Source organism: Vigna radiata, chromosome 5 (genome assembly GCF_000741045.1).
Source record: "Vigna radiata var. radiata cultivar VC1973A chromosome 5, Vradiata_ver6, whole genome shotgun sequence".
NCBI classification, from domain to species: domain Eukaryota; kingdom Viridiplantae; phylum Streptophyta; class Magnoliopsida; order Fabales; family Fabaceae; genus Vigna; species Vigna radiata.
The window spans coordinates 22,859,522-22,922,699 of NC_028355.1; the positions used below are offsets into that span (position 1 = coordinate 22,859,522).

Sequence of the window (63,178 nt, forward strand, 5' to 3'; positions counted from 1 at the left end):
ATGCTTCATTAATGTAGAGAAAGATTGTTAAGGATATTAGAGAAGTGTAAGGTATTTTTGGAATAAAAGAAAATATTGAGGAGGTGTAGAATATTTTTGAAATAAGTTAAAATAATAAGGAAGTACAAGACTCACTTGGAGAGGTGGAGGAAGCAACACCCACAAATTTTCTCATATGCATCAGCTATCCACATCCGAATACAAAGTATATCAGATATCCATATATATATATATATATGAAACTTTCTTCTCGAATTTTCAAATGTATATATCTTTGTATCTATATTCTTTTTCACATATTTTATTAAATACATTTAATAAAATCATAAAAATTATTTTTTAACATTATAAATTATATTAAAAATTTATAAATTAATAAATATTCGTACAAAATTACAAAAAATAGTTATAAACTAATACAATAATTAAAGAAAAAATGTGCAGGGTGAAACACCCACACACCACTCACAATGTTGCTTCTGTAAATAAAGAAGGATCTTTGACCATCCTTAATTTTTCAGTTTTTTAAATATTAAAAGCTTTTAATTACAAGTTAATATAGTATTTTGTAAAACGATGGAAGACTTGGAAGTGCAGACCAAACACCCATTAAAAAATCAGTTCAATCGGATAAAAAATGTAAAGGAAATTGGATCACGAGACAAAATGAAAATGTCATCTCAAATTTTCAATATATATAAGTAGAAAGTCAAGAGGTAAAGAAACAGAAAGAAAGTTTTAAAAATTTAAAAATGAAAAAACAAGAATATTATATGCCTTAAATTTTCAACATAAATATAACGAAATTCACATGAATAATTTACGTATATTTATTAAAATTTATAATATAGCTAATTATGTTTAAAATATTTTATAGTATAACTACTTACATATAATAGAATACACTATTAACATTTATGCTTTTATTATAACAAAACTAATAAATTAAAAATAAGTTTATCAATGGTAAATAAATGCATTTCTCTGTTCACTTTTTTTTTTTCTTTTTCTTAATCTAAATACTTTCCTTTTTATTCTTCCTTTATTTTTTTCATTCCTTTTCTATTTTCCATGTCTCAATCCAATCCAGATAAAAACCTTTTATTTTCCATCTTTCTGTCGAATTCAAATAAACATTGGTATAGTTTATTGGATGTAACCTTGTTTTCCTACTTTAAGGAGTTTCTCCGTAATTGATGGAACACCACAATTTAAGCAATCATCGCGTTTCAAATGCATTGAAAAATAGAAGAAAAAAACTCCAAGCTCTTGAAATTCATTACAGGAAAAAGTTAAATTACTATTCTTATTTTGAAGTAATTATACAATTTTATTGTTATTATTTTGTTTTCTGGGGAAAATATTAAATTGCACGGGGGAAAAAAATTCGTTATAGGTATTTTATTTCGAATCTATAAAATATTTTTGTTCTTTCTTACCGTGACTATATCTAAGTGTGTTTGTTGTTCTTGAAGGTGAAAATTTTGAACCAACAAAAGGTAAACGATTGAAACTTGTTTAGATTAAAATAAAAAGAAAAAAAGAAGAAGAAGAAGTTCGAATCAAATTAGCCTAATAAAAACTCAGTGGTTGATGTTTTTTCATAGTTTTAATTTTTGTACCGGTATCACATAGAGTAAATTATTAATTGCATGGAATTTTTGTGTGAATTTTATATTCAGCACTTTATTGTTTGAATTATACTAAAGAAATTACTATAAAGATTAATATGACATAAATATCATGGCCAGTTTATAAAGCGTATAATTTACTCTAAGAAATATTCTCTTCATCTATTTTAAGTTAATATTGATATATTTCGGGTTTAAAAAATTACATACTTCAAGAATGTCGCGACAAACTATAACAATACATAAGTTGCCTCAACTTCAACCAATGTTTCTTTGAATCATGTTAATATATATATATATATATATATATATATATATATATATATATATATATTAAAACAATCACATATAGAAAATAACATTTTTAATTAATTGACATTTTTCATGAAAAATCTACTCTGATATTATTATTTTGAAATGTAGATGATAAAAATTAATTTCAAAATTTTATAATTTAATCATACAAATTACTAAAATTTGTTTTTCATTTTGGGTTTTTTTTTACATGATTAAACTTTTAAATAATGTCATTATCAAAATATTGAATAGATAATGGGTAAAACAATAGAATCAAATCAAACTAAAGTCTAATTCATACTTCTGATAATGAATTAAGTAGAGTTTAAATTTAACTTAGTTGATTAACTTATAAAATAAAATTTACATCAACTTATATATTACAAATTGATTTTATTGTTGGAGATTTGTTTTGAATACAGGCATCTTCTTTCTTTGAGCTAGTCCATCGTATCTGTCCAACCAACACAGCTCGTTTACCTGCCTTTATTTATTAGAGATAATAGTAGAATCTAATGTGAGAAAATTTAGAGTAATTGGTCAACCAGTTCTAAGCTAACTGTTGAGAGTTACATTCATGTGATATTATAAGCTGTTGGTAGTTAAAAAGAATTGGCACGAAGCTTACTTATATGTTTGATGTATTACATAGTACTGAAGTGATAAGGTTATAGAAGATTAAGTTTCACCGACACATATATTGTGTTCCAAATGCAATGAGGTGAAGATATGGAAGTAGTAGGTGTGTGTGGTTCCAAGTTGCAATTAAGTTTGAAACGTGAGTGAGACAAGTGAACGCGTTTTTAAACAGTTGGTGACAGGGATTGGGAAGTGAAACTGAACAACAAATCTATATAAAATGATTGCAAAGCAATCAAACACACGAATGCATCGCAGTCAGAGGTCACAGGTTGTATGTGTCGGGCGTTGCCAGAGTGAGAGACCCCTTGTCTTCAAACTCAGATACCTTTTGCACGTACGTAGTACGGGTAACGGACCACGCCGTATACGGTTCATATACGTACGCAGTTCCTCTATCTTTTGTATTATTATCATTACATGCAGCAGCATGATACGTTACTGTTATGGTGAAGATTGCTGAAGAATCCTGGTAACTGTTTCTAGTCCTCTCAGCACTGTCTAAAGCTCAGAGCATTGTGTTTGTTTGGACTTTTTTGAAAAAACAAAACTCAAATTAATGTTAATGGATAAGGTAGAAAGGAGTTATACATTCATTCAATGATGTGTCATCGTACAATTAATGACTTTGGAATCTTATATAATTCACATATTTAAATTCATTCAATATTATATAATTAAGCGTCAAATTATTTTCAAACATTATAAATTTTGGTCACTTTATTTAATTTGGAAAAAATTATCCATTATTAACCAGTTTCCGACTATTGTTTATGATATTAACGAGTATAATCAAGAACACATTACATGATAATAAGTGCCTGAAGTGACTATAACAGTTAATTTAAGGATCGGTTAAAGTTAGTGAATTAATGGATTAAGTAATACTGTAAATGCGATTATGCTAGTTTTCATAGATAACAACGAGACAAGGAGAGAGAAAGACGTTCTGTATTTTATATAATTAACAACACAAAAGTGTGACGGAGATAATTAACGAGTTGTTTTGAAAAAAGAGTTTCTGAACGCTGAGCATGCCAAGTGTCTCTTTTCTGACCCACATTGGTGCTTTGTTTTTCAACAATCAGTGAATTTGTTTTTCCATCCGTAGCGTGAAACGAGAAGCCATGAAAAAGTCGTAAAAGATGTTAATTTATTTAATTATTTAGAAAAAGAAGTTTCGTGAGCTTGGACAAGCATGGCAGTAAGAGCTTAAAGTCTTGAACGAATAATCTTTATTAATGTGTAAAGAAAATAACACGAACTTGACTTTTGTGAAGGATCAAATTAGCACACGCAAATGCCTCCTAAGACAATATATAATAGTATTTAAGAAATCCACGTAAATATATAAATAAGGAGCACAGAAATCGCGAACGAACAACATTAAACAATTTAAGGTTCACACATTCAAGTAGGATTAATTAACACCCACGAGTTGTAAAAAGGTCTGTTGAATTCTGCCAAGCACAGATATGTTCGTGCCTTTTAGAGACACCCTCATACTCACATTTTATATATTCAAGGACAGTTGCGTTTACAATAATTTTAATTTTGGGCTCATTTATATGGAAAAAAAATGTATAAAGAAAAGGGTAGTATGGTTTACATTTTGCAGGAAGACATAAGACAAGGAGATAGGATGTTTGAATTGAAGTGTAGAAGATTCATTCCTATTTTGATTCCTTTCCTTGTTTTAGAAAAGGAAAAGAGAGAAAGGAAGAGCGTGGCATTGGGATTCCAAAGGGAGAAGGTTTGGAAGGCACGAGATATGTCCCACGCGGCGTTATCAGATTGCAAACCAGCTCCTATGGGGTACCTACTTATTACCATAATCTACAATTATCATAAATAAAATTGGATTATGACATCAATTTAATTATATGCTTTCCCACATCACATCACATCATTTAACTGCCGCCACTTAATTCATGCCTTGCAATTTGGGGACTAAAATCTTATCTCCATTTTATCCGCCTATTTTTAATTATCACTTCAAGGATTTACTCTAATTAACTTCCTGTTAAAGTTGTGAGGTCGAATAACTTTTAAAAATAGTCAATTACATGAAAATATTTTTTTATCTAATTTCTTTCATGTGATACAGATTCTCTTTTAGACTCTCTTAGTATTTAAATTTAAAAACTATTAATTTTAGTAAGTTAAGAAAATTAATATATTTTAAAATATCAAAATCAATATATTTTGAAATTAATTAAACACTATCTTCAATTTAATTGTATTAAAGTAAAAAAAATAATTAAAAAGTAAACACTTCAACTGACGAAGCGGCAGAAACACTTCAACTGATGATATCTACTTAGGTAGATATTGTATAATGTATCTTATTCTTAAATATTAAACTTTAATTATATACCATAATTTTGTCTGTATAGCCTAGTGGCATTTTTTATTTATTTTTAGTTACACAAAAAAATATGCTGACTCGCAGGTCTAAAATTAGATCAAACCAGATAATAAAATAATAATTCTTTTTAAAAATATAGGTAATTTCCAGCCATAACATTAAACTGAATAAATTGAATAGCGTATTTAGACAACCTAGTCGTTACAGTGCATAAACCACCGCTAACAATCTATTGATTCGTACCTTATTAATTAATTACCCTCCATCCTTCATGCAAATTAACAAACATTTAATTAGACAGTTGTTATTTATAAAACAAAAACAAGATACTGTATTATACTTTACTAATTCTTTAACATTCTTCATAAAATGTTTTTGCTAGTTAATATAGTAAAAGGAAATCATCTTATTATTGCAAAAAATAAGAACAAACAATGGTTTAACTAAAAAAACAGACATTAAATAACGTTAAAATATTTTAGAATAAAGTAATAAATAAATTAAAAACATTTTAAACCATATTTATATTTAAATAAAAAAAAAACGTGTTTTACCATTGGTACAAAGAAACGTTAAAGAAGTAGAGATGAAATATATCTCATTTTGAATAACACGACTTATGCATTTGAGGTTATCTTATATGATATTTGAGTCAAGTCAAATCATTGTAAGTTTATTAAACGAGTATTTACTGTCAACGTGTAATTTTTTTTTTTAAAAAAAATCTCATTTATTTAATTATATAAACTAATTGTTAATCTGATCCTCGTCTTTATGTATGGATAGAGAGAGAAACAGGAATGCATTAGACTAAATATTTTAGTTTTGCTTTTTTATTCTTCAAGTTTATATGAAACTGTTTTGCCTTTTCGTATAAATTAACCATGTATGTAAATTATTACCTCAAAAAAATAAAACTCCTAGATAATAATACTAATATGGGGCCACCGACCTCTTTTCTTATTCTACATCATAGGTCCAAAAAACTAAATATCTATCTACATGAACCATGTATGAAAATTGACTCTTGTGGAAAAGTCCTTTCAAATTATTATTTTTGGCAAATTTTTGGAACTCTTAAATGCAAATTTTCAAATACTAGTATTTATTTAATTTATTTTTCTGAATTTGCTTGTTTCACATCATTATGTTTATTTTTTTTTATAATTATTATTCTAATAAAGGTCTTACATGACTAATTTCTCAATACTATTTTATTTAATTGTTGGATGAAATATACATTTCCAAAATATTATATATTCATATAAAGGTCTTATTCTTATACCATGTTAACAATATTTAATAGAAAAGTCTTACAAAACCTAGATATTAATTTAATGACCAAATTATGATCCTGCAATAAATATACTTTAGCATTGCACACCGCCCTAAAAGAAAAGAATTAAAAAAAAGGCATGAATATTCGTGAGGTCATATTTGGTTTGTTGCATTGGAAATTCTTTAGTTTGAAGAAGAAAAAACGTAAGTTATTCTTTATTTATATTTGGCTTTAGAAATTTCAACGAATGTTTTGTCTAATGTGAATGTGAAAAATGGCGGGTTTATTTTATTTCCGAGGGAGAATCTTTTGAAAAGGGTTAAAAAGAATTGAGAAAGTAATGTGAGATTTTTGACGTAAATTGAAAAACGAAGATTCCGTCATCCAACTCTAAATATGAAAGGAGTTTTAAGAAAGTGGAAATGGGAAATTAGAAACGCAAGAATAGTTGAAGTTTTGTTCTCATTTTCCTATCATCAACTTTATTCTCATTCTATCCACATAGATATGTGTAAAGTGAGCAAAAAGGAAAAAAATAGAAAAAGAAATAAAAAATGAATATTAGTAAAACATTCTTTGCTCCTTAAGTTGGAAAATGACAGGTTCATAAATAGGTTGAATTAGCAACCTATCCAATTTGAGCAGTGAGAGTGCTTGACAAAGACGATACATGCCTTCAAAAACTTCAAAGTACTACCACCTTTTCTTTCCATCATCCACTTAATTAAGTACAACATCATCATTAATGATATTGGATACCCACATTGCAAAATTATCATTAAAAATATTTAAATTATGTAGATATTTGATTTATTGTTTTTAATTTTGTTAGGAAATGTCCCTTTTATGCATTATTACAATGGTGATTGATAGGCAATCGGGCAGGCCCTCTATTACATGCAACAACCGCTACAGCTGTTATTATCATTCTTTCAAAAATAAAAAATAAAAATAAAACTTATGATTATCGGATATGTTTTCAGTAGGTCCATAAAAAAAACTTCCATCCTCCACAAACAATTCAAGACAACACTATAGTTATAACAACGTAAGAGTGACGTTAAATGTTTTGTTAATGTGTGCATGCTTTATGAAAAGAGGATACCTTACAAATATATAGAACTATTTTTTTTTTACATAAATATTAATGATTTATTCGGTTAGCAAAGAAATATGTTTTTGATTGAGAGTAAGAAATAATGTGTCCTTTAGAAAAATGATTGGAAGAGTTAAGGTTTTGTTTCAATATCATCGGTGATGTTAATTATATTTTATATTTGAAATGGTTGTGACCGTTTACTTTTTTAGGAAAATGGTGAAGGACAATTATTTTGGGCCACTGAACTGCACAGCGGTTTCATATAGTACGAATATATGAGAACCGCAAAGAAACTGCAATAGCTTGATATCATGAGGTTTTTTCTATGTACAGTGTGCCTCCGTGCATCGTATCTATCATCTTCTAAAGTTTCAAACCATCATAACCAAAAAAAAACATTACAGCCTTAAAAGGATTTCTGTTAATAAACCAACTGCTAACTGGGATTTCTTTTTGTTTGCATGAAAGATATTATAACATGATATATAGGTTTTTAATTAATATGAGTAAAGTGTCGTACGTGTGACGTAATTGTACATTTGTTTATTCGATGAGGGCGTGGAATTGTATTTTTTGAAGGGTGTTAAAATGTTTTAGGAAATTACATAGGAATTATGAAATTTGATAACTGTAGAAGAAATGTATAATGGATGGAATTTGGAAAAGGAATATACGGAGAACTAGAAAAGGAAAAAGGATAGAAGAGTAAGTGTCAATCAGATTCAAGGAAGAATATGTCTCAAGACGAGATGAGAGATGAGAAATGAGATGTGATGGGAAATTGATATGATATGGTAATATTATCATGTCATGTGTGGGTAGCATGGCAGTCTCATTCTCATATTATATTTAAGAGACAGAGTGAGTGACTATAAAGAGAAGCAATGACACCAATTCTAATTCCCCCTCACTTTTGGGTTCTCAGTGATTGCTGACTCCTTATTTTTCTTTACTTTCCTTTGTCTGCCTAATATTATTATTCTGTGTTCTTGTTCATTTTTGAGTTGCTGTATTCATGGAAGGGCAACAGCAACAATCAGGCAGCAAGTCTAGGTTCAGACGCATCTGTGTTTACTGCGGTAGCAGCCCTGGCAAAAGCCCCAGCTACCAGCTCGCTGCTGTTCAACTCGGAAAACAATTGGTGGAGAGGAAGATTGACTTGGTGTATGGAGGAGGAAGCATAGGCTTGATGGGTCTAATCTCACAAGTTGTATACGATGGTGGACGCCACGTGTTAGGGTAACTCACCGCTCCCTTTTTCTTCTTCTTCTTCCTCTATTTTTTTAATATGCTCATCAATCTTCTCGCTGCTACAGGGTCATTCCAAACACGCTTAATGCAAGAGAGGTACACTATACTATCTAATCAAACTTGCATATTTTTTCTCTTTTCACAATTCCTTCAAAAACTAATAATAATCTCTTCAGATCACCGGCGAGAGTGTAGGAGAAGTCAGAGCTGTATCCGGCATGCACCAACGCAAAGCAGAGATGGCCCGACAGGCCGATGCATTCATTGCACTGCCAGGTTTCTCTTCTTCTTCTTCTTCTTTCTCCATCATATTCATATTCTCCTATTTCTCTCTTTTTTTCTTTTTCAAAATTCTCTTCCACTTCTCTCCATAATACCTATATTATTATTATTATTATTATTATTATTATTATTATTATTATTATTATTATTATTATTGCTTTTCAAACAGTAACATTCTTAACTAACGTACTGTCACCCTCAAATTATTTCACCCCTTTCAATGATTTTTATTCCCATCTAAATTTTATTTTATATTAGTCAAAAATTTCTACAAGCAATTTTTTTAATGTTTGTTTGTAGAAATAAAAGGGTTTGTATGTATAAATAATAAATACGCCCATCTTAATTTCTCATCCTTCTCCGCTGACATTCTTTGCGAAATCGAAATCGGTTTCCGAGATAACTGTTTCTGTAACTGTCAACCGTATGGGTTGTATAATCTCAATGGTTGTGGCGGTGATTCCTATGAAATTCCTGGTATTGGCAGTAACAATAATTCCTTGCGAATTTATATTCCGACAGGTGGATATGGCACCCTTGAAGAACTACTGGAAATTATCACCTGGGCTCAGTTAGGTATCCATGATAAACCGGTAAGATTTTCGAAATTAACCAAAAAAAAAAAGTTCTTTTTAAGTCTTTTATCTAAGATAACAGAATTAAAACGTTTTTTTTTTTAGTTTGTACACAAAAAGCTTTTTTTTCTTCTCGTGATAGAGTGGAGAATTTTTTTTTTTGGCTGCTGACGTCACTTAATACATCAGGAAATTTATTTTAGTGAAATGAAGCGCATATTAATTAGTAATAAATCGGCATTATTTGGGGAAGTCAAAGAAAAAGACAGAATGATGGTGTTTACGGTTCAAACAGGAGAAGTAGTTAATTGATGATTATTTTTGGAAGGCGAATGTTAAAAGAGAAAAAAATAAATAAAAATAAAGATTTGATAATTAATAGTTTAATTTAATAATGAAAAGGGAAGAAAAGTGATGGGAGTGAATTGGTTATAGGTGGGGTTGTTGAACGTGGATGGGTACTACAACTCGCTGCTGGCATTCATGGACAAAGCTGTGGACGAAGGTTTCGTAACACCTGCTGCCCGTCACATTATTGTTTCTGCCCAAACTGCCCAAGACCTCATGTGCAAACTTGAGGTACATGATAATAACAATAATATTTAATAATTTTGATGTTATGTAGAGAGTATTATATATGCACACGTGGGAGAACGTGGTGGGTTGAATCGGATTTATCTGAACCGTTGATTTTCCACTTTGAACAGGAATATGTCCCCGAGCACTGTGGCGTGGCCCCCAAGCTAAGTTGGGAGATGGAGCAACAGTTAGTTAACACTGCAAAGTCAGATATTTCCCGTTGACTGAAAAATAGAACAACGACAACACACTAATGCAGCACGAAGGTTGATGTTAATTAAATTTAGTGTATAAGTATAACCTCAGCTAAAATGTTCCACAAAATAGGTTTTTAGTTCAGCTGTGGATTTGTAATTCCAGATTTTCACTCTGTTGATTGTTTGGCTTTAACGCCTCAGACCACTATGTATTTTTATTTCTTAGCTACCAACTAATTGTGCATTAGAATTTGACTTCGATGCTCCAACAACATATATAAATACATATCGTGTCGGTGATTGATTTGTAATGCTCTGAGTTTCATATATATAAATATATAATTAAGCAGTTTTTTTAATACAGTCTTAAGAGAAAGATTGTCGTGGATGGAGAACAATGATGACACGTTGAAATTAGAGGGAAGAAGAACTGAGAAAAATTAAAAAAAATAAAATAAAAAAAATGGTTGGAATGTTGACGTGAATCACATGATGAGGTTCCATTCCATGATGTGATTAGGTTATTTTTGATGTGTGGGTTCGGGTACGGGACCCTATTCTTTTTTTTTTCTCGTTTTTGAGAAAAAAAAAAAAAGACACACTTTCTGAGTCTTATTCTAACCAACCCTCTAGGATGGACCCACCCATTTGATGAATGAATGAAGAGAAATAATAATGAAAATTGAAATTGGAAAAACTTCTTTTAACAAATTTATTTTTAACAATTTTTTTACGTTAAATATTTTTTAAACCTAAATTCAAATAAATCAATAAAATAATGACACGTATTCTGTTGTAAAAACATGATAAAAAAGTGTTATCAAAATATCATTGTCCAATTAAATTTATATTACTAAGGACAATGATATTTTAACAATCCTTTTTTAATAATTTTTTGACAACAGGACACGTGTCACTATTTTATTGGTCTATTTGAACTTATTCTAAAAAAGTATTTGAAACAAACCAATCACAAACTGTCACGTATACATTGTCAAAAAATTGTCAAAAAAAATTGTTAAAGAGACTTTTTTCTATTACTAAAAAGTTATATAACTTGCTACCTTCTCAAAAGGAAGATCCTATTATTAGCTATAAGGGGAATGGCAAATAGGCAGCAGTATATTCAAGGGGGAACAACGGTGGGTCCTTCCTCCTACCCTAAATATCTTTATATACTCTCTTCATTCATTTTCTTTTTAAATATTTATATGTAAACACGGAACCCTATAACATATTTATTATATATTCTCTTTTTTAATAAGTTTATTGTTTTAAAAATCATGCTAACCACTGAAGTGCGTGAAAAATTAGTTTGTATTTTTTCTTTTTTCATATTACGAATTTCGAATGTTTGGGACAAAAGGCAGTCCTATCGAGATCACTGTAGTGAAAGAAATAACTATAAACGATGGTTAATTCATGATGCTGGCTTACATCATTATTTTTGTCAACATAGTATCTGGAACATTTTGGAGACTTTAGCTTCATAATTGAAGCAGCCATTTTGGAGCATAGACGAAGTTATTGTAATCTTGAATAATTGAAGGAGTGAAAGGAAACCTATTCTTGGCCGTACTCAATCGACAACTTACGACGTGCCCCGTGTACAAAACAGAAGGAAAGGATAAAATCTTTTTTTTTTTTTTTTAAAAAAAAAAGAAAGATGTCTTGAAATTATTACGTGTTTACATGAAAGATTTACGTAAGTTTTTGGTGATGAAGAAGCAGTTGGTGTTTACTGATTGGATGATGTTGTCGGTGGCATAATGTGATATCTCCGAACCTATGTGTCTCTGTTGTTGTGTTCACAGGTGTTGTAAGGTGGGATGAACCATTAATATTAAATTGCTTACTGAAAAAATCCACCATTTTTGAAACACTAAAAATGATAAGAGAGTATGCAATAATTAATGAGGGGCAAGGAACCAGAAGGAATGCATGAGCACGTGAAGGTGGCATTTAGGTACTGTACTAGAATGAATGGGAACTCCTCACGTTGAGATTTCTTTCATTATTGAAGAAAAGGAAGGGGATGAGTATGGAAAGGAAATAAAAAAACCCTTTTGGCCTACCTTTCCATTACTTTTTCTTTTTTCTCTTTTTTCAGCATTGGATAAGCATCATCCTCCTTCATAAAATTTACAGTGACGGTGCGAATCACGTCTTCCTAGTCTTTATTTGCGTGCATTCGTCTTTCCTCTTTCCCTTTTTATTTTATGGTGGTCAAAAAGATTAAAGAGCAAACCAAAAGAAAGTGATTATAACGTTCATAATAAAGTCTTGTTTAAGCTTGGTTATGGTGACGTAATGAATTTAATGGATGCCCCCACCAAAAGAATCAGGGTTTAGCTTTTCCTTACTTTTCACTAATTAATGTGTATACGGACTTCAAACTTTGCTTCCGTTTTGGTGTTCCTTTTCTATTTTCACACAAGTTTTACCGTCAAACAGAGTCGACATTCGGAATATTAATGCAGTGGGTATACAGGAAAGCATGTTTGAATGTACGTAGCCTCCGAATTCTGTGAAAAGAAACAACAAAATCATTAGTGTTTTGAATGTTTGGCGACCATCACGAACTTAAGCTTGGACTTGTTGGCTAAAACAATAAACTTTCTGCCACAGCAATTCCTGTTGAACCTAAAAGTAAACATTATCGTCTGCTTCTCCCTTTATTCATTCAAATCAGAAGCTACTAGCTTAGTTTTTTGTTTCCTTCTGACTTTTTCTTCACCGTTTTAACTTCCTCTTCCACTTCATCTTACGCCATCTATGATTTTAAAACCTCCGCCATCGTCTTCTTCATCATTTCTTTACTTTGAAAAACCACATCAATCCACCTTTTTTTCCATTCTTTTAGATTGACTGTTGACTATGTAAGCAGCGTTGGAATACTAATTGAAGTTATTCAAAATTTTAAAATTACGACTGACTTGTTAAAATGACATGATTCATACTTGTCATTTTAATAATAAATAGTTTGTTTGGGATAGTATATTAAAGAGTGTACTATTTTTTACTTCACTTGAATATAAGGTCATAACATTCATATGTTTGTGTATATGAATTATTGAATCTCAAATTCTTTTCATGCTTTCATCAATATTTATATTTTTTTTTTCATTTAGCTACGGCGTTATATATATATCTTTATTTAACATATTTTCTTATTTGAGGTGTGTATTACTGTTTATTTCAAAATGATCAAGTTGTGTCCTGGTAGAGACGAATGGAGCTTTCGTCAAAATTCTCTAAAATGAAAAACTCTACAATCTACAATAAAAAGTTCATATAATTTATTTAATTTTAAAATATTCTCACTTATTTTAGTTAGGATTCTGATTTTTGTTAATTAAAATGCTAACGTTATAGGATCTAATTCCATTTTAGTAGCTTGATTTTCATTGATTCTTTTGGCTGTATAAATGTTAGATCTTTGGAGGAGAATTCAACGGAAAAATTCAAATACTGATGAACGTATTATTATGACACCCAGTTGAAAAACTTAAGGATACTTGAGTCTCTTCTACATAGATAACTCAAAATGTTAGTATTTTTTTTTTTAAACTTAATATACTAATATATTTTTATTCTGTTATTAGAGTGAATTATCAAGTATTTATTTTTCTTGTGTTCCAATACATGGGACATTCCAGTCATATAATCCGCAATCCTTGTACAAACCACTCCCCATATAATTGTACAGATTTCATCACTAGTTACAGTTGATACAATTTCAATTTTAACATGAGCTGATGTGTACCATGGTACTGTAAAGTAAGCTAGTAGTATTATTTTCTTCGTATTAGGTTGTTACTCTTCTGTTAATGAATGAAAAAGGTACAATCATATCCTCTCCTCCCAAATCTTCTTTGAACAACAAGGGATCACTGCATGTAGGCAAGTGATAATGTACAACGTTAGGACTAGGTAGTCGTAGATGCCAACAAAATGTACCATGTCGGGAGTTGGTTGTGTCAAACAAAGTGCTCGTACTACAGAATGAAACAAAAGATCAATAATATGATCAGAGTCTAATGATATGAATAATGGCAGAAGTAATACTAATAATAATGATATTAATAATACATTTTGAAAATGTGTTCCACGAACAACTACAACTAAATAGCTCCACACCTGCTGAGCTAATAATGCCAAAGCAAACTACACCAGTACATACACACGATAAACCTATCCAAACCTCATGATTTACACTCATACAATGATTTACACTCATACAATCAAGCACATCATTACATTACAATATTATGTATCATGCTTTTAACAACACTTTCCATTTGTCAGGATAGGGAAATGAATAAAGCTACAAAAAACACAAACCTATGTCAACAAGTGCAATCGAGGAGCTTAGGTGAAGGATTGAACAACAGAAGACGTGGTGACTAAACTTGATAGGAGACCGACTATGACAGCACTATTGTACGTGCTTGGTTCTGTTTGCATTGTATTGTTCCTGGAATCAATGAAAGTGTCATTCTTGAAGGGTCCACCAACAAGTGCTCCAGTAGCTACATTGGGATTTGGATCAGATGATTCAAGCCACTTGAAACCATCACTGCACCCAGTTTTTGCATCGGCAGGAATTGAAGCACCCCTATGATGCACGAATTGCGGGAATTTATCGCCATAACCCACCAGAAAACTCATATCCATAGGATTCTTGCCCAACACGTAATCAGCCTAAAAGTATTACATAAATTATATTTGAGCATGGATCACACCAAACAGATGTGCAAATAATAATAAATGCATACCTGAGATTTGGCAAAGTCTCGAAGATCTGATGGGGTAAAGGAATCTGAATCGCATTTTAGATTTGGTGTCCGCGATGTTAGCATATAGTCGCTGTAAATAACAGCTAAGAACGCAGATGCAACAGCATGTTGCAAAGCGTTCCATTCGGTCACCCATATAAGACCATCTGTAATATAGAAGTAACAATTTATTTGCAGAACATATGTCATAGAAATATTAATCTAAAAATGAATTTCAAACGTTTACATATCAAAAATACTTTTATCCAGGAGCAATGACTATCGTATGATAGGCCAAGTCTATTCAAGCAGTTATAATTCTGTACTAATTGGTTGTTATTTTCTGTTTTGAAAGAGGAAACTCCTTATTACAGAAATTTGGCCTAAAATACTGATTGTTTCTATCTTTATTCAGAAATCAGTGTATTTGTTTCTTGAGAACAATAACTTTAGAGCAGAAGCATCGGAAAAGCATGTACAGGAAATGAGTGTCAAGGAGATGCTAAAAGCCAATTCTCACCACAATGATGATGAGAAAAAATGGCAGATGAAATTCAAGACATTCATATATTTTATAGAAATGAGAGAAAGGCTTCGACAGTTTGGATACCATTACACCATTGCAGAAGGATTTAGATTAGCATAAAGAGTCAAATAATAGAGAATAGCGTGAAGGAAGTTCTAGCCTGGTCAGAACTAGTGAACCAATGATCAAGGGCTTTTCAACACTCCCTCATAGAGCTTGCTAGATGGGGATTCAAGATCTTTTAATTAAAAATGCAGTACAAGTACCCACTTTCGAAGGGCGAGATTCAACTGGATGGCTGGTCTGGATGGCTGGTCAGTATGTAAAAGTGTTTTGAAATTCAAAAGACTAAACCATAGGTCAGGGTGTCCACGGCCTTCATTTGCACAGAAAGGGCAACTACACACTGGTTAAGTCACCATAAATAGGATCGAACAATCCACATTAAGGAAGAAGACAAATTCTTTGGCAAAAAAACATCAAAGAAGGAAACCACCCACTTTGATTACGGAGCAAGAAGAGTTGTTTGATTTAGAGGCAAGAATCCTTGAAGATGATAATGGGGTGGTAAATGTTGTTCAGAATTTACCCATTGCATTAAGAAAGGGAAAAAGATAATGTGGTAAACATCATATTTCACAATATGCATGCTTGCACTGACAATCTCTTTAATAAACATCGAAGTTGTATTGTTATGCCACATAAATTCCCACCTCAGTTCAAGAAGCCATGAAAACTAAACATTGGACTCCAGCCACGGGAGAAAAGATGAATGCATTACAAAAAAAAAAAAACTTAACATGGGAAGTATTTATTGTGAAATATAATGCAAATGGAACAATATACAGACATAAAACTAAACTGGTTACACAGGGATATGCACAAACTTATGGAATTACTAAACTGGTTACACAGGGATATGCACAAACTTATGGAATTNACTAAACTGGTTACACAGGGATATGCACAAACTTATGGAATTACTAAACTGGTTACACAGGGATATGCACAAACTTATGGAATTGATTACAAGAACTTGCTTTGGTAGCAAACATGAATGCTTTTCAAATTCTTCTTGTTTTGGCAGCTCATTTTGATTGGGACTAACATCAGTTGGATCTTAAGAATGTCTTTCTTCAAGGAATTTTAGAAAAATTTTACATGGAAATTCTGCTAGAATTTGAAACTCGGTAAAAGAAACAAGGTATGTCTCCTAAGAAAGGCGTTATATGGTGTTAAGTGATTTTCAAAAGCATGGGTGATTTACGAAAGCAATAGTTTTCTTAGGAGACAATCACAGATAAGGAAATCCTACTTTATTCATAAATCATACCTTATTCATAAGTGTGGATGATAAGATTGTGATAGGAGATGATGAAATAGAAAAATCAGTTTTAAAGGAAAATTTGGTGGTCCAATTTGAAATAAAGGACCTAGAAAAACTCAAAGAATTTCTTGGAAAAGAGATTCCTTATTCCAAAATTTTGAGCTTCATCTCTCAAAGAAAATATGTACTTAATATCCTCAAAAAAACAAGTTTTTTATGTAGAACCTCATATGTTCTAATTAAATGAAATCATAAAATTGGAACTGAAGAGAGTTCTCTTGTAGGAAAGACCCACTATTAGAGATTGGTAGAAAAACTTATTTATTTATCACACACAAGACCAAACATTGTTTATGTAGAATGCGGTATGTTAGTTTATGCATGATCCAAGGAAAGACACATGCAAGTAATTCACAAAATTCTTCAATACTTATAGTCAAGACGGATCACCGTTAAGGAAAAACGACACTGACCCTAAAGATAGATATACTAATGCAGATTTTATTAGCAACAGGAAATCCATCTTTGAGTTGCATGTTTCTTGGAGGAAGTCCAGTGATTCAAAAAAGCAAAATACAGGATAAAGTATTTCGTTCTAGTACAAAAACTGAATTTTGAGCCATTGTTCAAGATGTGTGAAAGACTCTAGATGAAAATCATAGCAAATAACCCTAAAACAAAGCACGACATCCTTATGCAATTGTATTGTGATGACAAGTCATCCATATAGATTGTCCATAATCTAATACAACATAATAGAACTAAATATATTAGAATTGACAAATACTTCATCAAGGATAATTTTGACAAAGGTCTTGGTTACGACCTATTTCCCCAATAAAACTTCAAATGATGGACATTTCCACTAGTTTTTCCTTAGGTCAGATTCTAGAATCTTGTAGGCAAGTTGGAAATAATCAATATTCACTTACCAACTTGAAGGGGGTTGTTATAAATAAGGGATTATTAGGATTAAAACATTCTAAATATATGCATAGTGGTGATTAGGAGAAAATATTTTTAGAATCTTCGTGTTCATTTCAACATATTTTTATATTCTTATTTTAAAGAGATTGATTGTAACAAATAGAGGAGATGAGAATGTTATTGGTATATTGTTATCAATAAAATAATTTATAATTTCCTTACATGACTCAAGTGTGTTTGATTGCAGTAAATTGTTTGAAAATTGTGGCATAGCTTTTACCTTATCAAAAGAAGGTTAAAAGGAGGAGAAAGGGTCATTTTCCATGTAGCCAACTATTTGGGCCACTTCATTGATGTCTTGAAAGGAAGTTATATGTGATAACCTAGGGGAAGATGATGTGGAAGAACAAGAAGAATCCAAAAGGGTTGCATTGATGAAACCAAATTGAAATGTTGATAAGCAACAAACAGTTTCTCTATCTCAGTCCCGAGGACAGGACTGATAGTGTACTGGGAGGCATTCATAGGTTAAGATTTAACGTAGTTTAATATTGGGAAGTCATTTTTATGATAATTTTGGATTAGGTAATTACAGATTATGATGCAACTGTTAATGTGAAATAAAGTTGGTTTGTAGACTGGTAAAAGGGAACTAAGGCGTAAAATTATTATTTCATGTGTTTCTAGGAAACCTCATGTAAGGAGGAAACGGTTGGTTAAGGGGAAAACCCTAGATGTGTTAGGGAAAGCCTATGTCTGTACTCAAATCAGGCCTAAAAAACAAATTATTTCTATCTATATTCAGAATTCAGTCTGTTTATGTCTTGACTCCAACACCACAAGCAACAAAATATAGCCTACATGTCCATTATTAGGAATCTGCCTATAATTCAATTTAGTTAGTCAATCAGAAACTCTCAATTTTGCTAACAGTGAACCTTGGGGGAAGCGTTACTGTTGCATCTTAATAACCAGGATGCATTCTAATCTAAGTTCTAATTTTGCAAACAGACTGGTGCCGATGGTGTAAGATTGGAAACATTTGACCCTTTCTAGATCCCTCAAATAGAAGGCTTGAGCATTGGGAAATCGGGCATTTAACCAACAAAGCTGTCAAGGTGTGAAAAATGATACGTAGCTGGGAGAGAAAAAACGTATGATTATAGCCATACGCATCCAATCATATAGCATTCAAGGAGAATATTACTCTCTGTTCTGCTTTTTGTGGCTGATGGTGAATCCGGAAGAAGGCTGCACATTACAACCTCGGCTGTTTCCTTGTAACTTTGGAGCCCAGAGCCATACGAATCTGAAATGCCCTTTGCCTTAAAAAAGCTTAATCTAGCTAACAAAACCTGCACAAACAATGTTGAATTATTAAGGAAATATACGCGAATAGCAAAAGCCAGCTTTGTACAGTTATAATTATAATTATCTAGCTAGAATCTTGATCCTGAACACGTGAATGGCACAAGACTCTTGATTTAGCTCAATTCTGTTCATAAGACAGAAATTTAAGCCGGTCATTGGGTCTTTTCTGCATGATGTCTAGGTACGTAGCTTGCAATAAAATCAGAAAAGCCATTCTCTATAGCAACACTCGTAACGCTAATGATTGTCCTTCCCAGTTAATCAACTCACAAATTGGAAACTGGAGAAAAAGATTGAGCTTTTTCTAGTTTTCTATTGATCTGTATGAAGATTGTTCGTGTGAAAATTGATATGTTCCAACAGAGGGAGCTTCATAGAAATCACTCGAGGAGTGTGTTATTCAGTTTTATGGCAAACACAAATTTTTACTATCTATCATTATCTTTTATTTATACCTGAGTTCCAGCATGCTTGTTATCCCAACTGAACCAGGTTGGGCTTCCCCATTCAGCATAGTCTTCTCCATCTTGGCCAGTCACAAACTCAAGGTAAGAATCATCACCCGTAGCATGATAGAGCCAGCTAGCAGCCCATAAAAGCTCATCACCATATCCACTTGAGTTATAATATGTCTGAACGTCAGGTATACTCTCACTATAATATCCCCTATTTTTGTCAGCAAAAGTGAACAACTGTTTTGCATGCTTGAGGAGTGTGCTTGAATACGAAGAATCAGACTTTTTAAAGACCAAAGATGCTGAGGCCATGGCAGCTGCAGTTTCTGCTGCAACGTCTGATCCAGGATGAGATGCATTCACTTGTGTGAGTGGTCGAGCTTCAGTCATTTCTTCTGGTCTTTCCCAACACTTGTGATCTGCAACAGGATCACCCACCTGCCGTGGTGGTTTTAATACGTCAAACAAGTTAGAAAAGGTTAACCTAAAAATAGGTTGTTAAAGGCTTGATAGTCCTAATGCACAAAAAAAAAAAATGAAGTGGCTGAACATGAAAAGTAAAAGGAGTAATGAGAGTTATTCAATCGTCATACGCACATACAACAAAGAAAGGGAGTCCCAAAATCTAAAATTGATAGCCTGCCCTGTACAAAATCCCTTATCTAATTACATGGCCTGTCATGTCATGGGATTAATACCACAAGCTTACCAATAACCTTACCAATAGAAAGGCGACTCTTGAAGAACAACAATATAGATTTTTTAAATTCAATAACTGTGAATGTAGCAGTTTTTCTCTGTAAGGAAACAACATGTTACACCACCATCAGAACTAATAAATATTTGACACTTCTAGTTACAACTTTAAATCAATTCTCAAATAGATGGCAAAACATAGCTAACTTACTGTGTAAATCGCTAGCACTGAATAGATCAAAGTCAAATCTTTTAGTCAGGTGAGGATTAAAAAAGAAAAAGTCCTATAGTTTTACCACACAAAACACTCCAAGAATAATGGAGAGTACCCACACAGAAAAGACAATAAATTTATGCATTCCCATATGCAGACTAACTAACGTGCACAGATAGGTGCCATAAAACCGAAGTTGTAAAACACATAAACCTGAATGTAAAGAACATCAGCAGAAGGGTGAGCATTGATGAGATAATCAGTGATCCACTTGAGCGAATCTTGAGCCGAGTCTAACTGGCCAACGTGATCCATTTGATCTCCATATTCCAGAATGGCCCACGACAACACCGTCGCCGTATAAGCCAACGGCAAACCAAATTTCATGTGATCCCCAGCATCATACAGTCCTTTTGTGAGATCCAGATTCGCTTGGCTCCCATCCTTAAGACCCGAATCCCCTCTCCAAGGTATTTTGTTGTTGACTAACTTCCCAGCTGCATGACACGAGGAAACACCACTGTTAACCGACACCAACAACACCTATAGAATAATCGCTAATAGAAACTAAAGAGTCAAATAAATTAATAATCTGGCATTAGCATACCACTGATGCCTTCATTAATATACATTAAGAAGCACATTGTGAAATATTGAAATAAAAAACAGAGAAAGACGCAAAAGAGGTAATAGAATGAAATACATTTTTGAACATCGAAGAATTGCAGTGAGGTTTTTAGTGCAGTGGCGTATTTTTGATCAACGGCGCCAGGGGGACCGGGAACTGGAGCAGCTTTATCAGAACCGGAATGACCGAATTTCTTCTTGACAGTAAAAACAATAGCACCGACGACGACGGCCAGAACGACAAATGCGATGAACCAACCGCAACACCCTCCTTTGGACTTCGATTTTTCTCCCATTTTATATCATTAATATTATTGAAATTGCAAAATGCGCTTCACCACACAGTTCAGGGCCTCGATCTGCGTTATATAATTAAACCCTAACGCGAAGCATTGTTGTCTCTCACGGTATCAGTTTCCAAAACGCGATGCCTTCTCCTTCTGGCAATGACAATCGCTGTCTTTGGAATGAGGTTCGGTTTCGGACAGAACAACACCAACAACCTGGTTTACTGTTTCCGTTTGTGGAGCTGTATCAACAAATCTGTTGACCCGACCCGATACGGTGAGGGTTAAGAAAATGGAGCGGAAAAAGCAACGGCGAAGAGTGTTGTTCTCGCGGGAGGAAGCATTTGGCAGTAGATTGAGTGGTAGGTTAGGTACCGTTGGCGGTGTGACTTTTGTCTTTTTTTTGTTTGGTAAATGACGAGAATGCCTATGTGAAAAGAGGATCGTGTCGGTGGGATTGAGGGTATAAAGGTAAAAAGAGAGTCAGCATGTGAGTGATGTGATGCCGGCTGCGTCGGTGGGCTTTTGTTGTTAGTTATTGAATTGAAGGGAGGGACGTAGTTTGATGTGGAGTGAGAGGGACCCTCCATCTGATGCAACCACCCTCAACCATTCGTTTTGCTTCAACTTTAATCAATCATGAATGCGTTGCTAAGCAACGGCCAGGATTTCACCATATTTTTGCAATAAAAAATATAACATGATATTATTTTGTAAATTATTTTCTAGTTAATATTTGAAGGAACATATTTGCTGGATATAAAGTCGTAATGAAAAGGGAGGATGGTAAGCAATCATTCATTTATGATGTCATGTACATACGAAATTAAATAAAGTTGTTAAGTCTAGAAGGATTTTTTAATTAAGATGGGGATGATATGACTAAGTTGTTTGTCAAAAGAAAATGTTGGTTCACTTGTCTTATAATAAGACATTTTAAGTAAAATTTTATGTGATAAAGTATGGATGTTTGAATACTATAGTGTGGGCCAGATCATTCGGTTTCAACTTAACTGTCAAAATCATTTTAAATTGAAAAAATAGTTTAATTTAAATTCAACTTAGTTACAAAACAATAAAAAGATAATTTGAGGCTTTCCAATTAAATATATATATATATATATATATATATATATATATAAGAAACAAATAATTAATAGAATTTAAGTATAAATTTAAATTAGAGAAAAAAATAAATAAATAACATCTAATAAAAAAAATTATAACTTTATTCATAAACTATTACTTGAAAACAAAATAAAAACATATAATAAAAAATCTATAAATTTATTATTCATAAATTATTATTTTGACTTTTTAAATTGATATATTCTATTTAGATTTGATGTAGATTTAGATTAATTTTTTATATAATAAAATTAAATGATTATTTTATATAGTTTTAAAATATGTTTAATAAGTCAAAAAAATTAAATATGTTTAGTTAATAAAAAAATTTAACATTATGTATTGTTGTATAATTTTTTTATATAAACAAGTAATAAGTTTATTAAAACTTTTTATAAAGTCTATATTAATATAATTAAAATAATTCTTTGACAAATTAAAAATATTTAAATCTGTACTATTTTTTGTATTTAAATAAATATTCTTTTTAAAATCTGTCAAACTTTCTCTTGTGAATTTTTCTAATTTTAACTCATGTGTATCAAAGTCAAGAAGAACAAATTGACAAGTCTAATTAATTATAAGATTAACGAATAAATAAATAAATAAATATTTGATCAATCGATATCAAGGAAACCACCCACTGAGTGACACAATTCTACATTAACAAAAACCAAAATAAAACTCCCAAACTAACCATTGAAATGTTATCTCTGATATACAATTTGATTACAATGTTACTAAACAAAGTACCAATCAACAGCACATTAACAAAAAAATTCCAAACAAATTTCACATACATAAATTTACTTTTAATTTGAGTAAATAATTAAAAACAAGTTTCCCTCCAGTAGCATTCTTTATTTTAATTCCAAACTGTTTTTTGTTGGAAATTTTAATTATTAAACTAGTTTTATACTCTTGCGTGTTTTTTGTTTTGGTTTTGTAAAATTTGTGTTAAGAAAATTCATATTATCATTATATTTAAATAAATAATTTTTTTACATAACTATATTTAAGTGTTATAATTATTATAGCTATAAATATAATATTAATAAGGAGTTCTATGGTATGAAAATAATTAATTATTTAATCATATATATTTAATAATAATAATAATAATAATAATAATAATAAAAATAAACAATATTATTTTGATATTGATTGTTTATGCTAAAATAATGGAGTGTAGAAAATATTTTAATAACATCAATATTGATAATAGAAATGAATTATAATAATAGTAATAATAATGTTACTAATGATAATCCTATTAATGATAATAATACCACTACATGTAGATATTGACAGAAAAAATATATTACAAGATATTGGTATATAGAATTAGACGTATTACTATTATTTTTTAGAATGATAAATATTAAGATAAAGAATAATATTAATTTATGAATTTGTTTGTGTTAAATTATAAAATAATTGTTAAATGATAAAAATTTAGAATTGGATTGTTTAATTAAATATTATATTAAATGAAATACTTTAGCTTGTCTTTTGTTGGTATTGTTTAAGATTGACAAAAATAACTAATTTGTATTGTACTATAGTTAATTATATTATATTATATTAAAACAACTGATTTATTTTTATTAAAATTTAAATATAATGTTTTATGATTCAGTTTTTAAAAATAAACTTATAAAGTTTTTTATTCAGTTAACTAATAAAACAGTATTGTGTTCTTACAAGAAGTGTATTGTGTTTAATAAAAAATAATTATTTAAAGCTACGGTAAATTATTTGAAACAAATTAAAATATGAAAACTGAAAATTATATTAAAATACATAAGACAATGGAAATTGAAACTACTTTAAATTAACAATTATTTACGATTACATATAATTATTAAAAATAATATATAGAAGTTAATTTTGTGAAATAAAAAAGAATTGGCACAACTTTTTAATTGTAACTAATTTTTTAATATTTAAACAACTTGATGGAAACACTTTGAAATTGATACGGTTTTATCAAAGGTATATAAATAGTTATATGTTACCCCAAATAATCTTTAAACAATGTGCTTAAATAACGATTATTTCCATAAAAAAAAATGATAGAGTTAAGACAAAATTTAGAAACTCTAAATTGATTATAAGAAAATAAAAGTTTAATGACAATAAAAATTGTTGTTAAGAAATAATATACAAATATTTACTTATTTAAATCTTTAATATCATACCTCATATTATAATATTATCAAATATTTACTTATTATAAATCTTATTATTTTTTAAGAATATTTTATATTATTTTATCATATTTATTACTAGTTATAAGAAAAGAAAAATAATAAATAATCAAATAATAAATATAAAAAAATAAAATAATAATAATATTGTGAAATTTTAAACTTATATTTTATTTTTTATTCATATTTTAAACCACTGTAATAAAAATAATTTTTATTTCAATTATGTTACAAAATTAATTTAAACTTAAAAATTTGGTATATTCTAAAACTTGCCTTGTTCACTTGAGTGGACTCAAGGAAGAATAATTGAGAGGATTTGATGATAATTTTTTGTGTTCTTTATTTGAATAGATTTGGAGGTAATTGAGAGTGAATTTGAAAGTAAATTTTTTTAATCTATCAAATAAATTAAATTCTACACTAATTCTCACAAATTTTACTTCCAAATCTACTCTGACTTACCTCCAAATCTATCCAAATAAAAAACAAAAAAAAAAATATCTTCAAATCCTCTCATTTACTCTCCCAAATCTACTCAAGTGAACAAAGTCTTACTGATATGTTATTTAAACTTGAAAGGTTAATGTAATTTATCAAGTTATAGAAAAAATTATGGGAAAAACTATGGGCATGCGTTTAAAATTAATATAATCAGTAGTTTATTTAAGTTTATATTTTAGTTTAGTACAATTTAATATAGTTCATTTCAATCAAGTTTGATAAAACAAAAAACAGTTCAAATCTGAACAGTTTTACATTTCACTTCAGTTTAAACAAATTAGTTTTTAGTTCGGTACAGTTTTTAACCGTACAGTTAAGTTCAATTTCATTTGTTCATCCGGTATATAAGTGATACCAAAACAAAAGACCTGATAATATCTTTACTGTCAAACGAAAGGATTACACTCTCATGTTACAAACAATACATGAATTCCTTAGTACATGCACAAGAAAAAAAAAACAAAAAAAAGGACTACATATACATCACTGCATACAATTTAAGGAGTCATCAAATATCCTTACTATAACATTCATCCTTGGAAAGAGCCCATTGTTGGCACATCGTCGGGGGCACGCCAAAAATTTGAAGTTTGTTTCCTTGATTATTACATAGAAATTCACAACACTGAGTGCGATATGGAAGGATCACATGCAACCTAGTAAATGTACACTTCTCCGTAGCTGCAACTTGTTTAATAATTTATTTGGTGATCGAACTTATAAACAAGACAATACAATAAAACTATACGTATAATTCTTTAGATAAGTTACCGTGCTTGATGTTTTAAAAATAAAAAATATTCTTATAAACAATATAATTTAAAATAAACTCTTTTTTTTTTTTGTTTTAAATATTTACAAGTAGAGTATAAAGTGGAAGAAAATAGTCAGTATGTTAGAGAAATAAAATGAGCATTTATACTTTTTTTCGTCTAACAAGGAGTTAAGAATGATAAGATCTGGTCAAAAAATTAAAATTATTCGTAAGAAAGAAAAAAAAAAGAGCAATAGATGGAATGAAGCTGAGGCAAGTGATTTACAAAAATTTTACAATTGGACACCCACCATTGTTTTTTCAGGCTAAAAGTTGAAACTGTTGATGTCCTAACGGATTCCAGCTGATCGATTGTTTCTAAGTCTAGCTCGTGTAACCCTAATACTTTCTTCCATTATGGTATCTTCCAAGGGAGGGTTCTCATCTTCATTTGCAGAAGAGGATGATGCTGCTATTGCTACAGTCTGCATTGACTCTTCCTCGGCAGGTACGGATTGGTTGGTATTTTCAGGCGTAGAATTGGACTTCTGACTCTTCAAACTTGCTGCTACAGTAGAGGGTTCCTCTGCTGCTACTTTCTGGAGCTGACTTGATGTGTTAGAAGTAGCAGATGGATCTTTAGTTCGTGGTTCTGTTGCAGCCGCTGGTTGGCTATCACTAGATGGGGGTTGACGCACCCTTGCAGTTGATGGTTGCTGTGAAATTGAAGAGATTTTAATGGGAGAAAGGCCATGGAGATGGCATTTGATACAGCAAAGAAAAACCATAATAACTTATCTTGGAAAAATAATCACTTTTCTCACCCTACTTTTTTTTTTTTTTGAAAAAGCTTTCAAATAATATGCCAGATTAACAATACTCTTTCCAGATACGAACTAATCAATCAAATATCAAATAATACTGCACAAATTGGAGATAATTAATCAATATGACAACATGAAAAGCACCAGCACCAGCACCATTGTAAAGCAATCCTTTACAGTTGCAAAATATATCTCCCTCCTATAATAATAGTATTAACTGCCATTAGATGAATTCGGTATTGGCATGCACATCTATATATAGTTACGTCACACATGTCAAAATATGTGTGTGTGCGTGTGTCCTGGAATTAAACAACATAAGAATGAAGGGTAAGCAGAGCAAACCAAGTTCGTGATTTGGAAAGCTTATTTCTCAAGTCATTTTTTTCCCAAAAATTCTCTTAAGAAGTTGACAAAAATACTATCCCATGCTTTCTCCAGAATATGCAGAATCAAGCAGATACCAAGTCTGATGATATAGAAAAAGCATAAAATTATGTGCATAGAAATTTCAGTATAGCTAGCTACAAGTCGACTATAACAGTATACAAGCCAAGATAAGCTCAACAACTACCTGAGTAGGGCGTGGCGAAGTTGTTGATTGGGCAGCAACATACTGCAAAATGTCAAATACTCTAGTCTGGCCATAGCTAGCAGCTTTTTGCCAATACAAAACTGCGATGTCTCCTGCCCTTGTCCTTAGTTCCAATAAGTTCCGATCAATTTCTGGCTCATGTTTTGCAACATACGGTCTAAAGAAAGAATCGTACACATATGTTGTTCCCTAAAACAGGTAATGATATTAAATTCAACCATCAAGTTGAAGAGAACCAAATAATGGAGCAATACCAGATTCTACCATAGTAGTTAATTTCATACCTTAGTTTTCGGGTACCACAAGTATATGAAAAATGCCAACTTAGCTTCACTATACATTGGGACCCTTCAAGAAAAATAAGCTGCTTATTTAATAGGAAAGCACAATAAACTTTGTCTTTTTATAATAACAGAAAAGGCATAGCATTCTCTGCATCCATTCAAAGATACTATCCATTACCAAGAAATAAAAGTATCGCCAATCCGCTCACATATTGTCAAAACAGCTACCAAAATCCTGCAACACAAAGGGATACAAAAAGAATTCAATATTGCATTTACCAATAGCTACGTACAAGTTTTACTGCAACGGTGATGTGCAATCTACCAGTACTGGCACCAAAAGCGAAGCTGTTCAATTTCTGGTCTATTCTTTTCAACTGCCTTATAGCACTCATAGGCTGGGAAGGCATAAGCAAAAACCATCCTATCCACAAGTAGATAAAAATATACAAATTCAATAAATCTTGAAAACTAAAGAAAAACCGCATCATACAAAAACGGTCAGAGATTTAGTAAAGCATGAACATACACAAGTACCCTCGTAATAAAAGATCCTATCATTGTGTATCCCTGCCATGGAAAAGAAAAAAAAAAAAGAAGATAACTGGTTAAGTCAAACAAGATAGCTTCCAAGACTTCCCAGAGACTGAAACCGAAGAAGAATTGTCAGTCTAAAAGATATACCCATCTCTAATTAAAGTTGCTTTAATATGAGAGAAAACGCACAAATTTAGTTACAACGAATTTCATTTCAAAGAGGATTTAGCATAAAACTAGGTTCAACACAAATTAAAGCCGTATATTCACATAACGCTAGGCTTCTCAATGGGAAACGTCACTTTGTGCAGCGCAAATTGAAACCAGAGCCAAACGAGGTCCATGAAGTACACAATAATCGGTTGCGTGCTGATTTAGATTGAAATTGTAAACACACGTGGAAGCTGAGAAAAACGCGTTTCGTTTGCGTTGTTGACTCTAAACAACACACAATTCGAATTAGGGCGAAGTAAAATAAAGATCGGTTTGCAACATGGAACTCAAGAAGACGGACGCCAACAACAAGGAGAAAGAAAAACCTTGTTGAATTTAATGTACCCTTGGAAAAGTAAAATGAAGTGAGAAAAGTGTAATACCTGTCTGGTGTGAGAGAAAGAAGGAAGAATCGTGTATAATCCGAAAATGAAATGAGTTTATAGAGAAAGCAGAGAATGTGACGAAAAGTGAAGAAGGAGGAAGAAAAGTTGAGAAATTAAACCGTTTGATTTTGTGTTTGATTTGTAATTGTTTCGATTCCTGTTGATGAATATATACATGTACATATATACATACGGCGGATACTCTTCTCTACTCTACGATCTACGTTCTAACTTAACCCAACCCGGGTTTTGCAATGATAATATTCTTTTTTTCTTCAAATATATTTTGGTTTAATGGTTCATAAACCAATTTCCCAAAATACAGGGAAACATTAAAGCGAGATATGTTTTCAGTTACACAAACGATATTCAGATTGAACTCATAATTAATTATCCCAATGAATACTTAATACTTTCTTTAAGTAAAATAAGGAATAAGAATAATGATACTTAGATAACATTTTTTTGACAAACATTATCTACATTATCTACGTGTCATTCTATAATTGATTATAGTATTTATGATTATTATTATTAATTGTGGAGTAAATTTAGATCAATCATAGAATAACACGTAGATGATATTCAAATGTTGTCAAAAAAATGTTGTCTAAGTATCATTATCCAATTAATAATATTTCTTTTGATAAATAACACTGATTAAACTAGGGTTAAATATGATTTTAGTCTCTATACTTTGGGGTGATTTTGATTTTAGTCTCTCTTTCAAACTAAGGTACAATTTAGTCCTTCAATTTTACTCTGGTTTTAGTTTTTTTTACCAAATTTTTTTAACTTTATTTGTTGTTTCAAGCACGTTTCATTATAGCATTTGGATTGTTTACACTGTTTGACACATTTTTGTTTCAATGTTAACTGAGAAACGCGTTTGAAACAGTAAATAAAGTTAAAAAAATTTGATAAAAATGACTAAAATAAAAATTTTCTAAAATTGAAGGACTAAATTGTACCTTAATTTGAAAAAGACACTAAAACCAAAATCGCCCCAAAATATAGAGACTGAAATCCTATTTAACCCATTAAACTATAAAGTTAATTTTACTAATAGTATATAGAAATTATACTCTTCATTCGACTATGCAAGACTGTATGTGTGTTATTATAAGGGAAGTTTCTGAGTTTTTCACGAAGTAATTATTGTGCAGATTCAATATATTTTACAAAACTGTAATATTTCATATTTTTATTGGTAAAAAATTGAGTGTGTGATTTTAGTAGACTCTATAGAGAGATGATGAATGATAATGTCTAATTATATATCATTGTAATACTTAGAGAAGTTGATAATGGAGCATCCACTCATGGTCCCATTAGTGGTAAGTGTTTCTCTTCGTTATCTATCCATCCATGGTGCTTGTTTTTGTCAACCACAATGAGGGTCAAAGGTAATAGTAATATAAGACACGTATATACGGTGAATTGATTACTAATACCGCGACATGAAAGTATATTTGAACTCATGAGATAAATGTGAAAACCTAAAAGCAAGTGAACTTTAGTTATAATTTTTCAAAATAAATGAACTCCTTTTAATAACTTCCTTATGAAATTGTATTATATAATTTTTTTTATATAACAACTCATCTAATAATATATAAACATTATAAATTTTGATAATATATTGTAGAAGTCATATAAAATATTAATATATTTATTTATTTTAATAACTATGATAGCATAGTACATGTACACAATAATAAAAATTATTCAAGTTTTTCAAAAGAAAAAAAAAACTTTTATATAGTTAATTAGTTGAAACTAAAGGATCACTTCACTACACTATTGTGTTTCACCAAAATCATATAATTATCTATCTTATTATTAGTCAATCATACTGTAAAGTAATCATCACAAAAAGAACAACAAAATAACAAAGAAAAAGACATAGCAAGCTAGTGAGCAAAAGAAACATCATAAATCACTTGAATCACATCAAATACAAGTTCAACGTGTATAAAGTACTAAAAACTCATAAAAACAAACATGACAATTGACTTTTTACTCAATTATTTGGATACATGCTTTTAATATTGAATTTCTTTGTAAGCATACACTTGTAGTAATATTTATGTTTTGTAGAGCCACAAACAAAAGGATTATCGCCCTACTACTCACAACATCAGTTCCCTTCGCACTTATGACCACATAATCTCGTGGCTAGGACATCTCCCTCCCCACCCTCCCCAACTATTACTCTCTATATGAATTCCATAGTTGGTAGAATATTAAAACACATACTTTCTGAACTTTAATATGTTACAACATACATTACACATGAACTTTTTCTTGAAATTCTCTCAAAAACAATACATCACATAATCACAACAAAAGTTTTCATTTTTATACATACAAATATAATATTCACTAGCATACTCACAAATTATCTAAACCAATACCAATCAACCATAAAAGAAGAAATAAACATATTGACATTAAGAGGTGGTGCTCAGTACAAAACCTCTCATAAAGGTGGAGGTCAGTGGCAGTCCTAACGGTTAACGCAAAACATTTCGCAAAAGGTGGTGCTCAGTGGTAATCTTTGCACTCAATGTCATTCTTCTCAAAACGTCGCAACAACACCCTTTTGTCGTTCAACATCTTAGAACTAAAATTTTTCCTAACCTGTAGTGCAAGATGACACTCAGTAGGACCCTGCCACCGCTTAACACCAAAACATTGTTGCTCAACGGTGAAAAGTAGCACTCAACGGTCTATAGCAAAAATGCTTTAAAGCTTGCATAACCAAGCTTGCACTTAACACCAAACAGTATTGCACCACCCCATTTTTCAACACACTCATATTTGTGATTTAAGTTAAATAAGGCTTGATCAATTGCTCAAATTAGTATTTATATTCCAGAGAAATGGTTCAACACAGTTTGTATACCTTAAGCTCATACCAATTTGAACAATTGCTCAGCTCTTTAGTTCTTTTGATCATAACAGCTAAACCACAATAAAAAAAAAAAAAACTTAACTCGAGTACCAAACCATTCAATTCAATTCCAAACACAACATGAACCAAATTCAACACATCATTTTCAATCAAAATATCCAACTGACACACATTAAAACAATTAGCTTCCTTTGCCTGAAAGCTGATCAAACAAGATGACCCTTAAAACACTTTTAAACATGTAGCTCAATTTGTCCCTCTAAACAAAACAATCATGATTTGGTCACACCATTAAGACCACGATCAACATAGACTAACAAAATGAATACAAAAACTACATGCAAACTAACACAATAACAACATGCAAAAAACCAAATGACCAAAAAAGGTGCAAAAAGTCAACTTACCCTATTAGAGAAACTTAATCTAAAGATCTTAATGAACTCACTACCAAAAAAATCTACAATCTCTAATATTTAAAATGATGAATAAATTGTAAGATATCATAGAAAAAAAATTCTAGAAAAACATTTTCAAGGAGAATATATATTTTAAAATAATAAAACCTTGTTTATAAAAAAATTATTCATAATTTAAATTGTTAATATTAAAATAATTGAATTTCATCATTTTAAACATATTATCAATTATAAAACACCATATTTTATAATCTTAATTTATAAATACAAAATGTAAACAACAACTTAAACCAAGAACAATATCAACACGTAAAGAAAACATTTACTTTTTCTAAAATCAAATTTGATTATATCTATAAAAACTAATAATTTTTAACTGTTTATTTTATAATATTGTATATTGAGTTATAATAAAAAGAATTGTAATCTAATAAACCTTGGGATTGTTTGTCTGAAGGCCATTATGGTATTTTGATGAATTTGAGGTATAGATTGGTTGTCCCCATGATCAAGTGGATGCTCTTATGCTTCAGTCGAATAATTATTAGTATTGTTTATATTATTATTGGTATTAATATTATTAGTTTTATTATTATTATTATTATTATTATTATTATTATTATTATTATTATGTTTATGTTATATTATCTATGTAACTATTATTATTAGTATTATTTGTACGACTATTATTAGTATTATTATTTGTATTAGTATAGCATAGTATTGGCATTAGTATTGCTATTAACATTATTATTATTTTTATAATAACAATAAATTATTATTAGTTTATTATATTTATTATTATTATTATTAGCATCAACATCATTGGTATTAATATTTTTATTATGATAATTAGTATAATAATAATTATTGCTATTATTATTAAAACTGATATTATTATTATTATTATTGGTATCATTTGTATTACCATTATTATTATTATTAGTATTAGTAGTAGTATTAGTAATAATACTAATTTTTATGTCATAAATTTACGAACAATAGTATTAGTATTTATGTCACGTTCATGATCAAGATTTTAGACACTACAGTAGTCTGTAAAAGCGAAGATTAGCCAAGCATGTATGACTTTTTATTCTAAATACGAAATGACCAAATTAGTTCATGAGAGATGAATGTGTTGCGTGTGCCTGTACCAGTTTTTTTTTATTAAAACTTGTGTAAATTAGTATTAAAATATGGATAAATAGTTAGTTGATAACAACAATTATTTATATATTTGTTTCTAGTGCAATAAAAAAAATATTTATAACACCTTTAGTTTTATTAATTTTGTTTAAATTTTATTGGTGATTAATATGATTAAACATGTCTACTAATTATCACAGATTTGTTAAAGAGAAAATTAGTGTTAGCATACAATTAATTTTGAAGAAATCAATAAGAACCTGCTATTTACAAAATAAAAAGTTAGCTACATATTAATGTTCATTTTTCTTTAATAAAGAAATTTAATAATTATATTGAAAACCAAACATGTATTTAAGTTAACATTGATGGAACTCAAACAAAATTAAAATTTTTAGTAATAAGATAATAATTTTTTTACTATATTGAAAACAGAAATTTATTAATACTTATTAAACATTCTTTATCCTTAACAAATTTATAAACTTGCATATAACTTTTAATGAATTGATATTTGATAATTAATCACATTTTCATTTATTTATGATAAAATAAACTTGACAAATACATTTTTAATGAATTATTTTTGTAAAAAATTTAATTAAAAATGTATCTATCAACATATTTAACTTTTGTACTCATAAAATAATTATTAGTTTTTAAAGTAAAATTTATCTCAATGTATTAAAAAAACCTTTAAAAGATCACTATTACAAATAACTTTGAATTACACTCTCCATTTCATCAAGAAATTTTTTTACATGAATTTTACACAATGACCTCTTTGATAAACTTGATAATTGCCGGGAACTGAACCTAAATGCTCTGTAAAACGCATAATTAAACCTAATACAACAATACACATCGATGTTTTGTTTTTGTCTGGACCGAGGTGGAAGTGAAAACAGAAAGAGAAGAAATAATGAAAAATTTTGTTTGAATTGGGGTGAGAATTACAAAAGAGAGAAAGGAAGGTACCGATAGAAGAAAGAATTATCGAAACAGGTGGTCCGATATGTATTTTCAAATTTGGAAATGATTTCCAAAACATGTCTTATAAATTTTTTTATATTTCAAAATATATTTTTAAATCTATAATATATTTTTGGATTTCAGAATATCGGAACACTTATTCCTAAATGCATTAGTGAATCCAAAATTTTATTTTTATGATATTAAGCATTTAACTTTCAAAAAAGAAAAATAGTGAAACTTTATTACTGATAAGGTTCTAGAGATACAAATTCTAGCAGACTAATTTGATTTATTACTCTCAATGGTTAGAAACTAATTATGCATACACAAAATATATCCAGTAATGTTTGACGCTATATGCTTCTGGATTCTAGTGTTGGAAATGAATGAGCCTATACTCAATTTGTAAGAAGCAACTGTTAATAACGTGAATCAGGCGAAGAAATTGTAATGAATTACACTTGCTTAAAACAATTATGTGAATAAAAAAACAACTTATGAAGGTCCTAAGGATCAAATTATTGGTGCGGTCAATTTCAAGAAATCTCTCACTCTTAGCTATATAAATTTTTTATTTGAATCTATCAATTAATTAAAGGAGATGTATAATTATATTAGAAAAAAATTTAACAAGAGATTAAGTCATAATAAAGAGCAACATTAATTGTCCGTTTTGTGAGATATAAATACTTCAGAAAAAATTGCAATCTGAAAATAAAGTTGTAAAAAAAATAGAATTTTACAATCTGAACTCAAAAATTTCATTAGATGATTTGCAACTTTATTAGGAGTTAAATTTGAAACACTGTATTTAAAAGTTATACCTCATCTTATTTATTCGTAAGTTACACGGTAAGATGAAGACAAATTTACAGTTTGAATGTACCTTTGTGTCATCTGCAATAATTTATGGTCTATCTCTTACTCATTAAGTGTATCTGTTAGTGATGCTTGTGCGGTAGAAAATTTCACTCCACTCACTCCATTAATAGTCTTGAAGCTCCTCTATAGGAATAATTGGTTCATTTTCTGAACAAAAAACACCAAGAATTGGTTGATATGAACTTTAAAAGTGGTTGACTTTCATCCCCATGTAGGATAAAAATCCAAGAATCAAATTCATGTAGTAGGGCTTAGTTAGAAGATATTGGTACCCCAAAGTTGTGTTAGCCTTACTCCAGGATCTGACTGAAACCAGTAGTCATCTTCCATCTGCAATAAACACAATGACATGACATGTTTTTCCAGATTTTGATAATTTACAACTCAGAGCTTAAGTTATACATACTTCAAAATCAGTGGGAGTTATTTCTTGAATTCCAGATGCCTGTGATTCATGAAAATTGAAACTTTCAGAAGTATTTTGTTTATCGTCGTGGCTTTCTAATAATCCCACACCTCTCTTTCTGCATTGCTCACTGTTCCATGATGGATCCATTAATTTCACCCGTTTGACACTATCATCTTCATACTTGCAGTCGTCCTTGCTTCAAGGGTTAAAAGGTTCAGCAGTTAGTAGAAAACTCAATACAGAGAAAAAATAACCTTTAAACAAACAAAGATTTAACATAATAAAGAAACTTTTGCATGCAATGTTACAGTAGAGTAGTACCTCAAGAGGTACAGATATATTGGTCCAGTGGCGCTTCTAACAATCATTTTGTACTGCCTTTGCCGGAAAACTGATTCCTGCTCATTTGAGTGAGGAGACAGTTAAAACTCTGTGATACACCAAACATGATTCAACACCCAAGTTAGTCGAAAGTAGATACCACCTCATCAGGATCAGGGACCTCGATGAAACTAGCTTTTGGAGCCTTGATTGCAATAATTTCTTGATTCTGTGAAAATAGTAGATAATAAGTAAAGTGGCCATAATGGTAAATAGATATATCTTCATTAAATCTGAGCGTTTAGAAAGAAAAAAAATGACCTGGAAGCATGGAAGACTAAGAATCTCTTCCTTAGTCAAAAAAAGGTACCTAATGATCAAGCAAGCTTACCATCAGGTAAAGAAACCTAGAAATTGTAACTTAAATACAAGACAAGTTGTCAGAAATTCCTACTTCTGAGAGCTTTCACTTTCCTCTAGGTTTCTTAGAAGCTCCTGTTTTTTCCTGAGAAATTAAAATGGTAATTGTTTTAAAAAAACAGATCAACGATATGGAACTTCATGCGATATCACTTTACAAACAGACCTTATACAATCATCAAGTTCGCATTCCCTGGCATATAGACTTTCAACCTCAGCCTGTATCGAATCAAATTGTCAAAGTTTGACTGAATCTCTATCACAATGCATTGGCAGGTGGAGCTAAAATCCTAAGAGCAACATGCATTTTAAACTAAAATTGGTGATCAATTGCATCAGTCCAAGGCACTAGCAGAAGCTTGCTATAATATCTGCATAGGCATATTTAGTTCAGGATAGAAGTGGCGAGACCAATACATTCAATCCGCAATATGAGGCTTATACCCAATCTATATTTAAATAGTATCATAAGAGATGAGATCATGTTACATTCAGATTTTGCCTCGTCCAAGAAGCTTATTAAAAGGTGGTATCCTATCATGTATTTGTAAGACACACTAAATCCATACAGAAACATGTCAAGCATAAGCTTGAGTATCTACATAACACATATACTCGATACAAGTGATCCTCTTAGGCACTTATGTGACCTGAAAATTTTCTTTTCGCTTCTAGAAAAATGCCTCGAGCAGTTTAAGTTGAAAATTGCTGGTATAAACTTGAATTTTATTTTGTACAATTATGAAGAAATATTTTTAACATACCATACCATGGCTTCAAAAGAGGCAAAGTAGGTTTTCATTTTTCAATTATATGATCGAATATAAAAAATTAAGTCATGTTTAAATTCAAAGCAACCATACAAGCAGTCTAAAAGTAGGAGATCTGGACAGAGTCAATTAAAAAAGATCTAAAACCTTTAGACTGTTAATTTGGTTCTCCAGTTCTCGTGGCCCAAGTCCATCACATCCCCTGCTCACAACGTGTATCATATATATCAGAAATCTGATAAAAGAAACTTCAAAGTAACAAACAAAATGATAATATTTACTTCCACTGTATATGATTTTTTGAAGTTTTCTCTATCAATCCTACTCCTTCAAGAACATTTGTAATGTCATAAATTCTCCTTTTCTGAACCTGTCACAATTAGTTTTAGATATATTATAAAACCAGAAATAAAAAGCCATGAAGCAGAAGTGCATGTACTAATAACACAAATAGGAAACTTTAAATTAAAAGAACTGGAAGAGAAGCCCAAAATAAGTCTGACAAAAGGTGTCTTGGTGAACAAAACTATGAAAGACATTTTCTATACCTCCAAGATCTCAGCGGTTTTGTTAAGATCAAGGGTGCCATCCCTAGCATCTTGGATCAAGCTCACAAATTTCTTTGTCAACAGTCCTGTCCAAGGCATATTATAAGCATTATAAAGAGAGTCAGCTTGACAATTGAGTTAAAAAGGGACAGTGGAGTAATACTTGAGTATAGACATACCTAAGGAACTGTCATAACGACAGTTGTTACCCACAGTTGAATTAGGGGAACCTGATAAGGAAAATGCACCCAACATAAACTCCAGCAAGATAATAGTTATAATATAAAAGCAACAGAATGAAGAATTTAACAGAATCATAATCTAATAATCTAAAAGAGTGTTACCGGCACTAGGTCTGTGAGTCCCAGATTTTGTGTTTCTAGATTTAACATTTTGCTTTCCTCTTTCAGTAGACTGGGTTTGAACTGGACTGGGAAGATAAACTGTTTTACTCGTGTCAGAAACCACTTCGAGATTACTTCTGTGACTACTTTCATATCTTTGACTCGGCTGCATAGGTAGTTGATTGTAAACATTAAAGTCTTACAAAAACTACAATTTGCCGGTTTCGCATAGTATATTTCTAATATCTAAAGGAAAGAAAACAAAATTCAATTATAAGCTTACAGAGAACCAATATTTTTTATCATTGATAAATACATTTATTTATAGTACACAGAACCTAGTTGAATCGGAAGATCAACAAGTTCAAAAAGTTGTTGGTAGAGGTAGATCTAAGAAACTTAAAATAAAACACTGAATTCGCTGAAAGCATAGACTCATCTCTTGTAATCCAAAAACAATCTATTAAACTGTGTGCCCAAGAAGAAATCATATGAGTAAATGAATGTTAAATGTTGTTACAACTGAAATGAATGCATTGTGTAACAACGAAAACAGTGTATAATTTGCATGATAAGATTGTGTTAGTTGGAATCAGAGACATGATCTATCCATCCGATCATGAACAGAAAATGAAAAGCGGAGAGAAATTGAAAATAAGAAACTCACTAAGAAATTGGGAAAAATAGAATGGGAAAGGGGAGAAATGTGAGAAGGGGAGTGCAGTAGGTGAAATTTAAATTGAGATGGATGAGGAGGGTCGTGAGGTTGATGATGATCCTGGCCGGAAGTCGACATTAATAGGGAGAAGAAAGGGTTTGGAAAACAGAAAGAGAGAGCGGGAGTGAGAGAGGTAACAGCAACACTGTTATATAGTACCGGGAAATGAAAAAGGGGTGAAAATGAGATTATAAATTTTGAAACAAACAAAAAAGAGATGTGTTGTTGAGTGAAGAGTGAGTGATGAGATATTGAGATGAGATGAGACTGAATGGCCGCCAACACCAACGCAAAAAAAGCGGTCAGTTGAGTTCAAATGCACACGCTACCCCGCCTTTTGTTTTACTTTCGTTCTATTTTTCTCTTATTTGGGCCTCTTCCTACCCTATTTTTTGTGGGCTGTATGAATGATATGCATGATTCTTCCCAACTATTTTTTATAACATTAGTTTATTATGTCATTTATTTCAATCAAAATAAACAAATATTAATTTTTAACAATGTCTCATTATTTGTTTTGTCTCAATTCCAATAAAATATAAATTTTTTATACATTAATAAAAATTATAATTTTGAACTATATTATACAAACAATAATGATTAAATTAATAATAATTAAAATTTAATATAAATTTATTTTTTAAACTTTAATTTATTAGGTTGGATGATGGTAAAAAATATTCATAATAATGATATTAAATTATTATATTATAATAATAAAATGTATTTTACAATTATAATGATAGAATTATACTTAGCTAATGAACTAAAAATTAATTATATAAAAAATTAATAAATTATTTTATATGATAAAAAATAATAAATAAAAATATTAAAAAATGTAAAAATAATTAAATATGTGTCTTATAAATAATTTGATAAACTGTTTGATAAATTATACAAAGAAAAAAATATATAATTAAAGTTATAAAAAAATCTTATATCAAATGAAGAAAATGAAAATTATTTCAGTAAAACAAAAGTTTTTCGAACAAAAAAAATTTAAAGATTAGAGAAAATAAAAATATATATAAATTTTTTATTACACGAGAGTTAAATATTTTGTGTGAAAGAAAATAAAAGATAAATAAAACTATTAAAAATAAGTAATATATAAATGTGAAATATAAAAATTATTTGATTTGAATGTGCATAAATTGTGATAATAAAAAAAGTAAAACCACTAAAAGAGAAGAAGAAAAAGTATGTAATAAAAAAATTAATTAAAATAGATTGTCTAATAAACTATAAATACTATATTAGTTTAAATGAAAACAAAAATGAGAATAATTAGTGTGAATATGGAATGAGTGGATAAGTATATACTCATCAAGTCATATAATATTTTCTTGTTATTTATTTTTTTTTCTCTTTTTTAGCTTTTGATTTGATTTTTTTATTTTGTTTATTACTTGTAATTTCTAAATATTTTCAAAATTAATTTATTTTTTTTTGTAATTCTACCAACAATATTTTTATCCATAAAATTTGATTTAAAATTTTTAAATTTATTATTATTGTTAAATTTTTCCTTTGTTAGTAGCTGTCTTTGTTAAGAATTGATTTTTTTTTTTTTTAATTTGAAAGAAGGTTTTATTTGATTTTGTGCCTAATGGAACTAAGGTGATAGATGAAATGAATATTTAAACTAGATTTAAAATTTTTTAGTTGGATTTGATTTCTTATTTAAAGTCATAACAATAAATATTTACTTAAACTTTTCGTTAAAGGTGATTTTAGGGTGTATTTTTTTTAAGATGGATTTGAAAGAGAGTAAATATATTTATTTAAAGATAAAAAAATTGTGTTCTTTTAGGAAATTTGAAGGTTTATGTGAGTGGATATATGATTAAAGTTTGTGAAAAAATTGGTAGATATGATTAAATATTATGATTATATAAACTAAAGGAGTCTTCGTATTTTCAATTAATTTTAGATAAAATCTATAATAAATAATTAGTATATATGAATATTTATTATTTAAGAGTAGTGTAAAATCTAAATAAAATAATAAAAGAAATAGTTTTATGTGGTTTTGTGTTATAATTGTTGCAAAATAAATAAATTAAAATATAGTTTATTAATTTATTGTTTTAATAATATGTGGTATATTTTGTATGATTCGATGAGTGTATTTGTTAGTTTTAATAATATGTTGTATATTTTGTATGATTTGGATGAGTATTTTTGTGTATATTTTATAATGAAAAGTTTATAGTTGATTGGTTGGGGTTTGTAATTAAGGTGCAATCCAATTAATAGGTCTTGTAACATAGTTTCATAAACAGTTGTAGTTCAACTAATAAGTCTTCTAGGATAGTTTGATAAGTGATGCAGTTCTATTTATAATGTTATAATATATTATTAATGATATATTTACTTCATATTTGTGCCGTCATATTTTTTAAATATATATATATATATATATATATATATATATATATATAAATTTTGGAAAATGACATGTTGATTTCTATGTTTAAAACTTACTCGTAGTTTTATTATTTAATAAAGTATTCAAGATATTTAAATGTTAGTTCTGTTTAGTAGAACTTGTGTTTTATTTATCATGTGATTATTAGTTGTGATATACAAATTAAATATATTTTTTAAATTAATAAATATTTTTTAAAATAAATAAGTTAATTGTGAATTTATATATATATATATATATATATATATATAATATTTTTATATTATTTTATTATATAATTGTTATAATTATTATAGAAGTTAATATGTATGGGCTGAAAATTAAATTAGAAATTTTTGGATAATTTAATTAGAAAATTTAGTTAAAATTTTATAGAATATATTATGTGGAGACTTATTAGAATTAATTAAGATAAAAACAACTTAATTTTTTAAGATAATAAGTTTATATAAAAATTTTAAAAAATAAACTCAACAGTGCTATATGTCTTTTATTTATATTATGTTAGTATAGAGATTATAGTTATCAGAAAAAAAAATTTGAGAAAAACATTATTTTATGATATTATGGCATAGTGAATGATAGTATGAATAATTTTGACTCTAGGGTCTTTCAAGACATCCCCCTCACGTTAGGATGGACTTCAATCATAGCTCTGATACCATGTTAGAAGTGGACTCAACCTCACAAGACCAGCTTGTAGGGTGAGGTTTGCACCCACTTATATACACTTAAATGGTCTCATCTCTAGTCGATGTGGGACTTCCAACAATGTGCATGAAGATAAGATAAGTTGTAGTTGGGTCTTCTCGTCGTACCTAATAAATCCAAAGATGACTCTCTCGGTTCTAGATGTGGAAAGAGATTTCTTTGGCCGTGGATGCAAGAAGAGAATGGTTTGAGTGCTAATAACTCTTTCGGTTGTAGATGCGATAAAAAGGTTTTTTTCAACCGTGAATATGATAAAGAAGTTATTTTCAGTCATGGATGCGAGAAGAGGGGAAGATGGCAGGACCAAGTTTGGTGTTGGATGGCAGAACAACTCAAATTGATTGGTTTTTATGAACATGTGGTATGACAGGATATAGGGCATAGACCACTAGTGTCGTGATAATGTATAATTGTGTTTAAGTTATTGATTTGTTATTATTGTGATTGATATTTAGTACTTGTGATTAATGTTATTGTTGTGTTTATTATTGTAATTCATATATTGATACGTGATTCATCTTTATATTTGTGATTATACTGTGATGATCATTTTATATCGCAACAGATGATCATACATATAATTGAAATGTTGTATAATATAGTGATCGATTGAGAATGTTAAGAAATTTATAATTTTGTTTTTGAATAAATGATTTTATTTTGAGTTTTATTTTGTGATTGATTAGAATTATAAGTTATTTTTAGTCGATTGTAAAGATTTAATTAAATTGGATTTCTACAAAAGATATTAAGGTTTTAAAATTTTAAACTTTTTTCTCGTATTCATTCACATTCCAAAATTGAGATTCCAAAATTGAGATATTAAGTAACTGAGTATTTTAATACATGTTTGTAAATGAGTCGCAAAAAAAAATAAAAATAAATTTATATTTTATTATACTAAACTTAATTAAAATAAATTTATATTTTATTATGTTAAATTTAATTAAAAATAAACTTTAAAATTAAATGTATATTATTTAAAACTTTAAAATAATATACCAAAGAATCATGAGAATAACATTTAGATAAAGCAAAGAAGATTTATTTTGGCGAAAACTCTGAATTAGATGAGTTTGTTGTGACCTCGAAAAAGTATATGTTTCTTATGCAGAAATGACCTCATCCTATCCTAACTCTGTTATTTTTAGGCGAAACAAGTACAAGACACAATGATTAATGTCTCAAGAATTAATCATCATTACCCCCAAACCTTCACACTAATCATAAAATTCATCAGACACAATGTTCAACTATTCTCATTCATTCATTATCATCACCACGTTTACATTCTTTAGCCCTCATAAATTAATCATATAATGGAACCATATTATTATTATATATGTATGTTCATGAACTTACGATATTCACTGAATTAAAAAGCAATCGGGTAACTTTTACCAACTTTTTTAGATATTAGGAAAAAAGTTAATAAAATTCAAAACTGATTATATGATTAATCAAAATCATAAAATTAATAACACATTGATTTTTTTTTCCCAAAGTTTCTTAAATAAACTTGTATAACACAGGTTAATTTGCCTCAACACAGAATTTAAGTGACTTTATTTGGACCATTATCGGCTTAATCGTGGTTATTTTATTCAACTTAAAATGAAAATATCCATTGTTTCTTCTTAAACTTGTCAAAAGAAGGCCAATGATTATATTCTTAGCTTCTAATCTACTGCCAATTGGTATGTAATCATATGTTCTTACGAATCATATTAATGGATTAATTACTTCAACATAATTAAACAAATATCTATAATATATATACGTAGGGTAAGGTCATGCCAATGTGCTATTAGTATGATTCGTGGAGGGGAAATCTTAAAGGAAAGAGAAGGTTTTTCTTTTCTTTCCAATTTTAAAGTAATTTTGCAGAGAGGAAAGAAAAGAAACTCTGAAAAGTAAAAGAAAAACTTATTGATTTTATCTCTGATTTAATTTTAAACAAATTCAGAGAGTGTGAAAAAAGCAAGATTCAAAATTTTTATTGTGCATTAATTAAACCGCCTAAAAATCAAGATTTTATTTTTACTTCACGTACATTATATATAAGTCAATATGTGTTACGAGTAAGTAGTATTTAATTTACTAACTAATTTTATTTATTGATTTACTAGTTAGTTTAAAAGTTTATATACAATAAAATTTCATTAATCAACTTTATTTTGACGTACAATATGCTTTCTAAAATATAAACAAAGTTTCCAAATAAGATTGTTTGTTTATATATTGAATAAATTGATTCACAAAACTCAGCATATAAGTTTATAAAATTAATAATTTAATTTGCAAATATTGACGATATACGTTTTTCAAGCATATTTTGTTGCAATCTTTTTTAACATTCATTTTTTTGAAAATAAGTAGATCAATTTTTTTAGGCCAGGTGCTTCAAATCACGAAACAGTATACATTTAGCTTGAAAAAGGATTTAAGTTGGACTGTGAGATTTAATCTTTGAACGCCAACAGTATGATGGTCAAGACATAAAGTTGCTATGAGTTGGCTTCTCAGGTTGATTTTGTGTTTAGATGCTTTGATTGATTTTTTATTTTTGTTATAATTATGTTATTTGGTGGCTGGTAAACCTTGTTTAAGAAATTGATTTAATTTCACTTTAATTAATTATTTTTTGGGGGATGGATTGATTTTATTAACTTATATATATATATATACTCAAGACTAAAGTTTTCTAATAGCTTACTTGTTAAAATAATCACTCTATTTTTTTTAAATTATAAAAAATATTACTTGACTTGAAAAATATGTAAAATTATAGTTGATAATTGGTTAATAAATTTAAAATGTAAAATAAATTAAATAATCATTTTTTATATGGTCAAGACTATCCTTAAATTTAGAATTTTAGTCTATGTACACAATTGTTTGATCATCCTATTATAATGTCATTCCTTTACTTTTTATGTATTTGGATAATCAATCATATGTAAAAGTTACGTTCAAGTAAGTTGTGAGATAAATTAAATTATATTAAATACAATAGATTCGAAAGTATTAACTAGGTTTCTTGTTATCCTAGTATTTGACCTGTTTTTACCAGAATTCTTACTAATATATTATTTTCCTTTTGCTATTCAAACTCTTCGGTGAGCTATCTAATGATCTACTAAGCTCTTCACGAGCCTTCTATTGAGCTATATTAGTTGTTCATGTACATCTTCGAGATGTCTGAGCTTTTTATGCTCCTCTTTGGCATACTCAGTTGTCTAGTTGGCCTATCTACAATACTTAATTATTTTGCCGAGTTCATTGCACTCCTGAATTCTCCAATTGCTTGTACTTGGTCTTCGAACTATGTCCCGTCATCAACAACATTGTTTCTTCTTTAACTTCTTTCGTGAGTTTGGTCATCTCTTCTTTTTCATTCTCATATCGGCAATCTTTTGCAAAATGCTCAACCTTACCACAATTAAAACACTTTCTTGAATAACAGTCATTTGCATAATGGTCATATTTGAAACATTAAAGTTTGAGTTACTTGACTAACTGTTTTTTCCATAGACAATCTTGTCCTATTTTGTGCCAATTTTGTTGATCAAATTGTTTTTCCTCTTCTTCTTATCCTCGACTTCTGTCACGAGGAATGTTTCCTCCATCTCCTTGGTCTTGTCTTCTTCCTTGTGTGTTTTGAGTCTCTCCCCTTTTTTGGACTAGTTCTTTTTTAAGTGATGCCCAATTCTTCTTTGGTTATTTGTGCATCTCAAGATATTCGATGAGCTCTTTAACCATGAGTGTTTGGACTCCTTAATTGCACACACCACATTTTCAAAGTTTCTTCATTCAACATCCTCGTAATCTTAGTTCACCATGATTTCAACTCGAATAATCTAGTTACTGTTTATATCTCTTTCATTTTTATGCTCTTTACCTCTCTAGCTCTCTAACTCTTCTCTAAATGTTTGATGCTCTACCTGTTTCACTTGATCATCTCCTTTATATATGTACTTGATCATCTCCTTTATATGTTTTTTTCTAAAAAGTTTTACGCTTCTTTTCTATAAATGCTTTTTTAAAAGTTTTTTTATTTACAGTCTTCTCAAAATCAAATTCGTCCTTGGTATATAATATACAGAGTTGCCTTGTTTCTTTTATGTGATTTTGTCAACATAATCATCCAGACATTCAACCAATTTGTGATGTTTTTTTATTCTATATGACCAAATTTCACTATCTCCTAATTTTCTTCGGAAGCAAGAAAAGCTTTTATTTTGAGACTCCCATTATAATTTATAATAGTTTACTTTCTCTTTTAATTTGTACATAGGCAGTGTGTGTAAGACTAGTCATTCTTAGTCTGATTTATAGATTATAATCTATCTTTTCGTTTCCAAGTTTTAAACTCTCCTATCCATAAAATAACTCATTTAAATTTATTCTATTTAAGTTAAACTCAGAGTTTTAACGATGGACATGTTAGATGGGTTCCACAAATGTTACAAATGATTGTTGTTGCAGATCCGTCAAGGTTTTATATTTGAGGCAGAGTGGACCGATCATCATTCTTCCCCTTTTAATAAACTTAACCGCTAAACAACAAATCATAAAATTTTAATCTTACATATTCAGATGTGAATTCAACAAAATCAACCAAACCAAATTGAGAGGACAGGAAGGGCATGCAAATGATTTGGCCACATGGGAATACTTTTTTGCCTCACACTATCGAATATAATCTCAAGCTTTAAATGCTGAACAAAACCTCAACTATAAACTATATATTTCAAGAAGCTGCTGTCATTCTGTGAAAGGGAGAGAAAAATGCTGAAGAACAACGCACTTAGAGGAACAGAGAATTTTGTTGTTATTCAAATAAGAGGGGCTACTGAAGAAGCATCGCTTGAACAAACACCTCAATCTCCTCCCAAGTTCAACAATCTCTCTGCCATGAAGCTCTTTCAACGCTTCCGCAAGATCTTCATGCGCCTTGTTTTCTCGGTACCTTCTCGCCGCTCCAAGGATTCAAAGCACAAAGTTTCCGACCGCTTCGAACCGCCCAAGACTTCATGCAGTTCTTACTATTCCTCTTACTCGCATTACAACGAGGCCATTGCTGATTGCATCGAGTTTTTCAACAAGTCAGCACAAGATGGCATTTTCGACGGTCGAAAATCCGATGTTGTCTGACTCTCACATTATCCAACCTTTGATTAATGTTCTGTAACCGTGCTATGTCGCCATCACACCTCCTTCATTATACTTACGATTATATATATATNTATATATATATATATATATATATATATATATATATATATATATATTTTCTTATGCACAGTGATTGATGATGTATATGTAAAAATGAGAGAGCATTGTATTTTGCATAATGGAGTTACTTCAATTCCTTCTGGGTAATGTTGAATGTTAAGTTGTTCTGGGATGAATAATGAATTGCAAAACAAAATTACTATCTATAAAAATGGTTTTGAAGTGGATCTACCCACCCAAATTTCAGCTTTTAGGTATTTCCCAGAATATATTATGAATATCCCATCATCTGTAATGATGAAAATAGGATTACATTATGCATACAATAAAAGTAGCGCATTATAATAAGGTCAGCATTATATGAAGAACCTACTTTTCCAGAGTTCACCTTATGTTTCTCTCTCCAACTTACTCATCACATTCAAAATATTTTCATTCCCTATAGTTGTTTGTTTGGTTTCGAAATATATAACAGCCAAAAAAAAAAAAAAGGGCAGAGTGACAAATTTATAAATATAAAAAAATTTCTTTTAAAATCTTTTTTTATAATTTTTTGACAACACATATGTGATAGTTTGTGATTGATTCGTTTCAAATATTTTTTTTTTTAAATTTAAATTCAAATAGACGAATAAAATGATGATATGTATCTTTTATTATAAAAAAGTTGTTAAAAATATTGCTACTATGATACTGAAAAAGTATTTTTTTTAAATTGTAGGAAGAATACGTAAAAATATTTTAATGTAATATGGATGCAACTTGGTTTGAAGGTATTATCTTCTTTGGATGGACTTTGGATCGGTGTTTTTATGAAAGTAGAATAAATAAATAAATAAATGACTTTTAAAGCTAAAATTAAACTGTTATCTACTCAGATTATACATAAACTTTCTTTTTGGGAATGCTTGTGTTTTTTGTTTTATATATAAAACAACGTATAGGTATGTTGTTTAACATAAAATATTTATGTTGTTATGTTTTTTAAAATATAAAGGAGAGTTTTTAGAGTAAAAATTGAAACTACATTGACCATCATCCTCCACGAAAATCCAACAATAATCCAAACATAGTTTTATATATTCAATAAATTATTTTTTTCAGCTAACTCTTGGATTTTTTTCTTTTCATTTGAGTATAAAAGACTAAGAATAAAATCTACCAAAAAAATAATAACATATTTAAATTGATATTATAAACACCTCTATGTTTGTATTACCAAAACCAATTATATAAACTTGTTTCTATTCCATCAAATCATTTCACATCGCTTTAAGAGTCTGATGTTAATGGTAGGTTAAATATTTTTTCTACCTTTTGAAGTGATTTTTAAGAATAAAATAATAACAAAGTTCTATGCTAAAAAAGAGACAAAATCTCATATATATGATGATTGATCTTAATGATATCATTCAACTTACTTGAGATCGAAATATTGACACTCTTTGCAAGATTGATAACGAGATTAGAGACGATTTGTCACTCCCCTTTGATTTTGATTGAGGGTTTATGTTTCTTCCACATTCAATAGTATCATGTTACTTAGGAATCGACATCAAAGTAGTTTAAATACTTCTTTCACGTTCTAAGATGTTTTTTGAAGATAAAATTGTGAAAAACACCTTATAAAATAGATAATACTTCAGATGATGAGTGATTAACCCTAACAATATCACTCGATAATTGAGGACAATACCTCAGATGATGATAGATTTGAGATAAAAACATTAACAATATTAGTCCCTTAAGTCGAATTCTAAAAGTGTTATTCAAGAAATGTGAAAAAAAAAGATTTTTTTAATAATTTTATCATTGATTGAAAAGATAGCGTTAGTAGTGAACATGATAATTATTAAAAATTTACTATACATCTAAACCTAAATCAAACAAAATCCAATCAAATTGGAATATTTTTCTAAATACACACAAACGTTTTCAAAATCAATTGCACCCATCTTTAACCATTTAAATATTTAAAAAACTGAATTTATACTTTAAAGTATAATTTGAATTTAAGTAATTTCGGAGATCTTCATTATAAGATCTGTCTTATTTTAGTATATGAGAATCCTGTTATGTCTCATTATGAAATCTTACGTAACTTTTGTCCTAATAAAAAAATTGCATAACTTATATTTGAATATACTTTTATTAATATTTTAATTATAAATATTTTTAAAGTATTTGTTTTGGGTTGAAGATAACAAATGAGGTACATTATAACATTTATCTCTTATATTTATGACCCGTGACTTGTGCCTTGGAGAAACACTTACAGATACTTTTTGTGTAATGTTTTATTTGAACAAATTGTTTATCTTCTATATTACATTAAACCGAGTCATGACTTTTGAGAGAATGCACGTAAATCTGTATTAAGAATTATCAATATTAGTTGTGATTATTATAATTTTAATATATTATTAACAATAATATATCATTACAATGAATTTATTATTATAATCATCTTCAGTATTATTATTGTAAAACAATGAATAATGATAATAATTTTTTATTATAAAAATAATTATATTTTTAATATTAACTTTTATTATAATTATTATAGATTATATATAATCATTTTTTAAATATATTTGAAATTTAAATATTTGGACTTAAAAAATACTAATAAATAAATAAATAAATAAAATGACAAAGGTAAAAGATAACAAAAAATAAAATGAAAGAAAAAAAAAGAAAGGAAAAAGTTCAATCCATACAGTGATAAACAACTATACTAAACGTAGATCAATTCTTTCCATCTAGATCTAAAATTCATAATCACTTAAATTTCTCATTAATACAATTTATATGTCTTTATCCTTTTTAAAAGATATGAAAAGGAGATTGAAATTGTAATCGGTGTCCTTTATTACATTTACCACATTCAACATGCAACCCTGTTAGCATCTCACGAGTTTAACAAGATTGTACCATCGATTTGCCATTGAAATCTGTTAAAGTGCGCATGAAAAGAAGCAAAACAAAAAAACTGAAAACAAAATGCAGTAGGCAATTATTCTGGTAAATTAACATAGTGCTAAACCGAAAACGTAGTATTTTGTTTGGAAGTGTGTCATGGAAGTTCTTGGCTCCCCTTTTTCCTTGAAAAAATAGCTCCAATCAAAGGAATCAATGACTTCTTCTTCTTCCTCAGAGAAGGGTGCCTTTCCAACTTTCCAACCCCTTGTTGTGGAAACATCATATGAGAAACCGATGGAGGATTCGCGAACGTCACGTACCTTTTTTTCTGGAACTCCATTTTTTCCTCGTCAAATCTCGAACTTTTCACTCCGAACGTCGTTAAATTCTCCACAAACTTCACATCTTCGATTTCAGATTCCACCGGGTGTTTCTCGGTTTCTCGTTGCTTCAGTTGTTGAAGCTCTTCCTTCGTGCGTTCAAGCTCTTCCTGCAGAGAAGACAGACAATGCGCCATTACCATGCTTTCTTCCTTCGCCCTCTGCAGGTTTTCTCGCGTCTCCTCTAGCTCAGCTTCAACGTTTTCAATTCTCGAATACTCCACGCCATTTTCACTTCCTCCACTCTCCATCTGTAACCACATAACATTAAACTAGATTTACTTGTTCATACAATATTAAGATAGAAATGTAAGATAAATTATTGAGACTGGAAAAAAAAAAAAAAGTAATCATGTACATGGTAAAGTGAAAAGTTATATAATATCTCAGTACTTCATATAGAAAGCTTGAAACATACAATGAATACATTGTAATTAAAGTATGAAAGCGTAAATTAATATTGTTTTTCAGTGCCTTTATTCTGTGACACGACAAAGAAAGCAAGGCACACACAAATACAGAAAGCACATGACACGGTCTGCAACTGAATAAACCATTCGTTGCTTGCACCCTGTTACAAGAAAGGATAAGATTGGAGCTACTGAAGAAGCATTTATTTATCATCTAATCTTCTAAAACGGGGCTCATAAAAATGTTACTTTTGGTTCAGAAATTTAAGGCCAACAGAATTGATGCAAGCAGGTTTGTGAAAATGTTGTGATAGCATGTTTAGAAAAATGGAGATGAAAACTATATAGGAGAATTAACTTATGAAAATCACATTCAAAATGTATAAAGTTATTGGTTATTTTTTGAGTTGGTGTGTGATTAAACGATGAAGAAAGAAAATGATGTGTGGAACCTTTTTGAGTTTGTTTGCAGTTGCATAAAGCTCCCCAGCTAAGACTTTGTCGCCGAACAATGAGACAGCTTCTTTGACGGAGCGAAATGGAGCCCTTGTGTCTATCTCTGCCTTTCTGACAAGCATGACGCCATCTTTGATGTTCATGTTGGTGTAGTAAAGGGATGAAGAAGATATGTGAGAGAGAAAGAATAAGAAGTGTAGGACTGGAGAAAGGAGAAGGTTGAGTTGAGATATATGTGATGTGATGAAGATTGGAAGCTTCGTTTCTTCGCGTCCACTTCACTAGAATTCTCAAGGCGGTGGGTGGATGCCCTTAGCTCTTGTTACTGTGGCTGTTGGAAAACAAATATATATATATATATATATATATATATATATATATTCAGCACAACTACAGAGAAGGACTCTTCACCCATACCCAACTTCAAACCCCACACTTCCTATGCTTCTCCCTCATAGAAGCGTGTGGAAAGGGATATGCTTCCTAAATAAAATTAATTATGCTATGCGGATACATTTTTACAAATAATAACAATGATAAACACAATTTTATATTAATTTCACACATAATACAAACGTAAAATTATCATAGTAGTTTTTTTTATGAAAAAGAAAGTAATTTATTAAAAAAAGATAATATTAAATAAATCTAAAAAATTTGTGTGAAAATATCATTTAATGATATTGTATGTTGTTAAATTTATTGGAAGTGAGTTTTAGACCTAACTCGATCTCAAAAATCGGCTTGTAAAGTAAGGTTTGCACCTCGCTTATATATTATAAATTGACCTTATCTATAGTCGATGTGGAACTTCTAACACATCTCCTTCATGCCGAGGTATAGACATCTCGTGCGTGATAGTAGAAATTGGACGGTCTACTAGCCCGACAACGGGTAAAATAAAAAGAGAAATGTCCACTTAGAACTCGTTAGGATAAATTTTAACCATAGCTCTCATACTATATCAGAAGTGAATTTTAGGCCTAACTCAACCCCCACAAAACTGGCTTGTAAGGTGAGGTTTGCACCTCACTTATATATTGTAAATTGACTTTATCTCTAGTCGACGTGAGACTTCCAACAAAATAAATATAAAAGTATATCATCTTATAATTATTCATTCATTTAATCATAGTATAAGATAAAATAATTATAAAAAAGGTAATTTTTTGTATTGTTTTCAAAAAGGAAAAGCGTAAAAATTAATATTGAATAATATTAAATGAATGTAAACATTTTGTGTATGTTAAAATATCATTATTAAAATAAAATATATGCATAAAAAAAATGTAATATTACTATCATATACTTTTATATTTATTTGACATATAATATCAAAGTAAAATAATTATGAAAAGATAAATTTTTATAATTTAAAAAAAAAAAATATTAAATAAATATAAAATATTTATGTATGTTAAAGTATATTTTTTTTAATAAAGAATAGGAAATGAAAAGACAAAGAAAACAAATTTTAGGATATCGTTTTTGTATACCAGAAATAAAAAACAAATTGGAGTTATTGATGATGCGTTTTGAAGTAAACAGTGACAGTGGCAGTAAAATATAAACAGTGATGACAATAACATTTTGTGTGAATGTGACAGATCAAATATAAAAAAAAATAAAAAATTGTCTGTATGAAAGTGTTATTTCTCTTATAAATCCAGACAGAGATGTATACAAAGCTTTCGTGAACGAAAGAAAAGAACTAAGTTTTTTTATATAAGTTCATAGTAATAAGTTTAATAAAAAAAAAGTTGAATAAAAGAAGAGAAAAATAACACTTACAAACATTAAGTCAGATTTTAGGTTAGAATTGATATCAAATTCTTTTGTATAAATAAATTATACGGTTAATCTTTCTAGTCTATTTTAATAAAAAATACAATTCTAATATTAAAGATTTGTCTTATTATTTTCAAATAGAAATAAATATGTTCCATTATATTTAGGAGATTATATGATTCAAAACGAAATATAGAAAAATTGAATATATTTTATATTATTGAATAATAGATTTAGAGTAAGAAAACTTAAAAATAAGAATGAAAAAGGTAATTTACAAATAAAATAAGAAGTTGATTTTAAAATAAAAAGTAGTATAATCAATAAAAATAATAAAATATTAGAATGGCAATTAAAAACATGTATAATAATTACCGCAAAACAGAATCTTTTTTAAATTTAAAAGAAATGTTAGCGATGAAGTACAATTGTCATCAAAGATATATGTGTGAGAGAGAATTTACCTTTTATAAGGTTATCTTTTATTAGTTTTTTTTATTATAGTTTTTTTCTTTTTTTTTTTCTATTAAACTCAGACTTACATTCTCTAACAGAATTTTGCTCAAATAGAAATTGAAACCCTTTAATCAAAATGATGTCTCTAAATAACTAATTAATATTGTGTTATTACTCCAGTTGTTGTACACTTAATCTAAATTTTTATTTAGATTTATTGGTGATATGTTAACCACATCAAAGTATTAATATTAGTAGTGATCTTGTTAGTAACTGTCTAAATAATAATGAGAATGATATATTATGTACTTGATCATGTTGTGAAATCTACCAAAAGTGTAAAGATTGCTTCATATGTCATGTAATGACCATAAAGAAATTACAGTCTTTATCATCCATGATCTTATAAAATATTTTTCATCGATATCACATTTTCTTTCAGTGTACCAATATGAACTGCAAATTCTGAAGAAACACGTGAAAGGAATAACAAATTTCAAAATGTTAAAATAGTAAAAAAGACTTTTCATTTTAAAGTAATAAAATGAGAGATTAATTAAAATAATGAGAGAAAAAATTTTGTCAATATTTTTTATGTAATGTTATATGAAAAACTTTGGTTTTGTAAGTTTTTTATTGTTTTAAAAATTGAACATATTTTTCAAATAAGTAGTTGAGTAGTTCTTTTTCAAGGGATGTAGTGGAATAGTTAAGATTATATTTTTCAAAAGGACCATTAGTCGAGCAGTAATATTATTTGTCAGTGAAGATATCATAACAAATGGTTTCGTAGAAGAATATACAAATGAAATAGGTAAAATATATAAAAGAAAAAAAGTTAAAATAATAAATGAAGATAATTCAGCCTAAATTTATACAGACTAAGTATTTTCTTTTAAACAATGGAAAACTTTGAAATACACTGATAAACAAGGCATTTACTTGATGACAAGAACAGGGCAATAGATGTCAGATTTAGCTAAATATTTACCTGTGTTCCCCCTGATTTTACCAAAGAGGTAATCAAAGCTGACCTATATAACATGGCAAGTCCTGTGTCACGTCGATTAACGTGACAGACGTAACAGTAGCACAAAAGACCAGCGCATGCACAAAGACAAGAATGAAACAGTAGTATATTTCTATGCCTTATTTGTTTTTTGTGTTCGATTTCAAAAGCGCTCATCACATAACTATTGTTGCGTAATCAATCTACCTTTAATTTCTTCTCATACAGAAGAGGCAAGATGAATGTCTTGGCCATTTGCTCTGGATATTGATGAAGCAAGGGTGAAGAGGTGTTGCTGCTCAGAGATTGAAGAGATCTTGGTTCCAAGTGCTTCAAAGGATGCAGTGGAATGGGGAAGGATTACTTGGGGACAAGGATTCGCTACAGAAGATTCATATCCACCACTTTGCCAATTAGGATATTGGGCCCTCAGAATGCTGCAATTTACAGAAGACCCACCTTGAGATGCAAGCTGCACCGCCCAAAAACTTTGGTGCTGTTGTTTATAGGAAAGTGTCGAACTATAATGTGTTCCACGTAACGGGGTACCATAATAATGAGGCTGCTGCTGCAACCGGACCTGTATAGTCAATTAAAGCATCACGGAACTGAGCTTAATATGATAATAAGACAAAGGGAAAGGGTGTTGGTATGTTAAGGATATAAAGTGCATGGCTTCTCTTTCAACTCCATTCTGGTGGGGCAGGTTATTCCAAGTTAAGACAATAAATTTTAGCCGCTCCATTAACATCATGTTGAACAATATAATCACTTTAAGCCATATTTCTTAAACTTGACCCAGGACTTTTTAGTTCATTAATGTATAAGATTGATAGGAGTCTAGTGAGTAAAAACCTGTGGTCCTACAAGAGGAAGATGCTCCATGAAATTTGAAGCATACGGACTTTGAAAAGGCATGAGGCCATGCTGCTGTTGTGGCGATTGAAAATAAGGCACTTGCGATTTTGAATATGGTTCCAACTTACTTTCACCTTTATTAAAACTTTCGTTGACCTTTAACTCATTACCACCAGTTGACAAGGACAAGAAGTTGAAACCCTGCAGAAAATTAATAGTCATCAAATCAGGCACGAAAAAGAGGGGACACAGAGAGGTATACTATAATCATATCTATCCATAGCTTACCTGTTTTTGAGGACCATGCACCCCAGATGTTGAAGGAGCCTGAGAAATATCGCGATAAAGGCCATGTTGAAGGATACCATTCTTAGTTTCATGTGAATTACTCATAGTAGCAGAATGAACTGTTCCAGCGGCATTACTATTTCCACTTTTCGTCCAATTCAAGTTGTGTGCTTCCATTATAACCCCACAGTTTGACCCTTCGGTTACTCTCGCTTGATGACTTTCATAAAGCTCATGTCCTTTGCCCGCCAGTCGTCTTGACACTTCTAAGCTATGGATGAGATGACTGATGTGAACATGAGATGCACACCTCTTCCTTGATTTTTTTTCTTGAGTAACAATTTCGGAAATCTGCATCGATAATAAAAATCAGACAAAACAGATAGGCGTTTGAGCAAAGTGCCTGGACCAGGATGGAAAACTTTTGACATTATTTAGGTAAATCATGCAAAACAGTTCTATAAACATAGATTTGCAATGCATTACCTTTTCACCAGAAGAACAAATTTCCATCAAATCCTGTTTCGAGGTACCAATTGCAGTATTCAGCCATTCTAGAGTTTTAGCAGCAGAAGACCTTTAGAAGAAAAACCCATCAAATCAGGATATGATGAAGAGGGGAGAATAGGGGGTGGATTTGGCCTTTAAAAAGGACAAAATGAAGTAGAATTAAAGAAATTTACTGCAAATAAGAAGCAACAATTCCAGTTGGTGCAGTGGGAGACAGGCTTGGCCACCATGTTGGGCTTTCTGGTAAGACGATAAAAAATGGTCAGCCAACTGATGAAACTTTTAGCCTATACTTATAATCATCGGGGGGGCAAAATATCATTGCTTGTACCAAGCACATTTAGTCCACAAGCATACCAGTTTCTTTTTGGTACTTGACCATATGTTGTTCTTGCTTGCAATCAACGGTTCCAACCTGAAATGTAAGCCGACAACACCAATAGTACTGACGCTAGCTTGTAGTAGAAGAATTTAGGCACAAATTGTAAAAGTTGAAATTACTACCGTCTGATATTCCACGTTTGATTTCCTCCCAATATGTGAAATCTGTGGCTGTATGGGTACGTTTAATCTGTAATATGATGACAAAAAAATGTAGTTTAAATATTAAAAATTTGAAAAGGAGAGGATAGACTAGAGAGATTTCAAGAATCCAACTAAAAAACTACCCACCCCATGTCCAGAGACAGTTCAGAGTCATGCAATGCAACTCTGCCGCCACTATCACTCTTAACCATCGACACAGACTGCAGATTTACTTTTGGAACAGTGCTTTGAGTAGCAGCCACCGAGAAGTTGGCACTATCAGGAAAATCAGTCTGTTCATGACCAATGGTTTCACTCAAAGAACTGAGTTTTTTACAGCCCTTAGGTGATCTTTTTGCCTCGTCCGCAGTGGCTCCCGAGGCTAGAAACATGACACACAAAAAGCAAAAGATAAATAAAAAACTTGGAATAAATTAATATCTTATGAAAGTGCCGTGACGGAGAGAGAAACCTTCAACAGTAACATTGGCACTCTGACTCTCCTCATGGTCCTGCAAAACCGTAGAGTTTTCTGGTAGAGATTCACTGTCTGGTTCACTCTTAGCATTAGAGCCATTATCTGGTAGCATTCCAGCCAAGGCATAGAGAGTCTCCGCAACCTCTTCCTCATCTTTAGTTATGGGCCCGGGCAAAACTTGCCTCGTGGACCAGCACGGGCTTCTTTGTTTCTACGAAAAGCAAAAGCTCGAGTAAAGGTGAAATTGAAATGGCTAGAAAACGAATCAAAAGGTTAAGTTTTGAACCATAAAGAGGTGCCGCAACACTCACTTTGGGTTTCTTTATGCCATCTTTTTGGGGAGATTCCATTCCATTCATATTATGGTTCACCTTTTCTGAATCCCCAGAGATAGATTCGCGACCCCGTTTCTTCACAGCTGTAATTTCAACAGAGACAAAATCCCCACCTTTTAAAATGAATGAACAAATAAAAGTATATAATAAAGAATATTTGATATTATAGGAAAATGGAAAAAGAACAACCAATCAATTTCACTGTAGAAACATCTCCCAATAATAACTTATTAAAAAAAAAAAGGATTATTCCTTCCAGAATTCAGAAAGTACCACACAGTTGAATCATTACACTGTATATACATAATTTAATTTATAGTAAAGCAGAGGGAAATGTGGCTTGAACCCTTGTAAAAAAGACGAAAAACAGAATTTGGACGGAAAGGGGAACGTGGAAAGGAAAGAAGATGAATATTTATTCGGAGATAAACTAGACATCTTTCACCGGGAATCCGAAAATAGTGCACCTGAACGTATCTTCCGCGGAACAGAGGCATGATCCACGCCATTGCCGACCTTCGGAAACTGCCAAATCATTAAATATTGAAAACAACAGAAGAATTGAACAAAAATGACCAAGCAGTACTAGTACTAGAAGCAATACCTTTCTGGGAAACTTAAATTTCTTGGTTGGTTTTGGAGAGTGAGAGACACGGCAACCCATTGATAATGCTTTGGCAACGGCACTCAGGCTTCTCACCTTCTCCTTCTTTGATTTCTCAGAATACTCACTGCTGGCATTCAAACCTAACAGAGAGAAAAGGTTTGGATATATTCACCTATGTATTTGTTTTATAAAGTGTGATGATGGAAAAACGAATATAAAAGCAAAGATGAGTGGTGAAAGAATTACCACTACTGAGAGGAGTGAGGTTGCGTCTCCAGGAAGAAGCAGATTGAGACTGAGATTGTTGTTTGTTAATGTGTCCTTTGGCGTTTGAAAATTCACACATCTTGGTGGGCGTGGCGTCTCTACCTTTGTCCATATCTTTGGCTATAGGCAGACCAAAATCATAATCACAATCACAACCACAACCACAAGGAACAACTGATGAGTGTTTAAGGTTCAGACCCAGTAAAAGTAGAGTTGGGAAAAAGCTACACAGCAATGAGAATGAGACTGTGCCTCTGAACTATCTCTACAAAAACAAAATAAAGAAGAGGGAGAAAAGTAATTCCTGCCTCGTGTTCAGAGAATCAGGTTCTTTGTGAGATAAAAAGTAACAGATTAAGTTGAGGCAAGGAAAAGACTATATATAGAGAGAGAGTGAAGGGTAAATAAATAGCAGAGTGGTACTCACGAGAAAAGAAAGGCAAGAGAAAGAAAAAGAAAAAGGATGCCTCTCAAATGCTATGTCCGTGATAATTATTTTTGTATTTAAGGATTTCCAAGGATAATAATTAGTATTTTCTTACACTCAAAATAAATAATTATTATAGTTTAATTAATTAAAATTATGGGTTTTGTTTGTTTTGTTTCTTTGGGTGCCTTCAATTGAATGCAAAGCTAAACCAAGTCTCCCCACACACATGAGGTGAGGTTTACATGGGAATTATCCAGTATTTTACCTATTATTTTCATTAATAATAATTAATAAAAGAAAATTGAATTTAGTTTGAGAATGAAATGTTGCAGAGGAGATAAGCATGTCAGATGGCATCTCTCCGCGCAGCGCGGCATGAGAAGCTTGCTCTGATTGCATGTTTCTCTGTTTTCTACTCTTGTTTTTTTAGTTACTAACATTATAATTTTATTATTTAATTAATTTCATACCAGGTAAGTCCTGTACCGTGAGAAGCACGTGGCATTTGAGAAGGGTCAGTTAGCTGTAATGAGAAGACACGTGCGGAAGGAAAGGAGTGTGTGAGAAATTGGAGATTGAAATGAAATGAAATTCAAAGTTGAAACTCCATTTATGATTATTTGATTCTAGGCGGCAGAGGTCATGCTTCCTACGTGAAAACCACATCAGTTTTCTCTTCTTCTAAGTTCTGTTCATTACTGCATCCATTGTGTGTCCTTTACCTACTGAATTCTTGTATCATATCAAGAATTTATTTTCAAAGTTTAAGTCTTGAGGTTGCTTTTGTTGCACTAAAACTCCTTACATTTGAAAAATGATATTTTAATACTAATTTTTAATATCATTTTGACATTTTACATGTGTTAAAATGTCGTTGGACGATTTCAAATTAAAAAAAAAATTCAAATATACTTTTATCTCAATTTTTTTTTAATTTAAAATCGTCCAATCACATTTTAACACATATACAATATAAAAAATAATATCATATCATTTTCCTTACATTTTATACATTATTACAACTTTTTCCATTCATAAAAATTTAAAAAGGTTATAGAGTAACTATTTAAAATTATAATATTGTAGTTTTTATAAAAGTTTTCTTAATTGTTTATTCTTTAATAAGTACATACATTACTTTACCTCAACCTAATAGGTTAAAAAAAAGCTTACATATTTTCCATAATTAGCAACTAACATCTCAACAAAATACATATGTATGATTGTCTCCTCTTTTTAAATTAAATGAGTAGTTTTACTTCATTTTTTTTATAAAGCTAAAAATCAAAAGAAAGGTATAGCACAAAATATTTTTAAATACATCATTAAAAAATCAAATTAAAAGAGAAATTATATATCTACGTTTATCCTTCCCCTTCTTTAAGTCTTCAGAAGGAGTGCCTATGTCCTATCTTAGGAGTCTTCCATTCCTAGGAAAAATTAAGCAAATGAAAGATATAGATAATATAGTAAATAAATTTGTAAACTAAGTGTACATATTTGAATATCAGGCAATTATGGTTGATAGAGTGATATCTGGAAGGAACTTTATAACCAATTCAAAAATTTTAAACAAGTATTTATTATTATTATTATTTGTTATTATTATTGTTATGATTATTATGTTATAAACATATAATAATGTATAAAATGGTATATTATATTTACAATATATTTATTTAATTTTAAAATATATAATAGAATATAATTTAATTTGAGATATTTAACTTTTGTATTGACAAAGTTTGTATCATATCAAAATTCATATATTGTATTAAAAAGTTAAATTAGATTAATTTTGTCTCCTTTATCTTAAATCTTGACACCATGATATTTTACTTTAAATAAATTATATAATGTGTGTTTTAAATTTATGTAAAATAAATCTTTATGCCTTTTTTTGAGTTATTTAAGTCAGTTATAGTGAAAATAAAATTTTTATTATTGATCATTTAATAAAGTTTTTAGTGGAGAAATTAAGAAGAATTTAATAAACTTTTATGAAGCTTTATGAGTTATTGAAGGTGAATTAAATGGATATTAGGTATGTATCTCAAGTTGCATTCATTTTGGACTTTGAGAAATCAGAATTTCTATTATGATTTTTGCATTCTTGTAAAGATGTTTACCAATGACCTTTATCCTTTTTAGTTGGATCATAAAATTGTATTTATTTATGGAAAACTTCCTTCTTACCATACAAGGAGGGTTTATTTTTTATCATACAAAGTGATACAAACATATGATATAAACAGTATTTCTCATTTCCTTAATTTAATTTCTTATAAAATTTAATTTTTATTTATTTAATTAAATTCCTCATAAAATCTAGTTTTGAAAGTTGAAGAAAAATTATGTTCACAAATGTTAGATTTTATATAAAAGATAATATTTCGTTTGAGTTATATTTTTTTATAAAACATAAAATCAATCATAATTTTTATTTTTACTTGTTGTTTGAGTTATATTCAAACACTTTAGTGGTATGCATGTTAAAAAGATAATTTTGACATTAAATATCTCTTATTCACGTATTTAAATGATCACTTAAATGGCTATATGTTTATAGAAAAAAAAAATATATTTACAACATTTTTTTTTTCAAAACTGGAAAGTTAAGAAAGATAACTCAAGTAAATCTGATTAGATTATTACTTGAGGTTGTTATCTTCCAACATTAAGTATATTAAAAAGTATCTAACTTTCAAATGTTTTTTATGATAAAAAATAAACATTTCCACTTCAATTATTACATTTTTGTATTCACACAATTTAAAATGCAATAAAAAAAACCATTCTGAAATGTGTAATTTAGAAGATATTTTTGAATTTGAAAAAGCATTCTGAATTACACATTTCCGAAATCCAATATTTTGTTTAAATATTTTTTAGATTATGTAATTTTGAAAATACTTTCAGATCTAAAAATGTGTTTCCAATTACTCATTTAACAGTATATTTAAAAATATGAAATAAGTTACAAAAGCTATTTCTCTCTTCTTTTTAAAACATAATATATTTGTTTAAATCCATTATGAATTATACACTATTATATATATATATATATATATATATATATATATATATATATATATATATATATATATACACACATTTTAGAGTATGACAATTCAGGAAAAAAAAATAAGGAGGTACAATTCCCGATTATCATGTTTTATGGTAGTGCAGGAAGATATTGCCCACTTTTACCTTGGATAGGGCTTCGGAATATTCAGCCCACTCAATATTCATCATGCTTAGGCCCAAATTAACTACTATAATGGACTTACAGAACTTAAGTAAAAAGGCTAAAATTTTGTTTGATAATGACTGTTAGTTTTAGTTATGGGGGTTACTCCCTGCACCTCCCCAATTCCAACCCCCACCCCCCCCATTCCATTTTTATCCTTTCCTCTATTTTTTCTATTCCAATTTTATCCTTTAGCAAAAATTTATATTTAGAAATACAATTTTATAATTTTATTCTCCCACCCCCACATAACCTATTTATTCTTTTTTTTTTTATTTTCATGCTTTCATCTTTACGCTTTCTTCCCACGAATTATTTGTTCTATTTTTCTAGAAATTCTTTCTCCCATTCTTCTTGTATTTCAAGTGATAATTGAGATATCGATTTGTTCTGAAAGAATTTGTCCTTAAATTATTATATCTCTGCATTACATTGGTGTGGTGGTGTTCTATCCAAGGGAGTTACTCCCTGTACCTCCCCAGTTCCAACCCCCACCCCCCAATTTTTTTGGACTTTTTTTTAAATACAAAATTAACCTTTATGTTTTTTTTTATTTTTACTGTTTTACCCCTATTTAACCTACCCTACCTCTTTTACAGTCTGCCTCAGTCAAAACACACACACAGACTCAGATTCCTCTTTGTATTCCCACCCCCACCCCACCAAAGCTTTTGAAACGCTCCTCCTCCAAACGCTCTGCAACTCTCACTCTCCCACTCCTCGAAGGTTCTGTTTGTGCGGCCTGGTGCTGTTGGGCGGTGCGGTTGTGGTTGCTGCGCAGAGGGTGCTGGTACGGCGGGTGTTGCGGCAGTGCGAGGCGGTGGTTCTTGCTTCGACAGGTTAGTTTCTTTTAATTTCTTCTTTTTTTTAAACGTATGCAATGTGTAGTGTAGGATTGGGTAGCTTTGTCTGGTTGGTGTTTCTGTTTGAGTTCTGTCATCTCTGTGTTGTGTGCATTGAGGAAGAAGACAGGCACCGAAACGGATGTCGCTATCCGTCGACGGATGTCGACATCCGTTTCCTATTTTTATTTTTTTAGTTTATTTTATAAGTAATTATATTTTAACCTTTTATTTTCAATTAATTTTGTTACGTTTGTTTTAATTTTTTGTTT

At 29.9% G+C, this 63,178-nt stretch overlaps 7 protein-coding genes across 11 annotated transcripts; 2 read left to right on the plus strand and 5 right to left on the minus strand.

Moving 5' to 3' along the window:
• The first annotated feature begins 8,157 nt into the window (after positions 1-8,157).
• On the plus strand, positions 8,158-10,508 carry LOC106761000 (probable cytokinin riboside 5'-monophosphate phosphoribohydrolase LOGL10). The gene is made up of 6 exons (XM_014644464.2): positions 8,158-8,552; positions 8,630-8,660; positions 8,741-8,840; positions 9,369-9,439; positions 9,857-10,000; positions 10,129-10,508. The coding sequence occupies exons 1-6, from the start codon at positions 8,329-8,331 to the stop codon at positions 10,222-10,224; spliced, it is 666 nt and encodes a 221-aa protein (XP_014499950.1). The 5' UTR covers positions 8,158-8,328; the 3' UTR covers positions 10,225-10,508.
• Positions 10,509-13,861: 3,353 nt separating this feature from the next.
• On the minus strand, positions 13,862-21,794 carry LOC106762115 (endoglucanase 2). 2 transcript variants are annotated; one of them, XM_014645831.2, is made up of 7 exons: positions 21,195-21,794; positions 20,705-20,988; positions 19,582-20,019; positions 18,963-19,110; positions 14,976-15,142; positions 14,542-14,901; positions 13,862-14,195 (listed from the first exon to the last, which is right to left on the minus strand). In XM_014645831.2, exons 1-6 carry the CDS (start codon positions 21,412-21,414, stop codon positions 14,569-14,571), a joined length of 1,590 nt encoding a protein of 529 aa, XP_014501317.1. In that variant the 5' UTR covers positions 21,415-21,794; the 3' UTR covers positions 13,862-14,195; positions 14,542-14,568. The 2 variants fall into 2 exon arrangements, with proteins under 2 accessions (XP_014501317.1, XP_014501316.1); XM_014645830.2 differs by lacking the exon at positions 13,862-14,195 and having other exon boundaries at positions 14,236-14,901; positions 21,195-21,793.
• A 4,396-nt stretch (positions 21,795-26,190) lies between these two features.
• On the minus strand, positions 26,191-29,004 carry LOC106759928 (putative HVA22-like protein g). 4 transcript variants are annotated; one of them, XM_014643318.2, is made up of 7 exons: positions 28,838-29,004; positions 28,242-28,274; positions 28,030-28,128; positions 27,883-27,939; positions 27,705-27,768; positions 27,400-27,609; positions 26,191-26,717 (listed from the first exon to the last, which is right to left on the minus strand). In XM_014643318.2, the coding sequence occupies exons 3-7, from the start codon at positions 28,125-28,127 to the stop codon at positions 26,352-26,354; spliced, it is 795 nt and encodes a 264-aa protein (XP_014498804.1). In that variant the 5' UTR covers position 28,128; positions 28,242-28,274; positions 28,838-29,004; the 3' UTR covers positions 26,191-26,351. The 4 variants fall into 4 exon arrangements, with proteins under 4 accessions (XP_014498804.1, XP_014498805.1, XP_022636747.1 ...); XM_014643319.2 differs by lacking the exon at positions 28,242-28,274; XM_022781026.1 differs by having other exon boundaries at positions 28,242-29,004.
• Positions 29,005-35,059: 6,055 nt separating this feature from the next.
• Positions 35,060-39,122, minus strand: LOC106761570 (transcription factor E2FC). Its single transcript, XM_014645129.2, has 14 exons — positions 38,662-39,122; positions 37,995-38,160; positions 37,830-37,880; positions 37,651-37,736; positions 37,384-37,472; positions 37,250-37,304; positions 36,499-36,551; positions 36,367-36,417; positions 36,234-36,282; positions 36,076-36,141; positions 35,913-35,989; positions 35,589-35,787; positions 35,455-35,512; positions 35,060-35,329 (listed from the first exon to the last, which is right to left on the minus strand). Exons 1-14 carry the CDS (start codon positions 38,788-38,790, stop codon positions 35,286-35,288), a joined length of 1,173 nt encoding a protein of 390 aa, XP_014500615.1. The 5' UTR covers positions 38,791-39,122; the 3' UTR covers positions 35,060-35,285.
• A 7,452-nt stretch (positions 39,123-46,574) lies between these two features.
• On the plus strand, positions 46,575-47,086 carry LOC106761849. The gene has a single exon (XM_014645422.2). It carries the CDS (start codon positions 46,649-46,651, stop codon positions 47,012-47,014), a length of 366 nt encoding a protein of 121 aa, XP_014500908.2. The 5' UTR covers positions 46,575-46,648; the 3' UTR covers positions 47,015-47,086.
• Positions 47,087-49,942: 2,856 nt separating this feature from the next.
• Positions 49,943-51,582, minus strand: LOC106761580 (WEB family protein At1g75720). The gene is made up of 2 exons (XM_014645139.2): positions 51,260-51,582; positions 49,943-50,648 (listed from the first exon to the last, which is right to left on the minus strand). Exons 1-2 carry the CDS (start codon positions 51,404-51,406, stop codon positions 50,172-50,174), a joined length of 624 nt encoding a protein of 207 aa, XP_014500625.1. The 5' UTR covers positions 51,407-51,582; the 3' UTR covers positions 49,943-50,171.
• A 2,749-nt stretch (positions 51,583-54,331) lies between these two features.
• LOC106761143 lies at positions 54,332-58,786 on the minus strand. The gene is made up of 13 exons (XM_014644658.2): positions 58,364-58,786; positions 58,115-58,257; positions 57,978-58,035; positions 57,487-57,593; positions 57,170-57,386; positions 56,845-57,079; positions 56,677-56,743; positions 56,530-56,587; positions 56,346-56,412; positions 56,149-56,239; positions 55,663-56,013; positions 55,372-55,575; positions 54,332-55,096 (listed from the first exon to the last, which is right to left on the minus strand). Exons 1-13 carry the CDS (start codon positions 58,494-58,496, stop codon positions 54,737-54,739), a joined length of 2,091 nt encoding a protein of 696 aa, XP_014500144.1. The 5' UTR covers positions 58,497-58,786; the 3' UTR covers positions 54,332-54,736.
• Between the last annotated feature and the right edge of the window lie 4,392 nt (positions 58,787-63,178).

Excerpts from the sequence above, each read along its gene's own strand:
- LOC106761849 (XM_014645422.2), top strand. The coding sequence starts at position 46,649 with ATGCTGAAGAACAACGCACTTAGAGGAACAGAGAATTTTGTTGTTATT.
- LOC106762115 (XM_014645831.2), bottom strand. The coding sequence starts at position 21,414 with ATGGGAGAAAAATCGAAGTCCAAAGGAGGGTGTTGCGGTTGGTTCATC. Across the intron at positions 15,143-18,962 it reads CACAAAAAGCAGAACAGAGA|ATGGTCTTATATGGGTGACC; the intron begins GTAATATTCTCC and ends TCTATATTACAG. Across the intron at positions 14,902-14,975 it reads GAGACTTTGCCAAATCTCAG|GCTGATTACGTGTTGGGCAA; the intron begins GTATGCATTTAT and ends TAATACTTTTAG.
- LOC106761570 (XM_014645129.2), bottom strand. The coding sequence starts at position 38,790 with ATGTCGACTTCCGGCCAGGATCATCATCAACCTCACGACCCTCCTCAT. Across the intron at positions 36,418-36,498 it reads GAACTTGATGATTGTATAAG|GAAAAAACAGGAGCTTCTAA; the intron begins GTCTGTTTGTAA and ends TTAATTTCTCAG. Across the intron at positions 35,788-35,912 it reads ATATATCTGTACCTCTTGAG|CAAGGACGACTGCAAGTATG; the intron begins GTACTACTCTAC and ends TAACCCTTGAAG.
- LOC106761580 (XM_014645139.2), bottom strand. The coding sequence starts at position 51,406 with ATGAACATCAAAGATGGCGTCATGCTTGTCAGAAAGGCAGAGATAGAC. Across the intron at positions 50,649-51,259 it reads CTGCAAACAAACTCAAAAAG|ATGGAGAGTGGAGGAAGTGA; the intron begins GTTCCACACATC and ends ATGTGGTTACAG.
- LOC106761000 (XM_014644464.2), top strand. The coding sequence starts at position 8,329 with ATGGAAGGGCAACAGCAACAATCAGGCAGCAAGTCTAGGTTCAGACGC. Across the intron at positions 8,661-8,740 it reads ACACGCTTAATGCAAGAGAG|ATCACCGGCGAGAGTGTAGG; the intron begins GTACACTATACT and ends TAATCTCTTCAG. Across the intron at positions 9,440-9,856 it reads TAGGTATCCATGATAAACCG|GTGGGGTTGTTGAACGTGGA; the intron begins GTAAGATTTTCG and ends AATTGGTTATAG.
- LOC106761143 (XM_014644658.2), bottom strand. The coding sequence starts at position 58,496 with ATGGACAAAGGTAGAGACGCCACGCCCACCAAGATGTGTGAATTTTCA. Across the intron at positions 56,014-56,148 it reads TTTGTTCTTCTGGTGAAAAG|ATTTCCGAAATTGTTACTCA; the intron begins GTAATGCATTGC and ends TTATCGATGCAG. Across the intron at positions 55,097-55,371 it reads TTCCTCTTGTAGGACCACAG|GTCCGGTTGCAGCAGCAGCC; the intron begins GTTTTTACTCAC and ends TTGACTATACAG.
- LOC106759928 (XM_022781027.1), bottom strand. The coding sequence starts at position 28,265 with ATGATAGGATCTTTTATTACGAGGGTACTTGT. Across the intron at positions 27,940-28,029 it reads CGCTTTTGGTGCCAGTACTG|GATTTTGGTAGCTGTTTTGA; the intron begins GTAGATTGCACA and ends TTTGTGTTGCAG. Across the intron at positions 27,610-27,704 it reads TGTGGTACCCGAAAACTAAG|GGAACAACATATGTGTACGA; the intron begins GTATGAAATTAA and ends TACCTGTTTTAG.